Here is a 72,089-nt window from a genome sequence, read left to right as displayed (position 1 = left end):
AGCAATACTAAGCATTTGAGGAGCCATGTCTCTGCAATAAGACTGTAAGTCTCAGGTGATTTGGATTCAGTCCTTGATTTAAACAGTGTAGCTTTAATCAAGTCATTTAGAGCTACAGCCAGTGAGCAACGTAGACCACAAAGACAGGATATTATTGGAATAAAGGCATCTATGTCCACAAGAGACTCTTCCTAGACAGTGCCTGCCACTGAAGGCAACAAAACTCAAAGTGCAAATTTTAACTGTACTAGAATGTACCAAAACCCATGACTCCCTCCTCTGTACTAAGCTACAGTGTTATACCTCTTCTCTATTTATTTCATTCTGAATCTTGGATTCCTTTTGGCGTAGTGGAAAAGGAGAGGGAAAGCTCTCGTTCTTCCCAGCATAGCCCACGTAGTCGGGGCACTTATGTGAGCAATATGGTTGAATGCCTCACATTCAGTTCCTGCCTAGACCAGAGGTCTCCCCTTTTCTGGGAAAGCATTTAAAACATAAGACTATTATGTAAAATAAGCACACCACTTTCTTCTTCAGAGTCTTATTTTGAAAGGAAAGCATGAGCCTTATTCTGTTCTTTCAAAAAACAGATGTAAACATCTGTCTACAGGAAAATATTCTAGGCTCTAAAATGAATGGATACACCATCCTATAGGCTTGAATCCAGAGTCTCTGCTCTGGAGAGGGATAGTATTTACAACATATTAAAAAAACTGTTCTTACTTTTTCCTATTGGTTAGCATTAGTCTTCTCTCTGCTTAATACATGTGTTATTGGTTAGCTTTTCCGAGATGTCTAAATTTCTCTCTGCAGTTCACAGGGAGCCTAGGTATTTCATACACACTTCTTGTCTGCACTCAGAGGCCCAACTACCTAAAAATGCTGGTGTCTAGAGGCATCAAAATCCTCTTAGGAAACCAACTCAGAGACAGTAGGCAGACATAGATTCATGTCATCCAATTTCTTGTCTGTGTATGTAACAAAATTTGGTATCTCAGTTTAGTCAGCCCATCCAAAATGCCCATGGTTCAAAGATTTATTGTCAAAATACAAAAAAATCTGTTAGTGTGATAGGCTGAGTATTTTCAAGCATCTTACAGAATCTAAACTTCAAAAAACACGGACTTTTCTGGACACAGAAATGGAGGCACAAAGCCCCTCTGTGAAAGTGTCACAGCAAACCACTGGCTGGAATGCTGCCACTTTGCAATTCCGATCAAACACATTTCCATCCGCCCACTGAAACCATCCAGCATATGCTACCAAAGTCTGCGCAACTGATTTGCTAATGCCAGTGGCTGAATTAGCTCAGTCTGTAACAGTTTCTCCTTAATGTGAATGGGAATACAGCAATAAATGTCATCAGACCACATTCATTCACATTACATTCCTAAATGCTATGAATGCCTCAGCACAAAATTTCTGTTTCAAATTCCCTCAGTCACGTCAGCCATCACAGAATCATGGAAATGTTGGTTGGAAAGGACCTCTGGAGGTCATCTTGTCCAATCTCCCACTCAAAGCAGGATGGTCACCAGTGGTGGTTCAGGTCACCAGCAACTTTGTCTAGCCTAGTCTCGAAAACCTTCAAGGATGAAAACTCCACAACTGCGCAGCCATTAGCCTGAATGGAAGTCACCAGTCCAATCAATGTGAGAACCAGCTCTGATCATCTCGTCTAGTGGTATCTAGTATTTTGTCTTTGGGAATACCCAGTAGCAGATGATTAGGGGAAATACATTAAAACAGGGAGTATGTAGAATGATCTTTTTCTAGCAACTAGATAAACTAATGAGGAGAAGTCCTTGTAGGACTGTTACATACAAAAATACAGCTGCAACCTGAGGCTCAGAGTCCCCAAGTCACAGGGGTATATCTTGCTGGGAAAATGTACAAGGACAAGTATCACTGAATACTTGCCCTGTTTTTACACTCTTTCTTTATGAGATATTACAGACCATTGTCAAAGACTGGATATTTGGCTAAAAAGACCTTTGCTCTTTCTGTATCCTCTAAATCTCATGATCTGGGTTCTTGTTTTAAAAAACAGCAGGTTAAAAACACCCAAGTCTTTGAAATGACACCACTTATTTACTGAATATACTGAGTTCATGTAAAATTATGAAGACGAGAAATTCAAGCAGATTCTCTAGCATAATTTTAGTCTTTCTGCTCTTGTATTGTTTATACACCCTTTGGTCCCTCTGTCCCTGACTCAGACACACATCATCTCTGTTTCCGAGAAAACGGTATTGACATTTTGTGCTTGGGTGTCTGTCACTGGTGGGAGGCAGGGTAAGGCTATCTCATGCATGGAATGTAGGTCATGAAAAGCTGAGGGCACTCGAGATGTTTTTGAACCAGAAAACAGTCTTTAACTGGAATGCGAAAATAAGAAATTAGACAGCTTCTTCTGGTTTAATTTTAGATGTTTCGCTGAACCACCACAGCTGCTCTGCTGCTGTTGTCCTTTCTGGAGACAATGAGCCGAATGCTCTAACAACACTTGGTGCTGGTAGACAAACTGGGCAAAGTGCAACCAATTCAGCAATGCAACAGAACCTTTTTTTTTCCCCCTACAGAAATATTGGGAATTCACACTCTCCTCTCCTTTGGTTAGGCTTGCGCGTGCGCAAAAGCTGCTAGGTACATGCTGAAGCTTAGACGCTACCTCACCCCTTCCAGCCCCATCCAAGGCGACCGGTAAAGAGCACTTCACATTACTGACAAAGGAATTTGGGACAGTTGGAAACTGCTTCGCAAGTTTTTTCCATTTCAGTTCTTCTTTCTGGGCGGTCCTTACCAGAGCCTGCTCTGGGTTTTGGCTGTTCTTTACCCGAAGCTGGCCAGAATAATTTCAGTTATATAACATTTGCCAGACACTTCTCTATTCTTCAGACTGTTCCTTTTCACCACATTGCCCCAGATTTCCAGTTCGCCTACTAACATTTCTTCCCTTATCCACTTTATCAAATCCTCTCCTCAGTTCTCATTATTTCTGTGTGCTCTTCTATTAATATTTATGGTTATTTTATGTCTCTAACATTTATTTGAAGACTCTAAAGTCAAAACATAATACTACTCTCGCCCTGACTGAACTCAGAGTACCTAACATGCTACAAAGGGAGACGTTCATACCTTAACTGTAGGCACTCACCTTAAGAAGCTGATAAGCTTAGCAAGCTCTCATTTCCCATAGCATCAGTGGAGAATAATTATTTAACTTAGGTATGTGTACCAAGCATTGTAAATATCCATAAAAGATCCAAAATATGGGACAAGAAGCATTCATATAGGAAACTTAACTCTCCTTCTATGAAAAAGGAACTTCTCTTTCATGGTTCCGTATTTCTGATCAATTTTTAAGGACCTAAAGGAAGCAATGACTTGCAAGGTGTAAATATGCTATTGAAGGACTAGTCCTAGCCCAAAAGCTTTTTTTGATATTCTGCTCCCCTCCCTCTGCCCTTATCAAGGGCAGCATCCTTTGATGGGGGATGTGTGCACAGCATCCCTTTGGTCTCAAAGCTGTCATGTCAGCTCGGGTGTTAGTCACAGCTGGGGCGTGATCCTAAACCCACATCTCCCAAGTCGTCATTTTTGTCCTGCAGTTAGGCTTGCGCTTCTAATTTCTGGCTGTGGCCAGGTGGTTAGTGAGGATTTTGAAGACTACTGAACCTAGTAATTTCCAAACCAATGTTTACATGAATGGGAGGCACAGGATGTTTAACGTCTGTCTGCTACACTTCAAGTACAGTTACCAGAAGCTATGCAGTCCTCTATTTATCATCATTTAATAGCTCATTTGAGAATAACAGGGTGATTCCCTTTTCAACAGTTGTGGCTCAGAAAACACAAGATTACATAACTTTAATCACCCATTGACAGCTTACAAGAGAATAAGTTAGAAAGGTCTTTTGGGGGTTGGAGGTTTCTGATTGCATGAGCCCAGCCTGAAACCAAGCAGCACAAAACATTATCAGGAAATAAGAGACATTCTTCCAGAGTTACAGACAAATGTATATTGCAGGTAATTTCTCAATAAAAATGCCTCTTATGAAACCTGAAGTTTGTCTGCAAATGTAATAATGTCAAGGAGAGGAAGAGATGTCATAAATAAATGACGCAGAATGATCTCTGAACTGGCAATGAGAAAAATTATGACATTTAGTCATTTGAGGATGCGTGCTGCTTGGCTGCCTGATTTTTAACAGTAAGGGGAGAGAATAAAGAAGAATAAATTTTACAGCACTGGTTCAGATTTACATATGTTATAGCAGGTCTAGTTAGACCTTATAAGGACTGGAAGGGAACTGCTGTAAAGGGATCGGATTACAATGTTATTAAAGAGGAGAAAAGGAATTCGCATATAAAAAGTCCCCTCTGAAAATAGGGTATGCAAGGCCTAAACATTTCAGATTTTCCTATAATATCCAAAGTAGAGGACAGAAGATTTTATTAAACTGACATTCAGCCCAGGGAAGAAAATCTGGATGGATATGCTGGTTAAGCATAGAGTAACTCCAGATACGAGTAAGGCAGTCAGCATAGGTTTCCCTGGGTAATTAATCCCCAGAGAAAAAGAGTTCAGAGGTAAAGCAATTAGGAATGGCTGCACCAACTGGACAGACAAGTGAAATCAGGTGGTTCAAGCACTGGAAAGGCTATATTTCACATGTACTTTGTCACTTGGTTTATTACCAGTAAAGAATCTATTAAATGAAACACATTATGGCCACTACAGAATGAAAGATAACCTTAATTAGAAAATTTTAAATCTGATACAGTTAAGGCATAATACTTAAAACTCTCAGACTGTTAACTTCTAACACAGTTGTTCAGTTAGAGCCTGAACTGGAACCTTTGAAAATTAGCAGACTCCCACAGGAATGCAGAGCTTAAAAATACAGGGCTGTTGCATTGCTTTTTCCACTCACCTACCTGACGTAAAACTAGTAGATTAAAGTTAGATAGCACAGGAGTTTGAATTTAAAAAATCTGGTTCTGTTATTAACTGTGAACAATAAGCAGTAGCAAGCACATACGGAAAAATCTACAATTCAAGCCATGATTTTTCTTTTCAATAACATCTTTGCAGCTCTGCTTTTTGTGTAGACTGAGACTCCTCAGGTTCAGTCCTTCACTTCTGTAATTCTCTGGTGAGGTAGCCTGCAAACATGCTAAGTACCAAAGCCCTCAAACATACATACCAGTACATCAAAACCTTTGAAAACCAAGCCCCTTTCAGCTTTTCCCTTGACAAGAGCTAGTGTGACAGCAACACCAGCTGCTCAGAACTGAATAAGGGCTTTTTGAAGCACAGACCAGAGGTTAAAACACTCAAAATGAGACTGCGGCAGATATATACTGCCTGAATATTAGGGATAAGTCAGAGCTGTAACACATATTTTGGTATATATACTGTATAGTTGTATTAGTAATTGGCAGCATCTTGGTTTAAACAGTAAATCAGCCACCTCTTTAACTTGGCTCAGCATCAGGTGAGTGAGTCATGACCTAGTTAAAGAAAATAAGAGCCTGCAAGACTGAAAAGTACTCAGAGTGATAAGAGATTTATAATTAAAACAATTTAACGCCAGATTTCGCCACACGGTGAATGCATGCAGTAGATAGCTTGCACATCTGCTAATGGAATATGTCATCCCTTGACTGTTTCAGTTTATAACATACTCTCCTCTGAAGAAGAAAAATCACAGATCTTTAAAGTTTTATCAGCTAGAAACTTTCCCCTTTCCAACAGCATAATTTTTGAAGAAAATAGAAATCTCCTTTCCAGCAATATACTGGCTAGCTGGCAGTAAGAATGTCAGTATGTGTGTGTGGCTCTAGAAAACACAGGTAACAAACCCTGAAAGGTGTTGCCTGGTCAGTATTGTAGTTACTCTCCATTTTTATGTGTTTCCTCCATAAATAGAGCTGAAAGGCACTGAGAAGATTTCTCCCTGGCTGCTTGCTGTATCTGTTCTATGGAATGAATGCAATCACTGGAGCAGCAAGATTGGCCAGGGCTCTCATGCTGATACTAATGAGGTTCCCCATACAATTTCCATACCCCTTCTAAGCTGATGCTATAAATAGCAATCAACACAGCCTTACATGGTTGAGTCTTGATAATGTTCCTGATGGTGCCAAAAAATCCCGTTTCTGTGCATGCCAGATGCTTTTAACAAAGTGACTTCCATCTTATGGAGCTGTGTTTGCATTAGTCCAGCCGCTCTGAGCTGATCCCAGTGATGGTTGTAGTTGGGTCAACTTTTTCCCCCTTTTCTTACCCCTTCGGCTGTATATAAGCAAGAGGACCATTATTCTCTGGAGCCACCCACAAAGAAGAAAAGATGAGTATGAACAATCTCCTTCTGAGTGCATTTCGCATTGATTTAAGACTTTGTTCCATTATGACAGCCCGTTGCCTTTACAGAAAACTCTCTGAAAATGGCCAATAACTCAGGACAATTTAAAACAAATGAGTGAAAGGAAAAGTCACAAAAGCTACAAAAAGAAAGGAATGCTGCTAGGTCCTGAGCACCTGTACGTGCTTGGGGAGGGTCCCACTAAAACTGCCACTGGATAAAATTTGTTAAGCCTCAGGGACCAAGCCTGGGTTTCTCTGCTCACTAAGCTAAAGCTCATGCTCATCACTATGCCCTCATTCACAACTGAAGATACCTAAATCCCCATTCTCATAGAAGCAGAGTTTTTGCAGTTTTCCAAAGAGTAGTTCAGCTAAGCCAATTTACTAGGAGATGAGAGACAAGACTTTGAACTTCCTTAAGCAAAGAATGGAATCAAAGCTTGATTGCACATTTCCTGAGCAAGTGGCAGTCATGAGTATACTCTATTGAAAGGGTATATTCCCTCTGAAACGTGTTTTTTAAAAAGAAAGAGGCCACGACCACAAGGAGCCAGGTAATACCAACGCATGTGGCAACCCTTAGGGAACACCTACAAGACTAAGCTGTGGAACAGGGTCTCCAAAGTCCTACATGAATTTAGGCATAAGTAAAATGCTCAGCCTCATCACTGCTGGGCTGACACGGTGTACATGCAGAGATGCAGCCGAAGGTATGTGCAGCTAAGGCATTGAGGTATTTCTCTGCACAGATGGCACCTGAGAAAAGGGGTTTCAGTATTGCAATACTGGACCTCAGTATCCAAATCTCAGTATTACTAAGACTTATCTGAGGTAGCTTCTCAGGACGTAGTCCTCATAACCTAGTCTGATTGGGCCTTTAGTTTTTCCCTGGGGCTGGGGTCACAGTGCTCACTGAGTAAGAAATTCCACTGTAACCATGCTTGCTTCTAGTGCAATTACCTAACGTATTTATTGTGATTCATAAAATAGATCTGTTGAGAGCTTAAAGGTCAGCTGGTCTGAATGGAATTAAATCCATCCCCTATGAGGAAAGGAAGAAATAAAAGACATGGAAAAAAAAAAAGCCAAACCTTTCCATAATGTTTGTTTTCCAGTAAGTACAAAAGTGAGGCAACTACTGTCCCTTCCCGCTCTTAATGAGTAAGGTTGGACTTGACTGCAGCACATCTGCTGTGCAGGGTAGACTGACAAATACTCCTTCTATCCTGCACTGGGACAGGGTCTTTAGCACTACTACAAGGAAGCTGAGATGGAGATGAGGGCTTACATGGCATGCAAGCCTTGTATGGCATGCAAGCCGTAGGAATGATCCCAGAACTGCTTAATCCATGACTACTTACGTTCAATGACTTCTACCTCTGTGGCTCTGCTGTTACCCTCGAGTCTACATTAGAAAATGCCATAGAAGAAGTCTTTTACTATTGATGGGGAAGAAGTAGAAGAAAGTATATTCCCACACTCTCTCCTGCGCCTTAAGCCATATGCCAGGCATGCAAACAATCTCAAACTAAATTCTGTAAGCTTTTGGGAAATGTATCAAACCACAAATCCAGGCTAAGTCATAGTGAGTATGTGAGTCAATGCGCTTATTTACAATTCCCTGGTAGCTAGGCTATGACCAAGAGCTTCAGGCTGCCTGAGGCACAGAACAAAGTCCGTTATTGCTCTGAAGAGGTCCCAGTCCTCAGTAGGAAAGGAGACCTGATTCACTGGAATACATATAACAGTTGGATGTCTAGTTTTTATAAGTGGTATTTAGATTCATTTATGCCCCAGAAAGGAAAATCCTAATAATAGTTTTATCTAGTTTATGGCTACTTTATTTAGAACCACAAACTCGGGTTATAAAGGGTATTTTCTGAGATCTGATAACTCTTTAGTAAAGGATAGATTTTATTACAAACTGCTAAGGATCAGATTAAAGCTATTCTATGGCAGCCTTTGAAATCTTCCATTATTGGTCATATTATCTTCTACATCACCATAAATGGATCTAGAAAAGTAACTGGAAAAATTGCTGATCTAATTGCAGAAGTAAGTACAGCCTCAACATTCAAGGCAACAATAAAATGCTATGGGTTATTTTTTCAGTTTTCAGCCAAAGATGTAAGAAGCCTCGTTTAAAAAAAAAATCATGCAACAGGCTATCACTAACTGGGAGACGTTCCCAGAAGAACAAAGCATGTGTTGTAAAGAAGCAGTTGTCATGAATTCATAGAGTTAAAAAATATATCTATTTCATACTCAAATCCCATTTGAACAATAGGATACTGTTTCTCCAAACCTTTGCAAGAGATGCCATGCCACTAATTTCAAAGTGTGCAAAAAAATGTTTTTCGGGCTCTTTCTAAGAGACTGGCTAAGGGCTATCATTGAAGCTAAATCTTTCTATTAGTATATCTAAGTTGACAAAAAAACCTTATGAAAATGACTGTTCCCTTAGTCTAAATTTCATGCTGCTTCAACATCAGTATTGGAAATCCAGTCTTTTTAATTCTATGTTTAAACCTCCGGGGTGAGCTGGGAAAAGTCTCACAGTATTACAGACTAGGACCCTATTTTGCTATTGCAGCTTCTTTTAATTATTCATTTGATCTGCTGTTTTTAATAGAAGTGTAATGATTTCGAAGATTATTGAGTTACACCTTCATTGATCTAGAGAAAAATGAGAAGATGACAACTAAGCTGTTTGCTGTGGGATCACGGGTTCTGTTTTTCTTTCAAGTGATCTTAGTTATTTGGGCCTTTGGATTTCTCACTTCAGCAGCAATGGCTTTATATCTAGCCAAAAAGCCTTCAGCATTTAGGAAATGTTATCTAGTATTTACACTGTAGCCCATCTCTTCAGTGTCGGCTTGAATACAACGCTGATTTCTCACATACTTTGAATGAAGCTCAAGGTCCCAATCACTTTATTCCAGAATCATTGATATCTGGGCTCAGCATATTTAAATTCGTAATACAATCATTTCAGTATATAAAATTCTGAGATGAAGAATTTGATCAACGTATAAGCTGTTTTGCAGCTCAGCTTGATCTGGGTAAAAATCCTCTGGGCAGAAGGCAAAACTTTCTTAGAGGTTACTCTTCCTCTGTTCTGTTTAGCTAAAAACCACAGACCATTACATAATCATATTACATTTATCTACTGTATGTGCTCCATGAGAACAACAGAGAAACAACAGAGAGTTGTTCAGAGAGTAACAATGCATGACTGCATACTTACATTTTTTTTTGTTATGATATTAAGGAAGGGAAAGGAGAGGAGAGGACAGGATAGAACCAAACCGAATCGCACAGCACATCATAGCGCAGCAGAACATGAATGGCATGGAATGGAATAGAATGGAATGGAATAGAATGGAATGGAATAGAATGGAATGGAATAGAATGGAATGGAATAGAATGGAATGGAATAGAATGGAATAGCTCTGCTCCCTTTAGTTTGATATATTTGTAATTTGATTCTTGCCATGATACAGAGGGATCTGAACACTTTTAGCTTTGTTTCTTCAGAAGGAGTCAAAGTAGTAACTTTTACAGATCCTAAAACTGGCTGTAAAGTATCCAGCTGGTCACTTGGCTCAAATCCAGGTCACCCATTCACATAAAATTATAGCCGTTCTGTGACAAATGTAAAAGGAGTTTGTTGCTCCTAGTCCAGTCCTCAATGGTTTGTAATTGTAATCACAAGGGCTAGTACCTTGTCTGTATTTTCAAGAAAGATGAAAGTGATTGACTGGTATCTGAAATTACTCTTAGCCTTCTTTATAGTGCTTCTCCAGGTCACCACTGAAACAAGAGTTCATCAGCATTTCTCAGTATACTTTGTTTTCCCCAAAATAAAAGCTTATTTTGAGGAATTTATTATTTTCCATGCTAAAATAAATCATTTCTCATTTAGTTTCATTTCATGAGAACCTAATGAATAAATCTTGCCCTACTAAATTCCCCCCCTCTGATTTAAAAGATTGTACACAGCTATTAATCATGTAGGAACTCTTGTCAAAAAGTTGGAATTTCTTGAATTTTTCTGTTCTGCCTGGTATTTCACCAAGTTTGTCTGCTGCACCTATTTGGAAAAGACTATCTGGCAAAATCAATGGATGGGAATGGAAAGATAGACGTTGTGAAGCTGGAGGCTATTTAATTTGACGACACAACCTAAGTAAGTGGTGAGGCACATAAAATATATATAGCACTACTATAATCACTAATGGGTCTTCTTAATGCTTTAGTAGCAGAAAGGCTGGATGCTTTCTTGCATCTTGAGGAATCAAAGAAAATGGAATAAATCTTGTCTTCTATTTTTCTCCTCAAAACCAGCTTGCTCAGAAGTCTTGCCAGTACCAAAATAGCTGGCTGATGAGTTTATATTCTACAACATGCACAAATTACTTGCCTTATATTCAAGTCACCTGCTGCTATATTATTCCATGTATAAAAATAGAGCATATCAGGCAGTTTACACAAAATCTGCTTTCTAACAGATTTATGAGGAGGCTCACAGATGACTTGTAGTTAGCCACTTCTAGTGCACCTTAAAACTGTCAGCTGTTCCTCACACCACAAACACTCCGAACCATGGGCTTTCCAGACACTTCCCAGATGTTTCAGACCTTCTCCAATCAACTGCATTGTTAATGTGTACAGATATTTATGGTCATTTTTCCGGCTCCTAGTTGTTCAAATGCATGAGTTGTTTTGCAGCTGGCCAATAACAAAGGCTGTATTCCAAAAAACTGACCATTTCAGACAACCATCTGCTGTCATTGTGCAGATCATTGTGCAGATAAGATCTGTCAGCACAGGAACAATTTCACTGTAATAACACATTATTTCACAGCAGAGTCAGTCAGGCCAGTTAGCTACTGGTCACAGGCTGATTTCTACCCATTTTAGATCAATCTGGGAGATGCATTTGGGAGATATTTTGCATCTTATAATAAAGAGAGCGGCAGGTCACACTTTGCAAACTGTTTTCCATTGCAAGCAGACTTCATTATGGATTTTTTTTTCCTCCAAATGCTATAAAAATTGAGGGGATCCTTTCCCTTTGACTTCTTTCAATTTTGATTCTAGCGCTGGACATTTCAGCTCAAAAAGTTACAAGAAAGTGGAAGGGCTTCAGTCCAGACTGAATTTACCTTGTTTGACATATTAGTTCTGAGTTTCTTCTGTGATCTGAAGGATGATATTAGCTCACACAGGTTAAAAAAGAAACATTCTAAGAGAAACTTTCATTTTATTCTTACTATTCTGTCTTCAAATTATTAGAACCTTTATATCCTATTAGAATTTTCTAGTTGAGAATCAACACAAAAAAACACAAAAAGGAAACAAGCAAAACATGAATTTTTCTAGCAAACAGAAAGTACAGTGAGTATGAGCCAGGAAAACAAAACCTGTTGGAGAATGGATGGCGACTTGTCCAGATTAAAAAAAAAAAACAAAACAAAACAGTGAAATTCAAATTGTCAGCTGAAAGCCAGTCCAAATTAAACACTGGGATGTTTAGAGACATCACCCTGGGTAATTGGGCATGTTGCCTTTAGCCTGCTGAGACACTGAATTCAAACATGTATAAAAGCACATATTCATACCCGTGAACTAGGGTTTCAGTGAAGACACTGAACATCAGAGATGAGGCAATGCCCGTTTAGACATCTATCTTCTTAGAGCTCACACAGGCTCACTGAGTCTCATTTTTTTAATCACATAAAGACAGGGCTTGGAATTTCATTGTATAATATTATTTGTCTGAGATTTTTAGAGTGCTTCATGTTAAGAATTGCTACCAGTTACATCTAATGGATGCAAGAACTGAAGCATAAGAGGAGTCCAGCATCAATCAGTCTGGAACAGGTGTGAATCACAGAACCCCTGTGCTTCAAATAGGTTGCAGAAAGCGTTTTATCTGTATTAAAGTTAGAGTTTGTTTACCACAGCCACCTCCCCTCTAGTCTTCTTACTGCCATATGGCTCTCATTCCTGTGGGCTGCGTAAAATGCAGTCAAAACCATCCTTGTTTTCAGACAGAGATTACTTTATCATATCCAATTTCAGCCCGTTATATCAGCTGCAATGTTATTAACATGACTTAAAAATCTCATCACAATATACCCTCCAATGCTTATTTATATGTTCATCAATTACAAGGCCTATAAAAATGTCAGAGATCATCTAGTCTCACCTGGAGCTGCTCATGAAGCATCACCACTGTTCTAAGGTTTATACATGATTAAAACTAACCATTAGGCAGATTTTAAAAACTGTCAGCTATGGGTTATCTGAACCTGCTGATAAAAAAAAAAAAGGAAGAAAATGCCTAGTTCTAGATACAGCTGTCTAATTTCATCCTGAGTTACTGTTAAACTGGAAAGTATCCCATCATCATCATATGAACTGACTACCTCATTTGGTATTATCTATCTATCTCATTTGATACCTCTGTACTAAATGCAGAATGGAAATATCTGTTAGGCAATGTGTTATCTGCGCTATTGCCAACACGTCCACCAGTGTTTTTAACTGACCAAGGGTATCATAGGACAGTTCTTTTCAAGTTTCCAATATCAGATGCTTTAATATCTAGCTAGCCACAGAATTCACCTTTCATGTTTGCATTTCCCTGATAAATATTTCTACAATTTTTATATTCTTATTTACATTCACTTCCCATCTCATATGTTACATAGACTGAATACATGCACGTGAAATGAATAAATGTGACTGTATCCTGTTTGTTTTATAGTATATATAACTTAGAGTTAATTAGATTTCTCTGCATATCTCTACAGCCACTCATATTTCACTTGACTTCACATGGACTTTCCTTAAATTCAGGTTTTTGATTTTCAAGCACTTTTAGGCTTGAAGGAGTTTTTTTTTCTGAGTTATGGCCTTTTAAGCATCTGGCAAAATTATTAAGTTATGACTCTCAACTAATTTGTAGACAAATTCGACAAATCTGTGAAATCAGCTCTTTGAAACTGCCGAGATCATTTATTCTCTTTATGCATAACAAATATGATCTACTATGTCATGGTCATACCTGAAGTGCCATTCAGCTCCACTTTATTGAGATCATTGCTACTATAGACTTTCACCTATGGCAGATGAGATACCTTTTAGACCAGTAAATGCTGATCAATCACTTGCAAAAATTTGAAGGGATATTTTAATATTCTCACCATGAGACTTCCAGTATAGACTACTCAGATTTCTAAGTCTTGCACCTGAACACATTAATTTGCCTCATCTTGCAGGCAAGTGGTCTAAGAGCACTTGTTTTATAGTGTGACTTCATGATTTACAGCATGCCCCAATTATTTCTTTCACTTCATCTTTCCCTCATCTTCTTCATTTTCTAGGATGTTATTTCTCGGTGGTTATTTTCAAGGCAATTTTCTTCCAAATCCATGACTCAGACCAGACTGCTGCTGCCCTTCTCCTTCCTGTCTGATGCTCCTTTAATGGTGGCAGCCAGTAATTTTAACAGTCCACTAATGCAAATATTTCCACTGATTTTTGTAATAGTAACTAAAGAAATTTATGCATATAAAGGAGCAATTCCAATTTCTCCTGCTGATTATCCGGACTTCTAATATTGATTGTAGACAGTTAAAGATATTATTCCCTTATTGCTTCCTTCAGGCCTTGATTGATTTTGTTCTGTGCACCTTGGCTTTGTGCTAAATGAGTGCTTGCTTGTTCCTTTTTCACACTCACCTTTTGTAACATTTACCTCTTCCTGACGGGGTTATGCTGCTGCTTCGGAGAAGATTTTCTTCCCTTTCTGCTGCAACAGAGTCCATCAAAACTGTACAACGTCTTTTCTCCTTGCAGAAGGGAAGAAGAAACCATTGCTCCAACAAACTCTCCACTTTATGCTGCTTCCTTTGCCCAGGTTTCGCTTTCCAAGTCTCCTCTTGTCCTGTCCTCAGACTCTCCAAGGAGATCCCCAGCACACTCTTCTCCACCAGCTCCTCTATAGTTATCTATCTACTCATGAGGAATTAATAAATATAACAGTGCCGATTCGCACCCTGATGCCAGCAGGAACTAGTCCTCTAATAAGAGCGCTCCGAGAGCCCTTTCAGAATCACCCTGTCTACTATGTGCACCCTAATAAAATGCAAGGAATAGATATTAACCTTAATAAATGACCCCAAGCACATTTACCCTTGCTTTGGTTCACCAATGTATTAGTCACATGCTTAACTTCACATACCTGACGTTACAGCTCCTTGCTGGGGAAGGCCTAGGTTTCCATGGTGTGCTTCTGCTGGGCCCATGCAGAGTTCACTTACTAAGTAGACCCGGGTCAGGTGTCTGAAACTCTGGGGAGCAGATGAGCATTAATTTAATGGATAATTAATCTACCTGTTTTCTCTTTGAGCATTTTAGTTGCATTACTCTGTCAATCATTCTTCCGCTTCAAATGACCCAACGTAGTGTTTACTAAGACTCTTGAGATTTAACACGGAAAATAAGCAGAGCTATTTTGATTCATTGTTGTAACAGATTGTAAACTTCTTCTGTGTTTTTAGAAACATTTACCATAGCAGCTGAAAAATGATTTTTCAAAATACTATTGCTACAGCCATGGGATTAGATCTTGGATTTAACCCAAAACACCCTCCATGCAGTTAAGACTTTGTCTTTACTTCTCCTAATCTCTGTACAAAAAATAAAGTTAAATAACACATTGGGTGGGTTTTTTCTGTTTTTAGGGGAGAATTTTGATCTAAAACAAACCTACTCTGTGTAGTACATTACAATCAATATGACTTTCTATTTGTTAATGTTGGCACAAATAGAGGTGGGGAATTATCAGTGAGAATGAACTGAAGCATTTTTGGTACTAACAGCAGAAACACTTCTGCTACACATCATTAAGCAGTAAGCTTTAATTTCATGCAGTTCTTTCCTATTTTGTACAAATTTCAAAACTGGACATGAAACAGATTTTTTTAAACAGTGCAATTTTAGCTTAAGACTTTTAGAGTGCAGTCACATTTCTTTCCTTATTCTTAACATATATTTGCCATTAAAAATCTGACAAATTATGTGTACAATGTCTAAATACGATTGTGATGATTTTCTTCTCCTTGATTCCATGAGCAAGGCCAGATATCAATAAGATTTCTGTACCTACTACTTGTGTATGGTGTAGGATTCAGATATATCATCTACTTAACAGGACTTAACAAATTTCTGTGCTTTATAAAAACTGCCCATATGCAAAATAAAAATGTCTCCTCTCACCCTACTTTTAGTCCAGGTTCACTGTGTGCTCTGTGATATCAATTATTGTGCTTTCTGGCTGAGCTACTTCTGTGTCTTTAGGGAGATAAATGGATATCAAAATGTTTCACTGATGGGGAGTGTTGAGAAGAACTTGTGGGAAATCTCTGCTCCAGGAAAGATGTTTACATTCTTACTTTTTCTCCCCCAAATCAGGACACAGACCAATGCTGTGGTGTCAGAAATTGCCACAGGAATATAAATTTTGTCTTTTGGTCAGTCTCTAAGAAATAGAGCCACACACAGTGAATCACACAATCTATAAGGTATTCATGGCCTACCACCTACATCTGTTGGAGAATCTGGACCTCAAACACCTCGGGAATGGGGATGGTATAAAGACACAGATGGATGAATTGAATAAATCTCTGCACCATCCGCCACTCCTGGAATACCCCACTGATGCTTCATGCCGTGGTTGCCCTTCTCTTCTGCTGCTTCTTCATCCCTGCTGATAGAGTAAAGGGGATGATGCACAGCTCATTTTTTCACTCAGTGACTTCTTCGTTTCTTTTTTATGTAAATAAGAAGGCTGCTCTTGGTCCCCTCAGGACCACAGAGGACTGATTTCACAGAGCACTTCTGTGGTTGATAAACCCAGCGCTGCTGGAGATGCACAAGGAAAATTAAATTGTGTCAACAGTTCCTTTCTATCTCGCCAAAGTCCAAGGAAGGGCTTTGCTAGCTGACAAGCTAATTTGCAGGCACCTTTCAGAGAGCCAGTATGACTTAGTCTTTCACTTTAGAGCCTGACTCCATGCCATTAAGACTGACAGTATTAAATTGACTCTACTGGAGCAAATTTCCTCAGTACTCCACAAAATCAATGCTGCATTATGAAAATAGTGCCTGTTTAAAAAATAACCTTAGATCAAGTTTCACATATCTGTTAAAAAAATACTGATTTCATTTAATTATCTCCCATGTTTTTGCATAAGACAATTAATAAAGTAAGCCTTGCAAATATTGTTCCAGCTTAAGGCAACTTTGTAATGCCTACCAGTAAAATATGGGTAAAGATTATTATTTTTCTTTTCAACACAAATGCTAAACTGCTTCACTGGTAAAACTAAGCTGTAGGAAACCTTGCTTTATTTTAAAGGGTTGGTGGTGATTTACAGAAGTTTGCCAGAGTGCTTTCAGAGGCTGCTCTTTTTCAATTTGCCAGGATTTACTCATGTGCCTTTCTTTTTCCTGCAGCTGTTGTTAAAGATGTGAAGCAAAGAAAATAGCAGCTCTGTCAGCTTTCATGCCATGTTAGATTTCTGTTTGTGGTTGTTTAGCCTCATACCAATAACACCAGTGATATAGATTAGGAAGCAATAGTAGAGCTTTCCCCTGAAAAATCTGACACTCAGAAAATTTACTGCAACAAAACCAACAAAAACGTGCACCATATGTACAGAGCTTTTGGTGAAAAAACATGCAACAGTGGTGTATATTTATCACTGCACCTCTCATCACTTTCTCACACTCTGCCCACTGATTTGTCCCCCTCATATAACATCTGACATCCCAAACCACGGAGAAGCTATAAAGGGCTTTTCAAAATATCAGAACTCCTATAACCTGCCACAAATTTTTTCCGACTTCTCCCTAAATGTGGGATTTCACTGTGAGATTTATAGGCCAGAATGGCAATATTTAATCCCAGAGGAGTAACATATTTCAAATGTTGAAATCTTTCTGTCAGGGCACAACTGGCAGCTTTACGCCCCTAATGTAAGCAATATATAGTTTTCCAGGGGGATACACAGCTTGCAGGAGGTGACCTCTATAACTCGCAATGGGAAACTTAGCATTGGTTTCTAACTGTAAAGACTACCAACATGATGGACTTTCAAGCTCAGATATTTTTATGCACATAAAAAAGGTATTTGGGAGCATTTTTTGTAGTTTAGATGTATTTTCTATATTCCTTGCATCTGGACTTACAGACAGGAAAGATACAGCTTTAGCGGTAAAATGGCTAGAAGGGAAAGTGCTATTAATGTATTTCAAGCTCTGATCAGATAACGTGTCAGCTCACTGTGGTATGTGTGTCATGATGCAGTGAGGTTGACACTTTGTGAAGCAGGAGTCATCACTTTGTTACCCCCAATTAAAAAATCTGCCCCATTCTTGCCAATAAACCTTTTTAGACAATATCGTGAAATTTCACATATTACTACAGTGAGAGAGAAAAAAAGCTCATTTCTCCCATTGCCCTAGAGCTTTATGGATTACTTCTGCCTGACACAAGAGAAAGTTCAAAGTACTTTTGAAATTAGGACTGAAATTTAGCCAGTAAAAGGCTAAACCTTGATTATTCTGAAAACTGCCAGAAGATTGTTAGATTAAAAGTCATCTCACTTAACCTGAGATCTGCACAGCGTGACATGGACTTCAGTTCTGTTCATCTGAGACCCTCCTTGTAGGAAGGAGGCTTTATAATGAATAGCTTTGGGATGCAACTTTTTGGACCTGTTGTGAACATCTGCTTTCTGAGGAGAGGCCTGCACCCTGAAAGCATGCATTTCTTTCCATTGGTGCCAAGACACATCTAGACAAGTGGCTCAGATCCACGTGACCGCCAGTCCTGAGGTGGCTTCCTTTCACAGCAGGAAGAGAGAGGAGTTGACACCGTTACTGTCTCAGTGCATATCTTCACCTCCAATGGAGAAGTTAGAAACCCACCTTCCCAGTCATCAGCGTTATATTCTCCAGCTTCACTCTCTCTCTTCACCATTTTGGATCTTCCTAAGGTCTGGTGAGAAGATGGCTGAAAGCCTCTTGTTCCCTTGTTGCGCTGGGTTAGTTGTTAGGGGGTTGCTGTTTTCTTCGCCCAAGCTGCTGCTGGGATTTCAAACAGCAAATCACCATGTTCAGCTATTTATAACTCTGGAGGTAGAAGAGCATTTCGCTGTGGAACGCAACTTCAGATGGAGGCAATCTAGAAGTCATTGAACTTCGCAGCTGTGCAGCTGCATCACCAAACCCCTCGTGCTGCCCAATTATTTTCCTTGGCGACTGCTTCCTTTGAGAACTTGTTTTTTCCTGACTATGCCTCGGTTGGCTGTTTGTGAAAGCCCTGGCTAGTGTTTGTTCAAGAAAGAAAGAGTGAGCGGTTGCTTCTGTTATTCTCCGGAGAGTCTTATAGGGAAAAATGCTGCCTAGTACTGACACGTTCTCACAGTCTCCAGAGCAGCCTTTTGACGGAAAGGGAGGAAAAGAGGAAGACCTGCTCTGTCTGACCTTTCTCCTCAGAGGATAAAAATCAAAAGAGAAAAAATAAATATCTTTTATTCTCTTTTTTGTTTGTGACTGTGACAGCCTGAAGCTCCACTCCCCTATCCGCACTCAGCTGTGTGTTGGTTCACTGCTGGTGAATGTACTGTTGAACATGGTAGAAAAACGCAAGGTAATGTTGCCTCACAAGTTTGCCAAAAGCCAGAGAATTGGACAAGCCAGCAAGATCTTTTAAGTAACTCTGGCTTAACCGCTGGAGGTTCTCCTTCTTTTTATCCAGGTTTACATCCCGTGGCATGACCTGTAAAGATTTTCTACAGCAAAACCCACCAAGCTGTATCTGCTGACATAAGCACTGGGAAGATCCAAATAAAAGGCCCAATCTCCTATTTGCGGAACACCAAAGTCACGAAAATAATCTGCTACTGTGGGAAGAGGGATGAGAACAAACACAGACCTGAATGTTTTCCCCAGGCACATTCAGTTAAATGAAGATTATAGAAACCCGTGTAAATAAAGGGAATAAAATAAAATAAACATGCTACACCCCCATTTCCCATCCCCTTTTAAGTCTTTTTCCTGCTTCAAAGCAGTCCTCAGGCTTTGGTGCTGTGTGTGGGCACACAGAGCATACCCACACTGCCCCTACACAGCCCACGGGGAGAGGTTCGCAACCCCGCACGCCTTTGAACACCAGTTCCTGGCTGGAGGTGCCTGAGCAGAGGCAGCATCACCTTCTGTATCCTGCAGCCTCTTGTGGTTAAAGCAAACTTTTCATCAACCCCATGCCCTGGTATTATGCTGTGGACTGGAAACGCTCAGCACAGCGCTGCAGACTTCAGAACTTGGGAAGAAAAAAAAAGTCTCCTTCTTCCAGATTCCTGCTAAACTAACACAGCCCCAAGCAAGAAACGAGTAGTCAAAACAAAATTAAGAGAGCATGAGACTGCTGTCTGGGATGCATGGTGGCAGGGAATAGCCGCTGCGAACCCAGTGGAGAAGAGCAGACAGAAAGACTGCTGTGGAGGGCAGGATACAGACGTGCAGAGGAGCTAGCGTGGAAGGAGCAGCGCAGAACAGCTTGTGCGGGAGCGCCTGCACGGGCAGCCAAAACAAGCGGATCTGCAGGAGGGACAGCCAGCTGCCGTGGGCGGCTGCACAGAGCAGCTCCCGCAGAACAGCATGCAGGGAACAGGTTTGCAGAAGAGCTACTGGCACTGACCATCTGTGGTCACCTCTGCAGGCTGCTCCCCTACTCCATCTCCTTCTTGGAGAGAGGTGCTGGTGTTTAGGGAGGCTATGTCCACCCCCACCCAAAACTGCTCTGGGGGTGCAGAGCAAGAAGATGCCATCCCTGCAGAGATGAGTCTTCAAGCACCTAGTTCAGGCAGCTGTACAGCAGTCTGGCCCACCATCATGCCTATCTGAATATAGAAAACAAATTAACAGGCAGATCTTCCTTTCCTTAAAAAAAATTTCTTTCCTGAGAAGAAAGTTCTTTTTCTGTCATTCTATGCTGTTTCTCTTCCCTGTTTCCTGCTTCACCCATATCCTGTCTTCCTAAAAGTCATCATTTCTGTTTACGAATGATTTTATCTTATGCATGGTATTATCTCATTCCTGTCTTCTCCTGTACATTGGACCTGAGAAGTTGTCCTTAATCTTAAACGCACCTTGAAATAGGTATCTTAAATCTCATCCACAGGTGGGCAAGACAGGCTCCAGGGAGCTCTACCAGAGTAATGAGCTTGCCAGCAGTGCTATGCCATTCCCCCATTGCAGACCTTGCTGGGCTGCAAGGTAGAAACACCCTGAAATGCTTATGTCCTTTGGAAGGTCTTGCACTGATTGCTCTTTCTTTACTTTGCTGATTAGGCCTTACAGAAATAACAAGGTGGCTTTAGAAATCCTTCTGGGAATAAAAGGGTGGTTAGACTAATGAACCTCAAAAGCTTTCATCTTATTGACCCAGACTTGACTTAGAAAAGCTGCAACTGCCAGTTTCTTTGGGCAGATCAAGATCACACTGTTGCTTTTTTTTTTTTTTTTTTTTTTTTCTGAGCAACACAGCCAGTAACTGTGTATAACAAAAAAGTTGCCTGAACTTTTTATTTTAAAGAGACACAGTCAGTCATTTTAGAGTCCAAAGATCTTAACCAAAAACCAAAGATAGTAAGGTTGTGTTATAGACTTACTGTTAACTGCTCGCGTTAGTAGATGCTGACTCTGTTGTATGACAGCAATTAGCCTTTGCAACTCTAACCCATGTCAGGGGATGGGAGGCTATTAATAAAGTTTACTCTCATATCGCAGCAGTTAAGGGTCACACCACACAGACACTATTGTGTCCAAAGGAAACAACAATGCTTTTTTCCTAGAAGAACCTCATTTGACTTTTATTCCCTCAGAATAAAATCTGCTACAATGCAAAGACATTTCCAGACCATCAGATGTTTGGGTTCCACAAGATTTTCAAGGAAAGCTTAGGGAAAGAAAAGGAACTGTTGATTGAACACAACGGTGTTAGGAGAGCAGGGAAACAGCCTTTCTCCTCTCACGTGGATGACAGCCTTTCCATACAGTGCCATGATTAAAAGGCCAAGGCACTATACACAGCACATTGATCAAATTTTAATGCTACATCACTTTCACATGCCATTCAGTATTACTGCAATAGAGTTGTTGTGCAATTTATTTCAAAGTCATTACTGTGTTATCTGGGGACCAAAAAGCTGCTTTCACAATAAGAAGCACCACAGAAGCAGCTAATCACTACATGGATCTTCTTACCAAATACTTTGTTGGTCAAAAATCTGAAAAATTAGTAAAACAAATCCAACTAATCAGACTAATTGATGGATATATTTTAACTTGTCTAATATTCATCAGTGGATGTAATCACTCAAACACCCATCACAAACTGCAAAACGATAGTCCTAAAATGGTACATATGTATGTATAGGCTTGACTTTAGACATGACAGTAATGGACATGACATGACAGTATCCTTCTTTACACCGGAGTTATTCTGTGTTAAGAACATACTTACGCTTTTTGTAAGCTTGGTGGATGCTAAGATTATATTTTAATGGAACAGGCTTAATCCCTCTGAATATAGAATACTTGATAGACAATAAAGTCATATTTGTTAGAGAATGAAAACACAGCTCTCTGTTTAGCAACAGCGTGGTTGTCACATCAATATTAGAGACATGGGCAATACTATGATGGAAAGAAACAGCCTTTTCTTTTTAGGAGGAATATAACTCATCCATCTTTCAACTGTATGGTGGTACTCACAGACATTCAGCAAACCATAGACAGACTGCTCTTTCCTGCATGCCTGGCAACACACAAACCCAGTGGTGCAAAGCTTGTCACTAACAATTCAGTGGATATAGCCAGAAAGTCTGGACCTGATGACTACCTAAAGGGAAGGTTCTAGCTGCCACAAAGTTACCCTTTGATGCAAATAGGAGTGGAACATGTGGAAGGCTCAATGACAAGACCCAAGTCTAAAACCCACAGCTGGCTGTAGAAAACATTCCAGATACAGACACTTCCCCTGTCTCTTTGGGAATGGTAGCAAGATCAACTAAGAAGATTTTGCTCTTTAGGGTATCTACAAGATCTGGATTCAGCTCTTAGAAATTTCTGTCTTGGGTTTATTAAATAAAAGCCTCCCAAGCACTAGCTGTGAAACAAGGTTAACAGTGCTTCCTCTCTGCTTCTTGTCACGTACACACAGAATTGAGCACAACAGGAGCCCAACATTGGATAGTTTCTAAATGACATCAAAGCACGATTCAAATATATGGGGGGAAAAAACAGTGTAAATAAGTGACTTATGTGCAAAGCAATTCTAAGCATAGTCTAAATAAGGACAGAATAATTATACCAAAGGGCTACAAAGGGCTTTTATATCAGCAGGATCCATTTTTCTGTAAGAAATTTTTCCTCTTGGGAGAGTCTATTCCAGTCTGACAGAATATGGAGAGTAGAAACACTTGTTTAAAAAGAGGTTTACAGCAACACTTTATTTGTGTAAACTTTTATCTCCTTACAGTAGAAACATACACAGTACAAGCCAAAAGTAGTATAACAATTTTACAGCAAAGCCTACTGGTAAAATGCAAAACTAATTTGTATCAAATTTAAAAAAAAACCTGTGCACTTTCTCAAACTTAACTTTGTTCAGCACATCGTTTTGATTTATATATAATAAGGCATTAATTCTATAAGAATCATTTACTATATTCCAAAATTGCATGACCTAGGTGTAACACTCTATAGCCTGATACCATTTTTGTTCCTTTCAATATTTACAAATTTAATCTACCTGCACTGACATGTAGCATACAAGCACTAAGAACAAATACAAGCTTTGCCAATACTAGTTTCACATTGAAAAAGTTATACAAAAAGCTCAATTTTGCATTGCAATAGCTTGGTTCTGCTGCAGCCATGACTGTAATTTAGGAAAAAATTCCCCTTTCGGCATGTTTCCTCACTTTCAGCAATATTTTGGTCTTTCAAACTGCAGAACTGAGTCTGCTCTGAGCTCTAAAGGAACTAGAAGTGGACCCCTTTTCTACCAGCTACCTAATTTTTTTTCCTCCTTTCCCTCCCCAGAATACAATTCTTAAATTTTTTTGAAAGTTACATCTGCTATACATGGCATAATCCAATTCATTCTAGCTACTATGTACAGAAATGGCTCAGGCAATTAAGTTAGTCCACCTTGTCATTAGTCAACAGGAAGTATAATTACTGTAGCTGTAAAGGAGGTATCTAGTGTTCCAGAATAAGTGAGTTTAATTATGATGGGAGCTTCCTCAATTCTATTTACATAACAACTTCAGGCTCAATGTTAAATAGCAAGTCATCATTTCCTCTTCGAACTTCAAGTAGTAGAGGTGACTCATTCATCACAGCCTCTTGCAGGTCACTGGAAGTCATCAAAGGACGCCCATTGACTTTAACAATGATATCTCCATCTTGGATCCCTCCTCTGCATAGGTGAGAAGAAAAAAGCAGTAGGAATGCATTCTACCCAGAAAAACAGTACCAAGGCTATTCACCCCCTCTTTAGCTGATGTCATACTCTTTGCTTGCTTTAGTTTCCATAGGAGGGGAATTTCACACTTCTGATAGAGGCAGACTAATGAGTAATGCTCACTAAATGCAAAATCAGGCTTGGAATATTTCAGTGAAGATTCTCCTCTAAAACAGCAAACATACAGAGAGTAAAAGTAGTCTATTTTCTAGAAATAGAAAGGACTTTTAGCCATTACTGACTCGCTCCATCCATTTGAAAGACTATGGCTCTGTCTCCACAATACATATTTTACATAGCAGAAATTAAACCTATTCGCAAAATTTAAAGACAAATGAAGTGTATCAACTGAATTATAACTAAATTATTTCTTTCCTGCTGTTCAAGTGTTAGCCAGAATGGCTGCTCTTCTTACCTTTGCATCTTCTTAATAATTCCTAAAATAATTTGTAAAAATGTGCTATTTATTTTCCAACTTTTCTGTATAACGGTGTCTTCCTCAAAGATAAATAATTGTCTCAGACAATAACTCAGGCAATGTCTAACATGAATGCAATTTTATTTCCTGTTTAAACTCAAAGTTTCTATTTATTAATATTTACTTTACCTTTCAAAGGCAAAATTGGTTCGTGTTTAGGATCTTGTTTAAATTTGCACACAGTTAGTGCTTTACAATGTCATTTAAGAAGTTTTGAAATTGAAATATTTCACCTTTGTAAATCTGAGTAAAATTTTAGCACAAATACTTTAATGATTTTTTTTTTAACCAAAAGGCACAAATTTTAATTTCTTAAATACAATTCAAGACTCGTATGAGTCAGTGCTTGAATACAAATAGGAATATCTATTTGGAAATATATTTATGGTTAGGAAAATAACATGCTCTGCATACCTATGAGAAGGTGAATTTGGAACAACTTCATGTACATAAATTCCACTTCTGACATCAGGGAAATCAGGATTATTGTGTTTCAATTCTTCCACCAAGCTAAAAGAAGATCAAAATTATATAACATTTAATTCCAATAGTGTTATAAAAGCAGTAATATTTGAAGTATTTCCTTATTCTTTTTCTTGCCCCCAAATAAATGACATAACAGATAATTGTTTGCCTCTCATTCTTGTGCTGACAATGTAGGGAACTTGGACTTAGATAAAACAAGTAACAGCCCAGTTCAAAGCAATACATTTCAAGAGTCAAAAACACTTACCTGTGCAAACCATGCTGTATTTAATGGTCTCACAAATCTACTGCAAGAGCTTGACTTTTGTTATTTGCAGCAATAGCACAGAGAGCCCCTCCCACACACACTGTCCTAGGGGCTGTACAGGGACAAAAGACATTCTTGCTCCAAAGAATTAACACCGGGGATAAGGCAGAAATTTGCTAATGGTTTTGCTTCTTTTATTTTGCAAGTCTTTAGTTAGAACAACACTGCTTTTGACAACTTCTGTCACCAACCAGGCGATCAGGATTATGAATTTTCCATAGAAACTAGTGCTTCAGCTTCTTCAAGTTTTCTTACAAATAAAATTGGTTGTGCTTGTCTTTATAAAGAAGACAGGAACCAGATGCAAAATAGAGTCTCTAAAAACATCCTCTCGTTTCTGAGGAGATGACTTTATGTCAGGCCTGGGTACAGTGTGAGTTAAAACCCACTTACAGTAAGAAAGAGTTTTAAACTAATGATGGCTTACTTTGTTGTCTGTCATGAGAATCTGGGGTCCCTCAGATGGAAAGGAAGCCAGAAGAGCTGCACACAGCTTCATTTTATTTTTTATTGAGGAAGCTAACATAATTAAATGTCTAAAACAAACACACTGAGAGAAATAGTATTTTCTTGAAAACTGGCCTGTAGACATCTTACACTGTTCTATTAGACACCACAAAAGCAGTAAAACCTCACGCCATGTTCACGTCACAGTATTTAGAGACACGTCCTGAATTTCGCTCAATTGGTGGTGGTCTGGTGATGTTAATGCCATTACACTGATTCATTCCAGCTGAGGATCTGACCCTTTTGGGAGGACTGCAGGAGTGTAACTCAATAAATAAAGATGGCTTTGACTACAACCCCAGCTGGAAATTGTCTTGTTTAATTTTGCAGTCTACTGCCACATTGGAAACGTGCCTACTAGTGGGAAAGGACACAAGCGTAAGAACCCTCATTTGTTATCCCAGGATATGTCTGGGTAACAAGAAGACACAAAGCAGTGTGAGAGAGAAAAGGCAGTAAAGAGCTGGAGGAGGGCATCCATATTCTGGTTTTGCTAACAAGGAGACATAAAGCTTTACTTCTGTGCTTTAGCAAATACTTTGTTTCAAATTAATGATTAGACACCAAATCCTACATGTGGCCCCCACTGGCACTGATAAAACTTCTGCCAAACCTTCAGGCATCTAATCTCTTATTGGCACTCACACAGTCACCTAAATGCAGCAGCTTGTTTAAATCACACCTAAAACCTGATGCAATTCCAGACATCCCACTCAAGAACAAAAAAAAAAAAAAAAAAATCCCTTCCTAACTTCCCACAGTTATCAACAGGGCACACACCATTATCAGTATTTACAAAATGACTGATTTTCCAAGTCTCAGAACATACGTTTCACCCATTAAAATGTTCACAGGCTTCTTAGAAGCTAACACACACATCTGCATCCTATACAGGTTTATAACCAAAGCTAAATAATGAAGTTCTGAACCACTATTGAACATTTCTTGCAATTAACTCTATGAACAATTATACAGATTACTTTTCCAATATACTTACGCAGGTGTTATTGTCAGCATTCTGATGCCAATGAAACGCTTCTTCCCATCTGAAAATAACACAGAAGGTATTTAAGAAATTTAAGCAAAAACTGACAAAAATAACTTCTTTGATGACCTAAAATACCTGCCAATTCAAACAGGATGTAACAGCTTTTCGAAAAACTAAACACAAATCATACACATCAACAATGATGTCATCTTTTCTTTTGCCTAACCTTGGTGTATGGAATGAGAATCCCTCACCTCACCAGTGAGAGAGTAAGAGAGAAGCTCATTTCCACTCTGTAAAAGACTTTCTTCTGGAAATTCAGGAAAATTTCTGTGATTTAGTATCACATGACTTTAATAAATGGAAAATTTTATAACCAAATACCATCTCATCTGAAACTGGTTGAGATAATTTAATCATATGGCATTCTCATTAAAATGTAGGAATGAGATTTAAAGAAATGAAAATTTCCACCTTTCAAAGAAAAGAGCCTCAGAGAGATAAAAACGGAAAGGCTCACACCAAGTTCTAGTGCAAACAGTTCATTATTTCTACCAGAAAGGAATGAAAAATGAATTAAAGACCTTAACAAGAACTCCACAGAATTTTAAATGGTGGAAATTTGTTCCTTCAAGAACAGTGACACATTTCTGCAATTGGCTGTTAGTGGACGAGATACTGCACAGCTGTTTTATGAACAAATGCACTTTGATGACTTCCTGGAGTGAGTGCCTCAGCAGTTAGTTACATCCGGTATTAAACAATATTTCCCATTACTTGTTCCAGCATAACTACTTCACAATTTCTTTGAGGTTTTCCATATTCTCATATAAGGAGACAGACTGAAAAGGAGATGTACAGAATATCCTCTACCTCTTATTCTTTCCAAGAAAAATAATCCCAAACTAAGGATCTAGTTCTGAATGTTATGCATGTCCAATATTCCCATTAATGTCAGTGAAAATTTTGAGTACTAAAACATGGGATTTACTACACTCTGGACAGTCTTGTATCTCCAATCATCATGCATGCTTTTTCCTGAAACATTCTAGTCCTCCTGTATTTTAAAGTGCAATCAATCTGATCAAGATCAACTACAGTAAGGGCTCCATGAAGAAGTCTCATTACAGAAGTCTCAAAACCTTTGGGCATGGGCCTGAACTAGTGAACTCATGTTTCTTTAGTCCATGTAGCGCACACAAATCCTTAAAAGGCAAGTCTTCATTTTAAAAAAAGGCAAACATTCTAACTCTCCCAGGTAAAAATAGATTTTTCCCCAATGTGGACAGTTAAATGATAAAGTTGTCTACAAGTCAAACTGCAGTCAAACTGACTCTCTGGTGACAGTTTACTGTCTCTGTTAAACAGTTTGCTGCTGGTCATGGCCTGTGTGATGCGGAAAGATGTAGGAGCATAATGCATACTCTGGGGGCTGAGTTAGGCAGGGCTACTTGAAAGAAAATGCAGATCAAAAGAGGGACAAAAATTGATCTGGAAGAAACAAAACAACAAGGGGGAGATTGGGCAAGAATGGAAAACCACAAGCAGAAATACTGCTGATCCAAAGGGGAATTTTTTCCCTGTGGCTGATGACACGTGTAAAAACAGGGCTTCGAAGAAACAAAACAAAACAAAAAAACCCCTAGTAACTATAGAGTTACTTGCTACTAAAGGTCTCATGTCATCTATGGGCAACTTTGGATAGGATTTTACCCCATTCATGCATCAGAATTTAAAACTGCCTTCAACCCTCTCTCCACAATGAGTTTGATATACTTAGAATAACAGTTCATACTATAAGAATAAAAAGGTTATTTCATAAACTAATAGCTATGAAGTTAATGGGAGGCTAGTAGTCAGTATGTTGCGTTATTTTAGTTGCAGAAGTCATCTGTAGAGTCTAGATTCCTCCCCACTACCACCCTCCCAACCATTTCATATGTCAGAACACAGGTAGGAGAACCTCAGGCTTTTTCTTTTCCAAAAATTCATTCCACTGAATTTAATCCAAATCAAATGTTTTACACAAAAATAAAGTTTCCATCAACATTTAGTAGAGGGAATATAATTGTCCACTTTATTAGAAATATCAGCAGAGACCGAATGGGCACAGACAACATTTCATCACCCCAAGGGATGGCCATTTTGAGGTCAGGGTTGAGTCACATTGGCAGAGCAGTATGTGGCACCTGGAAGTACCGCTGTTGCATTACATCTGCGCTGTGAATAAAAAGTCTCAAGACCTGTCATCTCAGCAGTTTGCGCAATCATGAAACATAAGAAAAAATAATTAAGAAAACTGAAATAAAGTGAGTTCCTAAATCTAAGAGGCACGTCACGAGGGTGAAGTCCCAGCAGTAGTTAAAAGAAGGCTAATATGTCAGAACAATGAAGTTCAAAAGACATGACTCCATTGCAGCTTGAAGCTGGAACACAGCACGGTAGAGGGAGAGGTACAGATCATACTTAGCTCTTGTAAACACCAGGCCAGATTAAACACTGATGTAGGTGCTTTGTGCCATGCCAGTGGTACAAAGTCGCGCAAATTAGCCTCATCCGTTAGTCTAAACTTGAAACTGTTTTGTGTTAATAGAAAGTCACAAGCAGCTGACCCGAAGTACCTAGAAACAGTTGACAATTTAAGGAGCTTTCTGTTCTGAAAGACGTTTTTTAATCAACAGTAAGGACAGCATTTCCTTTACTTAAACTTTTCTTTTTCTTTTTTTTTATTGATGCTTATAACAATAGACACATACAAACCAGACAGATACAAGGGCTGACGACAGAAGTGTTTATGACTGCTGTAAACTGTGGCAAAAAGAACTGATAGATCCAAATTAAGGGGTCATGTAGGGAACGGCGATCGGAAGATCTCGCGATGGCACGGAAAGAGGAAGGAAGAGGAAGGATATGACGTAGAGATAGCAGTATGCTTGTAGGTATATAAGCAAATACATGCGTACAATAAACGCCATTTGCAGCATCCTCATATTGGTGTCAGTGCTCATTGGCCCGGAGGCTGGGGGAGCCTCCGTGCCGTCTCAGGCGAACGGGAGATTGTCGCATCAGAAGGCGACAAGGTCAGTTACTCAAACTCTTTAAACACGAGTATCTTTGGCACATGAGTATCCCCATTGCAGTTGATTTCAGTGGGGCCAGGATATCACCATGATCTCCAAGTGAAGGAACGAATCCTGCACTTTTTATTCGAGCGGCAGGCAAAACTCCTACTTCTCTGCTCACTCCTTTTGCACTTAGATGGTCTTGCAGATTGCATGTGCAGTCCTGAAAGTATGTAAGAAAGATATTCTGCTGCCAAACAGAAACCATGAAAACAACTCCAGTCTAGAATGTTGAATTACATAGGTGCAGGGTAGCTTCCATATAAACTGTATAGCGGAATTTGATCAGGTATCTACACATATACTCAGAAAGCCTCCTAAGCAGCCTTCATGGCTGCTGGTAATAATTATCAGTAAGAATGATAAAAATACATAGGCAAGCATATAGTTTCACCACAACTGATAAAGTGCTCCAAGGATGCAACTGCAGATACATATAAATGATTTGTTGAATGTGGTCAGTACAGAATTCTCCTGCTTCTCCTTGCCCATCTTGAAGCAAGGTTTATTCTTTTCTATTTTTCTACTGATATTATACGAGAGGCCAAGCTGACCTCCTAGGCTGGACTTGCTCCCTAATATGCTGTCACACTAGTAATTTGCTGTCTTTAATCCTAGAGTATCCATGTTAGAAATCTCTGTGGTTTTACTGCTCTGCCCAAGACTTAACTAGTAGTACACAGCAGACCTAAGATTGGAACTGAGAAATTCCTATAGGTACTAGCAAAAGACACTGAGATAAAGTCAGTTGATGCCTAAATATATAGGCTGTCTTCTTGGTCAAAAGTACATTGGATATTATAGGGGTATTACCCACATATTAGGTAATACATAATATTTGGGTAATAATAATCAGTCCAAATAATTCATTCAAAAGCCATTCTCACCCCACCTTTTGTTTCTGTACAAAAGTTGTTTATATATTTGCAGTTATATATGGGATGGATGGGATGGAATAGATGGGACTTCACAAATGTATGCCTTCTATATAAAACTGTTAGATAAAACTTGTACTTATCTGATCAGCTCAGACTTAAAAGACTAAAGTCAAGCTTATTGAACAGTATCCTGAATATCTCCTATATGCCAGAGTGAATCTGGAAAGAACTGTTTCCTAAAGGAATTTTATCATCTTTAGGCAATATGATATTTAGAGCAGAATAGAAATACCCTTAAACTTATTTCATATGACCTAATTGTACCATAAGGGTGGATCCCACTGAAACTATTGAAACGTAATTGCAGCAAATGAAAACATGCTAAAAACATCCCAAAAATTCTGCTTACAGTTATGACAGGGAATAACACCTATACAACAGGCCTGAAAACTATTACTAAAGGCCAAAAAAATGCAAACTAAATCTAAAATGCAGCAAAAATATCTACTAGATGTTCCTTTCCCTATGCATCAAGGACTTTAAATGAGTGCTCTGCCTTCAGAGAAAGCAGTAGAGGCACTTCAGACAAGCTAAAAAAAAATTAAATTAAAACAATTTTTTTAATTAATTGCCTGTGCCCAGGGTGTGCCACATCATGAAAATCAGACTGATGCTAAGAGTAAGTCCAAATACATCATAATCAAAAGAAAAGGAATGAGGATGAAAATTGGAGGATGAAGGTGGCTAGGTCAGAAAGGTTCACAAACGTCATGAAATAAACCTGAATTTCACTATTATTTTTTCTAAGGTACACAGTATTTTTTCTAAGGTCCACAGACAAAGTTCTCTCTAGGCCCTCAAAATGGGCCTAGACGGTTCCTCACTCTCTGGAGGCAAAGGTGTCTGAGAGAGCAAGGTGGCTGACTTCATATCCAGCCTTCGCTGACTTCCCAGCCCCAGTTATCAGAAACCCCCTGGGAGGTGGTGAACTTTCAGTACCAGATTTGCATTCACCCTCTAGAGCTGTTCCTGCTGCATAAGCCATGATTCCTCAGTGTTTTGAGATGAACAGTTTGGTTCTGAATGGCAACATCGCCAGGTATACAGGCCTGCCTCTCACAGAAGCCAATGGGAATAGTTAGTGAAGCTGGGCAAACTACATAATTTTGCTTCAACAACTAAAAAAATGTCAGCTACCTTGAAATGCATTTTTCAGCACAAAGTTAACTGAACCTTTTTCATGAACTTTGGTAGTGAAAACAATCTGACTTGAGGAATGTAGCAGAAGATAGATGAAGGAACCATGTCAGAATTGAGATGTCTCAAATGCAAGGGCAGAAGCATAACTTTGAAATTTCAGACTAAGGGAAGTTTCTGAAATAACACTGTCTGAGAGGAATGGTGTAGAGAAAAAATTCTGGCATCAGCAGCTGGATGAACTGAAGAAGAGACAGGAGTAATATCAAAAAGATTCAAGAGCAGCAGCAGCCAGCTGTCATGATAGAAAATGAGTAGGGTGTGGACAGATAAACTGGGAAGCAGAAGAGAAAGGAAGGTTTGGCCTGGATGAAGCATTACTAGATCAGCTTTGGCTGCACAGCACATAGTATGCCATCTAGTCAGAGTCTCAGCATTATGTGTATGAGACAGACACACAACAGGAGAGTCCAGAGTACTACAATCTTCAGTTGTTGATATATTTAGATGTACAAGCTCTTTAATGCATGCAGGGCCCTTTCTTTTTCCTGCCGCCACCCCCCCCCCCCCCCGCCATGTATTTGTTTAGGAATTGTTAGAAAACAAACAAACAAAAAATACACACATCCACAGATAGTGTGCACAGGCACTGCATCCTCAGACAGATCAGGTCATTCTGAGAGTCTGCATCTTATTCTCTACAGTACACCTTTTTGCTTGCACAACATGTGAAAGAGAAGGATAAGACCCCTTGATCAAATCACCATTTGTTCTCAAGATTGAGACTGTGATGACTTATCTGCATCCTCACTATCCTCAGAGGTCCCTCTCCTCAGATTTATACAGATGCTATCTATTTTGGGGGGGAAGGTTGAGTAATAAAACCTTACCACCACTTCTACAAAGTTGTCTTCTATGCCCAAGCCCATAAATAACAGTAAGGTGTCCTACACTGCAAAAGAATGCTGCATCTTTCACTATCAGGACCCCAGACCTCTGTCCTTTGGCATTTCACTGATAGTTCAGGTTAATAATTGGGAGATGACAGCATCAGTATTTCCTACAGACCTTACCTTTACTTTGTTTGTCATGTGACTCTGTGAGGAACTGAGTGATGCGGTCTGAAGGAATAGCAAAGGAAATTCCAGCTGTAACCTTTAAGGTGTTAATTCCAATCACTTCACCATCCTGTGAAGAGACAGCAACCAATTAATTTGCTCCTAATGCCAAGACTCAACTCACTACCTAGCATTTTATTTTAAAAGCTGGTGTAGGTAATTTTAAAAAGTTTTGTAATCATTCAAGAAATAAACATGATTTCTAGGAGGGAATCTGGGCTGTGATTCACATTGCCTCTCACATTTAACTGCAATGGCCAAACAGATTACAGTACAGCTTGTTTATTAAAGCTCCCTCCACTGAGCAGGTGATCAGCTCCACTACAGCAACAGTTCACTGAACTGTGAAGTCAGTGCTGCTTTAAAGCAATCTATTTTAAAATCTGTTGTGTCAATTAATGAGATCCCATCTTTGCCCTGCATCCCAGGTTTCAGAAATGATGTAGCTACTCCCAACAGATCCCCTTCTCTTATCTGCAAAATTTCCTCTGCTCTCCACAGAAATGTTTTTCAAAGGTGTATGAACTGAAGCCTAATTTACATGATTTGTATTAGCTTCAGCATATCTGCACACCATTAGCCCAAATGACTGGAAGCTGGTATAATCAATAAGCCTTTACAATTTAGCCATGAGAGCACTCCCTGCTACCACTGTGCACATCTGGGTAGTAATTTACAGATTATTCTTCCATTTTCACAATAAGCACAAGTATTCTCCCACTTATTTCAAACTAGATCTAAAAATAAAGAAAAACAAAACAAAAAACTTAAAAGCAAGCCACCCGGACTTACCAGATTAACCAGAGGTCCTCCAGAGTTGCCATACTGTAAAAGTGACATAAGGAAATAATAAATTGGTGTGACACTGCAGGAATTGAAAATTGCATTTCAAGCAGTATTTTGTTGGTTAGCAAATCAAAGCGAAGCAAGGCATTTCTTAAGCCTGTTCTACCTGTTCATACCTCTTATGATCAGGTTTTTTTCTTCTCAGAAACAGGTCTTCAGTTAGGAACAGCAACTTACCACTCAAAATAATTAGGCCGTAATTTAGAGGAGAATCACTAAGAAGTTAGAACAAGTATTTTGGATCTTCTGAATATCGTTAGAACAAAGTTTTGAAATAACTGGTTGCTGTTTAAAATAATATTTCAGTGAAGTGCTCTCAGCTTACTATGATTTTTAAGAGGTGTTATTCATCGCTTTGGTCTGCAATAGTGTCAGTCTTTCTTATTCTCTACCAGAGGAGAACAAAACACTTCACAAGTTTAATCATGGCATATCGCTGTGAGGTAGATGCTATGCAAGGACTGCTTCGGTAACCATAGAGATGCAACCACTTAGCAGCTCCGAGCAGTTTTAAATTGCCTAATACCTAATGGCCTTCAAAGGAAAAATCCAAACAGGACCATAGGAAGTGGGAGTTGGGAGCTTCTTGTCCATCTTCATGTTGGCTCACCAAATTTGTTTTCGAGTGAGGCCAGTATTTTTAAGTAGGTCTACCAAACAGCAAAGAGCAGCAACTTACTACTCAAAATAAACAAAAGCTAAGTGATGCATGACAGCAACATGAGCCATCTAAACTGTTTACACTTAGATAGCACTGGGCAAACCTTATTTATTCTCAGAAAAATAAAATGGACATTAAGGTTGTAAACAGCTTCGAAGTTCATGTTTAAAAAGAGAGATCAGTTTCTTATGTTGTCTCTTTTCAGTGACCAGAGGCTACACATTTGATTTTTGTCTGACTGACACAAAGGAACCGAGATAACGGGTTTTTTCAGCTTTCAGATACTCTTACAATGACAATTTTCAGCATATCATCTTTCATTCGTCTTCTGCTTGAGAGATATGATAATGGAAGAACTTTGGCACAAGCAGTACACCTCCATTTAGGAACGTATGGCCCTGTTCTCTCTTGCCCCATGTTCCTGCCGTCCTAGCGTTTCTCAGAAGGCAGCTGCATGCACATTCCTGCAGGAAAGTCTTGGCTGAGCCACAGGAATGCTCTGAATAGAGCAGCTCTCAAACTCCTCCCGTTCTCAGGAGAAAACTAGTGCATTAGCTAAGCACACAGCATCCCTATGCCAGAGACTATCTTCTCATATGGCAAAGCAACTCAAATATATTGTCACTTTCCTTACCTCATCTACTATCACTATTCTATTTAATCTAGATTCACCTGATTCACTCTGCTATCTTTGCCTGAACTGGTTCGTTAGCTTTTGAGGGCAGTGAATCCTTAAGCACATACAAGGAAGTAGTTTGATTCAGAGGAATGTGCACAGGCGTGAAGTCAAGAATCCCATGTTCTAATTCTGGCTCTGCCACCAATTCAGTCTGTGCTCCCAAGTAACCCATTTTGCATATGTTTTTCTATTTGCCTGTGCAACTGAACAGACGAATACCAGTTAAATGTCTTAAGAGCTTCAGCTCCTGAATCATACAGGAGTTTTTTTGAGAAAGCTCCCTTTAATGTCACACCTTGGTGCAAAAAAGTAATTGCTTTTTTCATATTATTTCTCTCAAAAACTCTGAAAATAAACATTTGTGAAGTGCTTTGCATGTGTAAAATTCTAAGCATTATGATTTGTTACGCTGAGTTTGGTATTCAGAGCTATTAGATAAATGCTGGAAATATTTTCCTTTTAATGTATAACAGATTTAAACTGTAAAATTTCAGGCTGTTTTCTACCTCAGATATGCACGCAGTACTCCTTTTAAAATCACCACAAGTTATATACACATCTCAGGACTTCACTTAAGCTCTTTGGATGCCTCCAACTGCTCTGAAGGGATATTATTTTCATGTATTCATGTGTTTCTAAAAAACACATAATGCAATAGGGCCTTAATTCTGAAAAGTATCCCAAGCTTTAAGGCATTTTACATCTAGACTCTTATTTGGGATATGTGATGCACATGGGGGGTGGGAAGGGGGAACGTTTCTTTAAGTTCTTACCTGGACTTTCTGACAATAAATCCAAGCAGATGCTATTAACTTCACAACTCCATCTGGCTCTAATGGATGGAGGTGAAAAACATTGGCTCTACTCTACAGCTTGCTGGGCCAGACTAGCTGAACAAGCACAGAGAGAAACATTGATTTACTGCTGTTCTGTATAACCATATGTTACTGGATATGAGATCTACAGAATGAGAGAGGTCTGTCATATGTGGCATCTTTGTAGACAACTGCAGAGAGGGCCATTTTATTTAACACCTCTTCCACAACACTAATGTCTGAATGCAACTTACAGACACAGTATAGTCATCTTAATAAGAAGGGGATGTCGCTGATTTTTAACAAAGCTCCTTTCAGTCAGGTAATTCATCTTTCAGAGCGCACACTTCCCTGCTGAACAGGTGGGGATGTCAAGGTCCCAGGACTATGAAGACCAGCCCCTTGCATACCTAGTACTTACATTGATAATAGCATCTGTCTGAATGTAATCCATATCCGAGTCCCTCAGGCCAAGTTCTTTGCCATCTCGCTGAGCAGTGCTGACAATACCTGTTGTCACAGTGTTCTGTAAGGCAAATGGACTTCCAATCGCCACCACAAATTCCCCTGGCCTCAGATCAGCAGAGTGTCCCAGTAATAATACAGGCAGCTTTTTCTTAAACAAACACATGAGAAACATTGGTTTAGATCTGAAAATAACCCAACTAAAAAGATCAAAAACTAGCAAGAAATTAGGAAGGCATACTGCCAATTACATTAATGGGAGAGCAAATCACTATGCCCAAAACTTAAGACAGATCACACTAATGTAGGGCACTACTGCTTTCAGCTGTCTTCAGTAACAGAGTACTAGCAGCAGTACCTTGCAATTTCATTCAGAAAAAATGCTAACAAAATTCAGAACCAGATTTGCCTATTTTCCAGCAGACTGTACCTCCTCCTTCCCACAGAATTAACATACAAACTGGCTATTGACAGCCTGCCATTCCCACTGCACTACATACCACCTTACAGTCCATGTACACACGAAGCTAGAAGGATTGCCTGAAGACAGAGTCTATTTTGGCTAACGGCATCAGCAGCTGGCCACGAATTAGCTGGGCCACATTATTTTTTCTTTTTTAGCAGTGCCTAGTGCAGAAGAGACATATTAATTTAATTCTAAGATATGAAAGATTTCCAGGCCTACAGATGTAGTTTGTTCTGAACATCATTATCTCCAGATCTGTTTCCAAGGAATCCCTAAATATGTATTCCAGCCGGTCAGTCAGTACTTAAAAGAAACTGAAATGAGGCTCCCAAATTCATTCGTTCCTCTGTTTAGACCACTCACCTTAGGGTGAATCTTTATTGTTGCAATGTCAGATTTCTTGTCAATGTCTTTGATGGTTGCTTCATAGGTATCTCCATTTTGTAGCTGCACTTTTAATTGTTGTCTCCCTGATACAGCATTTGTGCTTGACACCACATGGGCATTGGTCACAATTAAACCAGAATCAGACATAATAAACCCAGATCCACTGGAAAGGGGGACATTTCGACCAAAGAGAGGGTGCCTGTACAAAAAATAAATAATCATAACTCATAAGGGGGAAAAAAAAGAAGACTACATTAGAAATTATTCACCGCCTTTCATCCCAAGAAATACCAAAGCATTCAATGACTCCTGTTAGAGCCCTTTAAAAATTAAATAGAAAATACTGACAAAGAAAGGATCACTTCCTGAAAACCTGTGGACTGCTTTTAGTCAGCCAGGGACACATGAACTGAGGTTTCCAGACAACGGGCAGATCACATAGTCCTTTTCTTTTTCAATTCTATCTTTAAAACTTTCCTTGCAAAGAGAAAAAGGTAGGTGACAAGAAGAAAGAGGAGCTCATCTGACTCCACCACCTGATTCTATAATGAAAAAAAATGATGACAGGAAATAGGCAGGGCTGACAGATGGACTGATCCTCTAATGGGAAAGAGCTGCCCAGGGAAGAAGGAACCTTGCAGCTGGACAGGGGAGCAAAGAAGGTGGTGAGGTCTCAGGCGATCATAGAGCACAAGTGTAGGAAAAAATATGTTTGCAGACTCAAAGGACTAGGAATGTAAAAGACAGAAGAAAAGAAAAACCACTAACAACGGGTAAGATTTGAAGGAAACAATTTGTTGCACTAAATATAGCTAAAAGACTACTATGACTTTTCCCTGTGAAAAATTGCTGCAGTCACCTTAGATTCACTAGGGGAACAGAAAGTGCCTTAGCAGTAAAAATGAGAAAAGGTCCACAAATTCATCTTTCTTCCAAGATGTGATCCTTATTAGGAAATTGCTTGAAAGTTCTGGGCTATTCAGCAGTAAAGAATTGGAGCCAATCCCAGGCAGAAGGCAGTATCACAATTAGTGCCCAGCAGGCCACTGGGCAAACATTTACTTTTAGGGAAGGAACAAGTAATCTTAAGAACATATGCAAAGACCTAAAAGGTCTTCAACTGTAATGTTCTCTTAAAAGACCAATCATCATGTGCACAATGCCAGGTCTCAAAGCCCAGTTATCTAGCTTAGTACTATATATATATACATGTGTATATATACATGTATGTATGCATGTATATTAAAAAAAAAGCTATACAAATTCTCCAAGAAATTCTTAAGCTCATGCAAAATTAGAGCATCCTTGTAGAAAGATATCCAGGTAACAGAGTATCTGTAACACTGGCAGTAATTTGTTCTGCCAACAGGTTGTCTAGAGTACTTGGTGTTAAAAGCTGCCTCCTTAGCTCCAGCTTCAGTATACTTAATACTGTTGTGTCTTGGTCAGCAAATTTAGTAGTGTTTTTTTTATACATATATACATATCAAAAGCATTTATATGGTTAGGTGGATTACGGATGGTCAGCGAGATACCTCTTAATGTTCTCCCTGACAAAATAAAATTACTTGACATTACCTCTTACTGAAAGTGGAATAAGCAAGAAAGCACTACGTTTTTCTAGTTTACTTTTCTGTACTTGGCAAGGTTTTTTTGTTTGTTTGGTTTTTTAACTCTGACATAATAAACACAATCCAACAGACACCTCATTGTTATGAAGATTGCAAAGACCTCCAAAGAAGATTATATAGACTCTGAGGGCAGGCAGTATCTGTTGCAAGGTACTGTAAAGATTCTAAGCCCAATAAAATAAACCCATTAAACAGGAACAGAACACACAAATGGGTGATGGTACTTTTCACACGATATCTCACTCTTATAATCTTTAGATCTTGCTTCTCTGGATGAGACTGCTGTAATGTTTCAAAGTATTTTTGAACATCAGTAATTCAAAGCAAAAGTTAATGCACTGTTCTATTTGATAGCAAAAGGAGGAAAAGGAAAATCTTTGTAGCCCTTTGTTAAACAATGCAATTAAAATATAAAGAGTGAAAAGTGTTACCTGAGGAAAAGTTCAATGTGTACAACTGCAGGTGCAATCTTTTCCACCACATCTGCTATGAAGTTAAATTTGTATCTTGGGCTGCTGGACTGTAGGTGACCTATACTAGCAGAAAGAATTGGATATGTTAATAAGAAAATACCCTTTTAACCAAGTAAGCGAGATAGATATGCTTTGAATTTCTTATACTGGGATAGTTTCCAACCAGGTTTGGGAAAAGCAATTGAAGTCATTAAGATTTGTTCAAAATTATTCAGTGTTGTGCTTGATCCCAAGAAAGTTAAACAGCAGAATCACTTAGCTTTATAAATTCTCTTTGGAAGTCTCCAGGCTTTATCTTGAGCATTTTTCTCAGCAAAACTACTAATTATTAGCTAAAATACATAGGATCATAGGACAAGTCAGGCTGGAAGGGTCCTGAAAGAGTTCAACCAAGCTGGAAGGTTGGAGGGGACTTGAAAGGGTCCAAAGAGGCTGAACTAAAGACCTCCTGAGAGACCTCCTGCTCAAAGCAGGTTCAGCTACCAACTCAGACCAGGTTGCTCAAAAGCTCTGTTCAGTCGAGGTTTGTAAACCTGTGAGAATGGAGATTGCATGCCTGTTCCACTGCTTCATTGTCCTCATGGGAAAAAGGGTTTTCTTGTATCCAGTCTGAACCTCTCTTGCTGAAACTCATGCTTGTTGTCTCTCATCTTCCCACCATGCACCTCTCAAAAGCCTGGCTCTGCCTTCTCAACAATCTCCCCATAGGCACTGGCAGGCTACTGTTAGGTCACCCTGAAGCTGTCCTTCATCCAAGCTGAGCATCCCTCAGCCTTTGCTCACAGGATGTGTGCTCCAGCCCCCTCAACCATCTTGCTGGCCCTCTACTGAACTCGCTGCAGTTATCAATGTCTTTCTTGTAGTGGAGGTCCCAAACCCAGATGCAGTGTTCTAGATGTAGTCTAATGAGCGCTGGGTAACGTTGCTGCAGCACCTTAGCACTGCATTTAGAACCCAAAGGAGGAATTTTTGAAGCAGACACATTAGAAACCTGCTGTAAATGATAACCTTCGCAACTAAAGTTTTGCAAGCTCACAACTAAGCTATCACAATGTAACTATATATTACTAAATACGGAGCCTTCTGATAGAAGACAGTTCAGTACTAACTTAAGCAGCACCATACACAACAATTATGAATACTGAATTGCGATCCTATGAAATGACTATCTCAGAGGGGGAAAAGCCCACCGCATCCTGCACTAGAATGTCACAACATCCCAAAGTAGTGATACTTCTTGTGCTAGAATGTCATGCTTATCTGCAATCCCTAATACATGAGGGCATATCACCACGTGTTTAAAATGTTAGGGGACATAACACTACATTTCATTTAATAGAAGTCTTTCATGTTCACAGCCTGATGCTTTAAAACTAACTATAGGTTCTAAGGAAGGGAGTCAGCAAGTTGTAATCAGAGACAGCAATAACATTTTTAGCTTTGTTCAGATCTGGTGTAACAGCACACTATTTGTCCCAGGATGTATAATTCTTTTACTGCCATTTAGTGAGGAGGGATACCCTCTAACTTCTGAAAGTTTTATATCATTTAGAACTCATACTTTGTGCCATCAGATCAGTGATTTGCTCAAGGTTCAATTCACGCTGAAGTATGAACTTACCTCCACAGTAGCTCTAGCCCTCCCAGTTAACACCTGGTCTTAAGGGCTCTGGATTTCCCTCATTCTGGACAGCATAACACAGTAATGAGTCCAGATAATTTATCTTCTGAAAGTATATGATTTTCTTTCTTCAGCTGCCCTTTACCCTTGTCTTTCCATGGAAAGCGAGTGAGAGAGAAAGGATACACATCACACAAAAAGGAGAAATATGCAGAAAAGAAAGGAGGAAGCAGTTAAAGAATAAGAAAGTTCTCATGCATTTTGGTATTGTGTAGTTCTTAACTCAAAGATCACTCTGGCCAACCCAAATCTAAAGCTGTTTTACTGTCCATTAAACCTTGTAAATTACTTGGAATGAGTACAAAGATTGCAGCACCGAGTTACAAAAAGGAGATGTCTCACCGCTCTATCCTATTCTTCAAATGAATTCATGAGATAGTGGAAAACAGAGAACTAGTTCTAAGTTTATTTAGTCTTTCAAAAGGCCTTCACAATAAAGTGAAAAAGGACCTACAAAGTCAGAAAGCGAGAGATCATACATTATCACAGTAACTAAGAGACTTGAAGCAAAGACAGAAATTTTTGGAACTTCAGATGGAATGGATATAACACCAGTACCAAGGGACAAAAAAAATGTATTAAAGGAATCAGGTAGTTCTCATTAGAGCTCTGAGTGGTCTTCTTCCTGTTACTGGACATTTAGCTCTGAGAGGAAACCATGCTTACATTTAGCAAGCTGAATTTATATGATATGGCATAAACAAAAGGAACAACTTGGCAGGAATAGACTCAGCCTATTTTACGTACATTCTCACGTACTCTGAAAAATGCTTCTAACCAACTGAATATGCTTTTTTCAGTACTTAGTTTAAAAGAGACTGCATACAGGAATCACAGAGGTCAGTCAAATGCAAGCTCAACATACTGTTACTTATTTTGTTTACTGAGCCACTGAAGATTTATCTTACCTTCAAATCACAAGCAATTTGCCTGATTATGCAATATATCCTTTGAAGTCTAGTGACATGAATTTAAATGCTTGCATACACAGCAGTGTTCACTGACGGGATATAGCATCATTATCACATTTATCTTTATAGACGCAGTCATTTCTATGGAAGACAGTAGGTTAGACCCTCAGCTGAGATACACTGGCCTAAGTGGGGAAAAAAGCATGGTGAATGTGGGCTTTCAAGTTGGTGTAAAGCAGCATAGCCCTACACAAGTAAGAGCAACTAAATCAGTTTGCATTAGCTGAGAGCTGAACTATTCTGTCCATGCAAAATTTTCACAGCACAGCACAAGGCTGAAAAGCAGAGGAGGAAGCCTGCCAAAGAAGTCAGTTTAACACCACTCCTCCTGTTGAGCCACCAGCGAAACATCATGGGTGGCAGTGCCTTTCCAGCTGAGATTTGGGGTATATAGACGAAGAAAATCTACAGAGATAGCAGATAAATGAAAACATGGAAAGAGTGGAAGAAAATAAATGAGGTAATAAAGAGAGAAACTGTAAAACCAAAGCAAAGCCTGTGAAAGCATTTATCAGTCTGAGCTGGGGACTGAAGACAAGAATACACAGACCTGAAGGTGAATCCAGATCTGCCCTATATATTCACAGGAGGAAGGGGGAATTTCAAACAAAGGAAGATCAAGAAAAACAGACATGCAAACTTTGCAAGAAAATGTCTAGTTGAAGATCTGCTAGCCTGACTAGAGATGAGTTGTTCTCACTAGTGGCTCGTGGAGACTAAATACTGGCAAAAACTGACTTACAATCTTGAGATGCCTACACAGAAGCTGGTACCCCTCAAATCTTCTTATGCAAGCTGGGAGTGATAAGCACCTTTAAACACATTATCTGACATCCCACTCAAGAAAGCTCAGGCTGTGGACTAGGAAGAAGTAACTGCAAACTAACATTTGTTCTTGTCCCTACCTACCCCCATCCGATTTAAGGGAATTTAATAATTGATAAATAACATTGTAGCACACAATTCTCACACAGCTCATCTTCATCAGTATACTTTAAAAGGAAGGTATTATAGCCTGAGAAACTGAGGAGGGTCATCCTGCAAACAAACGTTAGAACTGGAGTGGTAGAATCAGGGCCTCATGTCAGACCTCCAATCTATCCATCAATTTGTATTAACTGATAGAGACTAGCTACTGCTATTATTCTTACTACAACATAAAATTAGACATGTGTGATAGTCCTAGGATGTCTCCTTCACTTTTTTCCCTGCAGATATTCTTGCTGCCTTGCACAGCTTTCACACAGCTCTCAGACCTCTGCTGGACTGTGAATGTAAAAGCTCCACGTGCAGCTTCATGTGTTTTGATCCATTGACATGCTGAGATTTGCTGCCTATTTTTTCAGAAGGTCTCTCAATAACATCCATTATGTTTGGTGTTTTTACTACATGTTCATGATCATCTCATTAACCAAGGCTAATTTGTCATGGCAAAAAGCCATCATTTAATCCAATTAACTATCTTTAAAATAACCAAAGTATGAAAGGAGCTTTGAGCAAGTTGCACTTGAAGCAAAAGCATATTTATACGGTACGGGTCTTTAACTATCTGCACCTTTAATTGAAAGAACTAGATTTTTCCAGTCTGCTCCAAACCCACAAATCAGCCAGGTTTTCAGCAGATCTGAACTCCCGTTTTATCATTTTAATGAAGTGATTAGATCATCAGAAGGTCTCAGCATTCAGCACTTCTCACAAAGCATTCGAAATCCAGACTTGGATGTTAGCGAATAAATTGGAGTTAAAGATGTTCAGTCTATTTGTAAAGTTTGATCTCACATTTTCAGCTCTACGCGCTTCAACTACATGGGATTTACATGGCTAAAACTAAATGTCTGTCAGGTGGGAGTCACCTTAATGTCAGCTTAACACTTTCCTGGGTTCTAGCATATCTACAGACTATGAGCTCATTTAATAGCTCTGTATTTACTTAGTTGCAGAAGGAACATATGCACTCCAATCTCATTAACACTGTTGTAAATCAGGAGCAACTTCACCACATTTGAAGTGTTAAACAGTATGAACAAAACCGAGAAAAATTTCAGCAGAAATAAATTGTCATAGTCCCACTGAAGACAATAAAGTTACACCGGTTTACATTTGCCGAAGACTTGAAGTGTCTGAACAGCTGCCAACTTACTCCCTATAGAATTAAATCAGACCATATTCAATGCTTTCTTAAAGACAATACATTACATTAAAATCCACAATTTTATATTCATTAAGAATTTGTGAGCCTGGGAAACTCATTCTTTTCAGGTCGTTCCCCCACCCCGCCTTTTTAAAGCTAGCTTCAGAAAAGATCTGCATGTTCAGCTAAATTATTATGTCTAAGGGAGGACTGCAACCTGGCAGATCTGATCACCAGGGATAAACACTGTCCCTACTGTGCTTTCATGGAAAGAAATGAAAGACAAATAAAAGATTATAATGTCTCTGCTTAAAAAACAGAAACATCTGCTGGAAACATAGGTTCATGGGCAGCTTTTCTGATGAATTCAGCATTAAGATCAAGTTGCATAGCTGTGCACTGACCATAAAGCCTTGGTGACTTTAATGCTACATTATGTTTCAGGCAACTTGTTTATTCAATGGATATCTACCGTGCACAGATGAAAACAATCTGGTGAACCATCACCAAAGTGGCTTTCTTGTGCAGTGCAGAAGTCACAATGGCCAGATGGAGACAGACTGACACATGCCTTCCTGCAAAGACACTCCACTGCCTCACTGACTTTAGAAGTTTATTATTCCTCCTTCCCAAGTGACTTGCACAAGGAGATACAATGAGAACATCTCTTTCCTGTTAGCAGTCCTTCACAAAAACAGTGAAGTGCTATACTCAGAATATGGCAAACACTAAACAACATTCATCCTCATCTGCAGGAACTCAAAACAAATGCAGACATAAGGAAAACAGTCAGTAAAGGAATGTAACTAGAGTTTGTGTTTTCAGCCAATACCTTGCAATGGATTTCCCTAAATAAAACATACAGCTGGAGGGAGCCTTAGGCTCTGATGACAATAATACCGGTAGGAGACTTCAATATATTTTACTGTGCCAGTTTCTCAGAAATGCAAGTAATGATACGCTCCGTTGTTCCTTTGCACTTTCAAGGTTACATGCACGCACGCTCCAAATACCCCAGGCGGAACTGTGTGCAGTAACTCTGCTTATGTTTTATTTGCATTTTTCAAGTGGGTTTTTTAGGGAACTGAACTTTTAGACTCATGCCTTGCAAATATTTGACTGACACAATTAAGACTTTATATCACAACTCCTTTCTGACAGTCCCTTCAGTCTTCAATTGAGAGCACAGATATTCTCAGACACAATCCTGTGAAGGATCAGTATCGAAACCAATGGGACTCATTTCCTGGAATGTCTTTCCTCAAAAGTTTACTAATCAATCTTCTTAGTTAGTTATTTTGTTCCATTAACAGAATAATACCTTTATATCTCCAAAAGTAATTTTTTCCTTTGCTTCTGCCTGCTAGATTAGAAAACCCACATCTTCATTTGACAGCTGAAATGTTTTTATAGAAACCATGAGCACAATCAACATTGCAGGGAATTATTAACTGTACTGAGAACAGTGCACTGAGGGCTCATAAACAGCGCTCTCTGCAGGACAGTGGGACATAACTTGGTCATAAATTGCAGGTGACCTCAAATTCTTTGTGTGCAGATTCTGACACATTCATAGGCTGATAAGTAACATTGTTTAAACTTAACTTTGCTACAATGGGAAATAGGGCTCTGCAGAAGCAGGTCTTTGATTACAGTTCGTCTTCCATAAAGATTTATGCCATTACTCACACACTAGCCTGTAATAGTTGTATATACATCTTTGTGACAGAAGGCAGGTAAAAGCTAGGTGTTTCAGAAAAATCATTAAGGTATCTTGTGCCGAAGGGTGAAAAAAAATTATTTGTACCATAAAGTCCTGATGACTATTTAGTTATCTCAGGCAAGTCAAAGGGTCTGCTCAGATATATAAGAGTAATTGTACGAGCAGTGGTTTTCAGGTCATGGGTCCTACTGGAGAACACCAATGATAGACTAGTTCCTGTATCTCCATGCAGTATACTCCCCCTTAGTACACTGTGTCTACACCTTTCAGTTTGGCATATTGATATTCTTTGTGCTAATCCAGGCCTTTCGCAAAGAAAGACTATTTCTGAGTTCTGTCATTTCTGGATTTATCACTTCCTTGATCATTCTGGGCACCTCTCTCCTTCCTTCCCTTCTGGACCTACTACTGTCTTTTCATGTTCCTGCATGTTCTGAAAACTAGGCCTAAGTCACGCGAGGTAAGGCTACCATTATTTGGGTCTGTTTTAATGTACGTACAGTTAAGTAAAACTGGATTTACTTTGTAACTAGCTCAGAGCCTCCAAACTCTGAGTCATCTAAGGCCAGATTTCCTTCATGAACAGGGAAAATAGACAAACTCAACAGTAATTCTAAACTGTCGATTTTCTTCTAAACCCTCTCATTACAGCCATTGCATGTTATTGTTTAAAAAACAAAAAACAAAAAAAACATAATTGAGTTCTATTCCTGGCTCAACAACCAATTCAAGACTGACCTTGGGCAAGACACTTAGTTTCTCTGAGCTTGAGTTTGTGCAGCTGTAGAATTGAATAAAAAAATCAAAACTTCACAGAAAACCAGAGGCTTCAAATAAGCTGAGGTTTACTGGGACAAAAAATAAAGCCAAAATAAAGTGAGCACTACAGTAGTTGCTTGAAAAAAACGTTACCTCTACCTCACCGCTCTAAATTCCTAAGCCGATTACAGTAGACTCAGGAGAATTCCATAAAGAAAATGTCATATGTACCAAACCCCAGGCACTCTGTAAACCCTTACATTCGGGCGAGCTTGCCAGTTTTGCTTAAACATTCTAATTATTTTGCAGTGGATGACTTCCAACCAAACATTAAAAGGACTAAAGCTAATGGATGCTTAGATGAAAATGAACAGGCAAACAGCAATTCATCACTGCAAAATGATGGAGAGACTGATCACTGCAGCTCCGCGCTGGCATCTGGAGATATTCTTGGCTCTGCAAGATATGCCTAACGTAACTTTAGGAATATCATTTGACCTTCTCCTTCCTTGTGCCACAGTTTACCTGCTCTGAAAAGTGGCATATATGAAAAGTCCCCTCTTCACAGAGCAGTTCTTAAAGGCTAACGACAGTAGCACTCCCTTTTCCCTCTCACTCCTCCCAGTGATTTTAGCAAATTTGCCAGCTATGAACAACAGAGTGGTTGAAGGCTCGCCTGACATAACAGAAGCACCAACACGATTTAAAATCTTATTAAACATATGACTCTTCTTTCCAGAACTGTTACAAATGCAGTAAGAGCACAATGTAAAAATAACACGTGAGGAAGTATGCTAACAGAAATGAGCAAAATTAACACTTCCAGAAAGTGAAACATTTTAATAAAACAACAAAAAAAAAATCACTAAAGTAAGTGATTACTAAAGTTTAAGTTAAACCATGAAGCTCAAAGTTACCACAGAATATTACGATGTCCTGGGTGAAGCAAAGGCCCTAATATCTTATTGCAAACAGGAGATTGCCTGGTATCCTGAGCATTAGCATTTTAAATTCTAAAAGAGGTTCACTGATATTTTTTCCTGTTTAGACTCCACAAGACTACGGTTGTAAGTCCTCTCATCCTTTCCTTCCTAAGAAGGAACTATGAGAGACAAGAGATGATGTTTTAGATACTGTCTAGTGCTTTCTTTTTTCTTTTTTTCTTTTTTTTTTTTTTGCCCTGTTTCAGCTACACGGCTTTAACAGGTGTTTTTTCCCCAGAGATGCCTGCCAGGTTAATCAAAGTAACTTCTAAATACACCGGGAAAGGCCTGGGAGTACGAGTGCATCCGGGTTATCGAACCCGTTTGCGCGGGACTTGGCGCAACAGACTCGCGCCCAGCCTGGAGCGACGGGCTGCCGCCGAAACACCCACCTAGCCGATACCGACATTGGGTTACGACGTGAACGCAGCACCGACCGGGCCGCCCCGCGCTCCCGCCGGGCTGCCCGCCTCCCAAGGCCGAGGCGCGACTCTCCCCCACGCTCAGGCCAGGTCTCTGCCCCAACGGGACGGTCGCGCAGGCGGGTTTGTCCCACCTGGAAAGGCCCTGAGCCCCCCACCGCTCCCCTAGGCCGCATCCGCTGCCAAGCGGGACAAGGAGCCGCGCCATGGCAGAGACCCGCGGTGCCCGCTGCCCCCGTCGGCCCCCGCGGCGGGCCGAGGCCGCGCCATGCTCCTACCCGATTCGCAGGCGCCCTTCTGGACCTGGGCGACGGCGGGCAGGCCGTGCTGCAGCGCCTTGCGGCTCGCCGCCTTCAGCTGGCACACGTTGTCGTAGGTGCGGCCGTCGCTGCCGCACACCTGGGCGCTCAGCTTGCACTGGCAGACCCCCTTGGCGAAGCGCTTGCCCATGGGGTAGCGGCAGTCGAGGCTGTCGCCGCACGGCGGGTCCTCCTTGCGGCCGCAGGAGTCGCCCTCGCCGGCGGCGCAGATGAGGCAGCAGTTGCAGCGGTCGGGGACGTAGCCGCTGGGGCAGCTGGGGCTGGGGCACTTGGAGACATCGCAGCGCGCCGGGCACTTGGCGCGGGCCGCCGGCAGCTCCGCGGCGCCGCGGCCGCGGCTCAGGCAGAGCAGGAGCAACGGGCTCAACAGCGACACCCGCATCCTGGCGGGCGGGAGGGGGCAGGCGCGGCGGGCCGGGCAGCGGGAGCGGGCGGTCAGGCCGCGGGCATGCACAGGTGCTGGCCTCCTCCGCGCCCCGAGCAGGGCTGCTGCGCGCTGAGCGGGAAGGAGCGGCGGAGGGGAAGAAGGGGGCGAAGTATAAAGCGGCAGAGGAGAGGCTCGCTCAGTTCATGGGAGAAGGCTCAGGGGCTCCCCGGCACTAGCTCGCAGGGCTGAGGCGCCGAGCCATGACCAGCCGCCGCGCGAGGGGAGCGCCTTCTCCGGCGGCCGCGGGGAGCAGTGCGGGCAGCGGCGAGCCGAGCAGCAGCGTTATATGGGGGACGTGGCCGGGGCCGCCGCCGCCTCCACCTCCACCTCCACCTCCAGCTGCAGTCGTGCCAGCAGCAGCTGCGGGAGCTCCGCGGCGGCGGCCAGGCCCCACCCCGGCCGGGGACGGAGGGCGGGCTCCCGCGGGCAGCGTGCCGGGCCGCGGAGGGCCGGCTGCCCTCAGGCGGGCTGGGCGGGGAGGGCCGGCTCCCCGCGGGCAGCCTGCCGGGCCGGGCCGGGGCAGATGCCGCCCTTGTGCGGGTAAACACCACCCCGAGGCGGGGAAGGCAGAGGGCGAAGCCGGCCGGCGCAGGATGCGAGCAGGGTGGGTTAAAAAAATGAATAGATAGAAGAGAATATATTTTTTAAGAGTGCCGTTGTGACCTCTGCGAGCTGGGGGTAGAAGGCTGGCAGCCATTTTGTCCTCCCTGACGCCATAAGCTTGTCAGTGTTACTAACGATGGTTGCCTGACCCAGGGCTAATTGGTTAGGCCCCTGCTGTCTGTTAAGCCCCGCGGTATTTGGGCTGTGAATCCCTGTTTGCCTGTGGCAAAACTGAGGCAGAGCTGGACCTACCCTGCAGGTGCTCAGTCCTGCACGGTGCTACGACATGTGCAGTTTCCTGCTGCCCGCGGGGACCTGTGGAGCTTCCCCCCATCTACTTCAGCAAAAGATTTGGTAGAGTCTGTGTAATCTAGTGATAAAGTGTTGCCTAAGCCTTAATTCTGCGGGTTTTTTTTTTCTCTTTTATCCACCATCGTTACAAAGCTTTTAGGAACACTCTGGGTTTGAACCTGTTGAACTCCGTTAACCAGTTGTAGGTGCACTTTATGCAACGAACAAAACGTGCCAAGTGAGCCTTGCCGCTGTGAGCCAGCTTGTGCACGAACGCTTGTGTTTGCTCACAGGCAGTTTATTAGCCCCAGTTTTCAAACTAAGTAATGAGGTATGGGTGGAGCTGACTTTCAGCAACATTACCCAGACTTGAGCAGAAAGACTTCTGACATAACTCGCCTGCAGGCAGCAAAGCCACTTGGCATTTTATTTGCTGGGTATAACGTTTTAGACTCTTCACTTCCACCTCCAGTCTCCCCTTCCCTTTACTCCATGAGAGGGATGCAGCCCATGCAGTCCTGTGAGGTGGCACCTCAGCCTTTTTCTGGTAGGATCCTGTGAACCAGGTGTAAGGAGGCAGTCAGTGATTACAATTTGGTGCCCAGCAGCAACCAGCTGTAGTGTTGTGAAAAAGGAGAAGTGATGACACTGTCTTCTAATTAAGCACCTTTTGAATGCACTAGGTAGTATCCAGAATCCCCTGCTACAGCGAGTGTTTTGTTGTTTCCTCTGTTATAGGACAGAGTCAGTCTAGGATAGTATTCACCAAACAACTGCAGTCTCACCTGTATAAGAAGTGTGATAGCTGAAGATATTATGTGTCTTATGAAGAGAAAACTGTGAAATTTTGCACTTCTTAAGAAGGTAGGATTTGCTAAATAATTTTATTTATAGTGAAATACCTGAAGTACACACAATGTTTATGTTTTGATATAAAGTTGCCCTTTAAAAAGAAACAATAGAAGAATAAAAGAATAGCAATGCGAATGAAGAGTGTTAGGTCTGAAACATAGATTAGAAAGAAACTAGTGTTCTGTACCTGTGTGTATAAAATGAATATTTTAATTATTTGCGATGACCTTAGTTACAAGGTAAGAGGGAAAAATATTTCAAATTACAACCAGCAGTCTGAGAAACTACTGTCAGGCTGCAGACTCTTTCATAGCCATATTGATATTGCTGTTAATTATCTTCTGTAGTCACACTTGGAGACTTCAAACACAATATAGGAAATACAGGAGGAAGATGGACAGATAAACAGAGCAACCCTAACTGAAGAGTTTGCAGTCTAGGATGAATGTGTGCAAGGAGTTTCACAGTCTTTCATAATTACATTTTCAATATGAATCCCATTAACTTAGGATGAAAAAAATCTAAAAGGTATTTTCAGCTGATTGTTGTTTAGTTGTCTAGTAGCCAAAGTAAAACAAAGATCATGATTTCCCTTAGATAGTCATATGTATAATGCAGTTAGGGCTGAGTGTTGATCATATTCTGAGGGGTACTAATCAGGCTCTTTTATTATAGGAGACAAAACAAGGACTGTAAGTCAGTCTCTGCAACCATTTTTTTCCCCAAATTTATTCTAAAAAGTATGATGCAGAAAGCACGACTAGGAAAAAAATCAGTCATACCAGGTATTGAGTGCTCTTCTTGGGAATAATAAAGAAGAGGTTTCACTGCTTAGTGCTACTTACCAAACACTTTTCACTAGAATTTGAATTCATTCAAAATTCAAATGTGGCATTAAAAGCTGTTCAAATGATAACTCATTCAGTAACAGTTCTCCCTCATTTTGGGAAAAATGACCATTTCATGGTTTCTGAATCACCTACTTCTGGTGAAAATGATGCTTATTGAATAGATGGAAGGGAGGTGCCTTGAGACAAATTCAAAGCAATGCAGGAAACTGTATTGGTGACTCAGTAGGTATCTGTCTTGTCTCCTGAGGGCCAAACTGTGGTTTTATGCAAGCCCTGAAGGATAAGGAAGCATGTAGTTGCCTTGCTCTTAAGAGAACACCAGGAGTTGGCTATGAAAGTCACTTATCTTATACACCCTCTTATTCCCTTCCTTAGGACAGGAGGAAATCCTTTCTGGCTTTTTTGACATTAATTTGACATTGTGCCTGCTCACTGGCACCTCCTGGTGTACATGCAGGACAGATTTAGGGCCCTGTTCTGTTCGTACTTCTGCCTGTCCACATATGCGTCAGAACCACAGATGCTGATCCCTCCTGTGCTGCTCTGTATAGTGTACGTAGCTGTGGTAGCGAAGTATGGGGCGCAGGGGCACATTACACTGCCCAGGATTAATAGTGAAATGATGCCTCATCTTAGTGTTGTGCTAGGATTCCCTATGCTAGTAAAGAAAGTGCCATATTCACAACTCCATAACCATTAAAAAGCATACTGAATTGCTTCAGTAAAAGAATATTTTCCACTCTGTCTTGTCCCAGTTCAAACTGGGTAATTATGTAGCAGCTAATTTTAATCAGTCTCTCTCAATTTAAATCACAGTGTATTCTAATTTGTACACTATCTTAAATCCTGTTATTCTAATTCATCTCTGTGTATTCATATGTTTTGTAAGTCTTGGAGTGAATTTTTATAAAATTAAAATTTGTTGTTGTTGTTTACTTAATATGGTTAGAGTTCAGAAATATTCACTTCTTTGGTAACCTCACTATACAAACTGTGTAAGTTAACAGCCACTCTGACCTCGCCATTCAGGTCTCTAAATTAGGAGCACATGTTTAATATTCATCCTCAGTTCCTTGCAGGAGTATTTTGAAAAGAAATCCAAAGCACACTTTAAACTAGAGTAATAAACACTGTTTATTTATCAGATTGTCTGCATTTCATTTCCTGAACTGAATGACTAGAGCCTGTTTGCACTCCTGACATTGCAAGTCTCACAAGCTGGTCCAAGAGAACATCTGTCAGTTTGTTTTCAAGACTGGACACGGCAGGAGAAAAGGAGGAGTGGGGGTATAATAAGATTTGCACAAACACGTCAAGTTCAAACAAAGTGGGAACTTTCTCAGGTGCCTTCATCAGCCAATGTCTTAGCCAGTGTCATCAACTGTGTCTTAGAAATATACTTTTAAAGTCAATTTCTTGCTTTTGTTCGCTCTCACTCTTGCTCTCTCCTTCCCCTAAGAGTACTGAAAAGCAGGGGTCATTTTTCTTTCCTGTGTTCTGCCCAAACTCTTTCCAATAAATAATTTTTGGAAGCAATATTGCATCCCAAAAATGCATGAAAGTAATGCTTTCTCAAAATATACTGGAAGCAAATTAAAAGATCAAGAGCTTGTTCTCCCTTAACATGAGACACAGCTACTCTGAACTCATTGCATTTGGTGTGAGAGAAAGAGGTAGGCTTTTGGCACAGAGACAGGATTATTTGAAGGAAACGCCACAGCCTACTCTGTTCTTCACTCTGTTCCCAGCCAAAAGAACAGTTTATGTTGGTGTGTTTAAGGGGAGAACATTCAGACTGTTAGTAACAGAACTAGCCTAAAAGTCATATGCTTCAAATTCTGTCATCTTAAATCTTAAAAGGTCTTTTTCTAATTGTAGAAGAGGGAATTATATCTCAAACTGTAATCATTAAATGTAAGATCTGCAGTGTAAAGAAAAGTTAAGTGTGTGTTTGAACAAGTGTTTTGGGGGGATGGAGGGGGAACTTTTTTTTTTGTTAAGAAAATACTGATTCATAAAAGCAGAAGGTATCCAGAGGAACAAAGCATAACAACTTTTTTTTGGAAGAGCTGCTCAGTGTGTATGTGTTTGAGGAGATAGAGATCCGCTCAAAATGCGTGTACTTGAAGAGGGAGGAAGGGAAGAATGAAAGAGGGAAAAAGATCACTTCATTTTTCACCTTCAGGAGATCCAAAACCCAAAACTTTGGGATTTTTTTCTGACATGTAGAAGACCCAGATTCAACTCTGTTCTTTGTGATCAAGAGTAGGGACTTTTCTTTTGCAGCTAAATATTGCAACAGCTGGGGAAGATTCTGTTTCCTAATATAAAGTGTTAGAAGTTCAGTTTTGTGCAGAAGCAAAATGAAAACAAATACCAAACCTGCTGTCCTATCCAGATTTCCTTTTTTGCATCCCACTGTCCTGTAGGTGCCTCTGTGCCATTTCATTAATTGGACGCAAAAATTGCGTGAAGGGCTGTTTGGCAGGGGTCATCTGGGAACACCGGGAAAATACATCTCTGCCACTCTCTAAGAGTCAGTGCATCACATCTGAAGCCACAATATGCAAGCTCAGCTAGCTGATGAGAAGGGTTGGGAAGACTAGGTAGGCCTATGATTCAGCAGGATGGGTAAGTTTGTAGTTCTTCCAAAACACTGCCGTACTTTTCCTTATCTTCTGTCAGCTCTCCAAAGAGATACCATGATGCCTACTGCTATCAGTTCAGCTATCTGAAAGAAAGTCAGAGAGCAACTTCTGTCAATTTAACCTAGGCTTTTGTGGGTTCTTCAGACAGGACACTTTGCCAGAGCCACCACAGTCTGCTCCAGCTCATAAGTTAGTAGTGTATGTCATTGCAATTTGTGGAACCAGGAACCAGGAGTTACATGGCAATGATCATGAGTAATAGAAACTCCTTATTCTTTCTTCTAAACTGCTATAGTGAATCAGAGGAAAACATTCAAGTATAAATGGTATTTTGCCTCTCTCTGCCTTTTGCTCTGCTCCATTGCTGAGCACCTGCCCAGAATCTCAATCTACCCCATCCCAACTGATGCATTCCTGTAAATATCCTGCAAGATCCTACTGCATGCAGATGGTAGAATGAGTTAAAGAAAGAGGAGCGAGTTTGAACTGAAAGAGTTAAAGGGAAGAGTTACTGTGAGATTTTTTTCTACTCATCTGGACCCAGTAAATTCACTTTAGGATGCTTAATGAACTGCCTGAAGCAACCTAAAAGTGTCGTTCACAGCGGAGTGAAAATAAGTCAGTTCATAAGACTCAGAAGATAATAAAGTGGTATACAACAGCCTTTATGTTTAAGAACATACCATGTCTCACAAGCCCAATTTCCTCTGTAACAGGATAATAGGAATTGTACGCAGGGTAGAAACCGTGGATGTTGTATAAATACATACTGACATTACTAAGATTTTTGACGCTGTCCTTGTAAGACACGTTTTTGTAAGCAAACAGTGAAATCAAAGTATAAGTGAAACTCCTTCGTGATGTATAACTTTCTGGAATTCTGGTCTCCAGGAAGGGTCATCAATCATTCACTGTCTAGCTGGAAGGATATATTAGATATTTCCATAGGGATATAGCCTTAGTTCAGTGCTATCCTGATTAAAACTGCAGTTGACAGCAAGATAAAAGAGAAAATTTTAAATTTAAAGTGATTTTTTCAAACTGGAGAAACACTGTCAGTAAATAAGGTTCAATAAGGGCGAGTGCAAAATACTATACTAAACTTTGGCACAAATAATGAGCAATTTAGTAATAAAACGGAATTGTTGGTTAAATACTGTTCTGCATCAAAGTTTTGGCAGTTATAAGAGACCATCAGGCTACAGTGTCATAGTACTGAGAGTGGAAAAAAAAACACCAAAACCACCCAAGCCTCCCTGCCCCCATATTGAGATACACAGATGCTTACAAAAAACCCTGATCTTTCCCCTTTCCTCAGTGCTGCTAAGGTCTCAGTTGGAGTTCTGTGTCCAGTTTTGTGTCTTCCACTTCAAAAAAAGACATGAATCAATCAGAGAGCATCCACAAGAGTATAAAATCATTAGAGGTCTAAAAATATGCCTTACAAGCAAAGCTTGAAATTGTTTAGTCTAAAGAAAAGAAGACAGAGAAGAGATGTGATAAGAGACTTCAAATATGTAAAAGGTTGCTTAAAGAAGGAGGTAACAAACTGTTCTCCATATTCATTTGGGATAGGACAAGAAGAAAAATGCTCAAAAAGCTGCAAGGGAAGTTTAGGATCAACGTTAGGAAGAACTTTGTAAAGATAGCAAGGGACTGGAAGTGGCTTTTGGGGGGGAGCATGTGTAATGTCCATTTTTTTAAGCCTTTAAGAACAGGTTAGTCAACTGTCAGAAATTATTTAGAAAGAACTGATCCTCTCTTGGGAGGGTTGGATCTTGAATTTCCTTCCTCCTTTTTCTGATTCTGTGACATTAATGCAGACTGTCTGATTAGAGTATGTAATCAGATAGCAGAAGTCCTAAAAAGGAATTGGGAAGCTCACTCAGAATTTCAAGAAAAAAGGAGGAGATGGAATAGAATCAGAGAAGAAGGAGGATTCGGTTAAGGCTGTTGCAGACTAGTAGTTTCAGTAACGTGATAAAACCACAAGGCAAAGCCTAAATAGAAATATAGTGAGATTGAAAGTGAAAATGATTGTATGGCTATGGGAATGAGCACAGTCAAGAGGGTTTGAGGTCTAGGGATGATCATAGGGTAAAGGGGGGGGAGGGCAAGGAGAGAAGGATCAAAGAGAAATATTTAACGGATGGGAGGATGGGGGAAGAGGGAAGTTTCCTCCAGATGGCATGTATTATCTCCTTGAAAGATTGGCAAGATTCTATGCCAAGAGGAGGACGTGCTGTGAAGAGAGACATGCCTATTATATTAAATGATATTAAGCAAGTATGAAAAGATTTCTTGTAGATGAGTTAATCTTTTAAAAGTGCAAATTCCATGCATTAATCAAGTTTACTCCCTGTGTGATCATCATTATTGATATCACTAGGTATTCAGTATATGACTATGGATATTATCCAAAGTGTCACAAAATCAACCTCCTTCTGCCTTCCATCTCTTTTCTTTACTGATTTTTCTTCTTGATTACTTTCCCATTCTCTGTGCCAATTTTTTCCTCAATGGCAGAGCAACAAAGTTCAGGGGCCTGCAAATTTTATGAATATTTTCATTCATTGTTGTAGAGGGATGGTGTAGATGTCACTGGATGTCAGCTGATCTTTCTGTGAGTTGGTCTCCAAAGTGGGTGCTCAGAGGAATAAGGATCAGAAGGCTGCAACAGAATTGTAGAATTAATTACAGAAACAAATGCAGAATGAATTATAGAAATCAGAGTAAAAAGTTCAAATTAATGAAGAAAGTTCTGTTCTACTTATGCATGAAAAGACAAATGATTCAATTTCACTTAGAAAAAGTTTGAGGATTTACCATCAAAAAATATTCTCTGCCTAGAGTAGGCCTAGAGTAAAAGACCCTATATGACTGGCTGCTTATCTCAACAAATTTATCTAATTAAACAATGCAAGAGGACTGATGAAGAAAGGAGGGTTTGGCAGTCTCGCCAACCTCAAGTTTGCAAACTCCTAAGCCTTTTTTAATTAAGGGATTTAAACCAAAGTATGTCTTTTGTTTCTTTTTATTGTCTCCTTTTTATATGCCTGGGACTTGTGTTTCTGAGCTTTCCTTCATCAAATGAGAGCTAGAAGCTTATTTTATTATGGAATGCAGAGAGTCTCAAATTACTGCAGGAGCAGTATTTCCTGTGAAGGCTGATGGCAGAAGAGATCAGCTGGCACTCGAGAGCTGAGATAGGGAGCTTGATAGGATGAGTGAAACCATAAAGTAGAGAACAGTGGGTTAAGTGTGCAGAAGGTAAGAATATAAATGTGGCCTCTCCAAGTCACTCCCAAGGCCCAGTGTCCTGTCACTCATGGTGACTCACAACACGTACTTAAGGAAGAATAGACCAGGTCTGGACTAAAACTTCCCCATGCTAGACAGTACTAATTTGGGAGCAGTAAGGTTTTTTGCATCCTAACCACCACTGATGCATGTTTAAACTGGAACTCTTCAAGTAACTCTGTGACTCAGACTAACTTTGAGTGGAAGAACTAAACTGCAAACAAAAGTGGTCGTGAGACCTTCTCGCTCACTCATGAACTACATGAATTTTTATCAGATTGGCCTTGTGAAATTAGCCAAAGCAAGTTAAGAAGACAGGTGTCACTTATACCAAGCAGTTTGCCATAGGGTTTTATTTGCTTACCCTGGCATGTTTTATATGATGTCAGCACACAAAGAATGTTTCTGCAGATAAAGCAAACAGCAAATGATTTCATGAGCCTGTTTGTGACAGATGTGTGTAGTGTGAAAAAACACTGTAACACAAACTACAGTACTCATAAAGATCATATTATTCCAGCTTGTTAATCACATTTCTCTGGTTTGGTTCCATGGATGACTGTGAAAACTCACTAGCAGTCATGGCAAGGCTTTCTGCTTGCCATCCCCTCTCTCCTTAGATGCCTGTTAAAATTCTGTGCATCATTATCGAAGCCACACTGAAAGATAGATGGGTGTTCCATCTCTTTCATGTCTGCTTCACACTCCTATTTGGTGCCAAAATGTGCCTCATATTTGAAATCTCACATAATCTTTCATGATGAAAAAATGATTTAAATCAGTATTCTCATCAGACTTTTGGTTTTTTTCTAGATGTGCTTTAACCACATGGGTTAATCTGACATACCTTTCTGGTGATGATTGGAGAAAAAGAAGAGCCAGGAGCAGGCACTCTAAGTTAGAGAAACTTGTATAGTGAAGCTGCTGAATCATATTACTACAGTGAAATCAGAGCATATGACATATTTGGGGAAGTGCAGACCTGAGGAGTCTTTTTTTCTTCAGAAGGAGGAAAAAGAGCGGATGCTTGTCTTTCGCCACTCCAAAGAACCCAAGGTAATATGTGTATTCTGTACCATCCCCAGGACCTCTGTGTGCTCCTGGCCTGGTCTTTGGAAAATTTTAGTAGCCAGGGAGTCATACTTTCTTTCTTTCACATCCTTTACTGTCATGGAGCAGCTTATATTTCAGAGTTGGTAGGAAAGAGCAGTGGCAACATATGGGAGAGAAAAAGATGAATATATCTTTTTTTTGCAGTTGAGGTCAGATATGAAAAGAAGCTTAGATGATGTGTTGTTTGTTGTTGCAAGAGAAAATAAAGATTCAAAAATCCAGTCTAATTTTGGACATTTTTGGCAAGACAAGCCTCAGTTTGAGGGACAGGTTCTTTTCTGGATATACCAGTGCAGAATGAAGTAAGACTTTGAGAGACAGTAGAAGAACTTTCTTACTCCATTTCGACTCTAGGGATTGTAAAAATAAAAAAACTGTGGTTTACTAACAGAGCTGTTATACAATGTTAGCACAGAATAAAATAGCAGAAAGAGAAAGGGATAAAGTGAAATATCCCGAGATCAGGTTGGTAATGTTTTCCTTCCCTTCAAAGTGTGTGTGTGTGTGTGTGTGTGTGTGTGTGTGTGTGTGTGTGTGTCTTTAGAGAACAGGACTGAAAAGGAGGGAAATGCGATAGAGAACTATGTGTTTTGATGACAATTCTGAATTGAAAATAAACCACTTCAGTAACAGGTATTCATTGTTTCTCAAGAAAAGATTTCTGTTTTGAGGAAAATGCCTTCAGGATAGGCTGCTGCTTTGAAGAGCAGGCCCTCAGCATTAGTGTTTGGGAAACATCCAAAAATGTTTGGTGGGTGGAAGATATGGTAGAATTGCATCTCAGCTGAGATAGCTTATGTAGGTTATTCAGATCTCCCCTCCCCCTGCCTCCATATAACATATTTAACATAATTATAATAAAATATATATATGTATTTGAGATATATACAAGAGGAAGAGATACCTGTGTAACAGCTTGATTACCAAGCTATTTTTTATTTTCCTTTTAGTATCTTCATACCCACATTGATTACCTTGAGAACTGATAGTTCTGAGTATCAAACATGTGAAGGGACACTTTTTGGTCCTCTGTGGACAGAGCAAAACAAGCAGTATCCAGCACAGTGATAGTTTATAACCTCTCAAGATAGCTGTAGTGTGTCACTACTTCACCATCCTCTTTAAGTATCTCCTTTGCTGTGATGCTTACTGACAAAGAGGAGGTCACTGATAAGTTAAGACTTCCCCTTTCCATGCTGACCGGTACTGTGTCGTCATTTTCTTTTGTCTGTATCCTTCTGTTGTCTTTTGTCTTACACTCTTCAGTTGAAAATGCTTCAGAGCACAGACTCTATTCTGAATTATAGCTTATGATATTCCAGTAATCATATCATCATTGTGAAATCGTACTGTCTCACAAAATAGGCTGAAGACGACCTTGAGAGGTCATCTGATCCATTTTTGTGCCTCAAAGCAGTATCTTGTAATAAAAATAAATAAATCTTGGTGGTAATAACAGTATTAAGAGGGATGCTCAATTTCACTTAATGCCAGTAGGTCTAGAAGTTAGGTGTCTAATTTAACATCTGCTATGTTGCATAATAGTCGTAGATAGGTGCCCTGCAGAAAGTCATTCAACCTATCATTAGGTAGATCCAGAGGTTCCTGTCTCTCTTGAGTGACTATACAGAGAACCTAGAGAAGGACTTTAGACTGCGTAGGGAATTATATCACCTATCCTAAGGTGTCTAGAGTGGAAGTGTCTACCTTTGAGCTAACTGCCTATGCTTTCACTATAGTCAGCAGTTCAGATAAACAGTGGAGTTCAAGGTGCAATTCATCTACTTCAAAATGAAAAGTATGACCACTGACTATATTGACTCACTCTATTGATTACAAATGGAGCTTCAGGTGCTCAAATAGACACTTACACTACAGAAACCTGCATTTAAACAGGTGAATCTTATCCCAGATGTCTGACGCAGGTGCAATGAACCTCACACAAATAAACTACATGATTTGTTCAAGTTAAATTAATCCCTTTTCAATCTATAGTTAACTTTTGTATGAAGTTCTGTATGATGATCTCATTTTATAGTGTTCCATATTAGGCTGAAGAGTGTGTTGGATGGCAAAATATTCCACACAATAATGAAAAACTGCTCCAAAAGTTGTATATCAAATAGCTTAGGGAAAAGTTGCATCTTTCAGTGCAAATTCCCACTGGTATCTAAGATTCTTACTGCAGGTATCCCAGGGTAAATTCAAAGTTTCAGTTTGCCAGACTAATCAATCAAGTCTGTCTATTGTGTTGTCCTCAGGATACAACGTATTGAGTTGTGACCAGGTTTGTCCCTGCATGTATTTATCATACTTGATATATTTTCGAAAGTTTTGCTTGTTCATATGTACACCAACCTATCTTCATTTTTTCCTAAGTTTTCCATATCTTACAATAGGTTTCACAAAAAATTCTGTTGAAAGCCTTTATCGTGTTGAAATGTTTTTAATCAACAAATGGTAACACATCTGGTATCAATATTCAGCAAGTAAATATGATTTAGCAATGCTAAACTAAAATGCTATTTTCCCATTTTTATAATGCTTTTCTCTTGGAATGTACTAAGTGTGAACAATCTGTTTTTCTGTTGTAATCAATGCCTTCATAGGCATCAGGCTCATCTTGCACAGGCTCATTAATTGTAGTGGTCTAAAACATCTGTTTGTGGATGCAATCACTTGGGATTTAGCTTGCTTTTTTCATCTCCGCTTCTGTCTTTTGGAGTTCAAATAACTCCCACACACCTGAGAGCATCAAAACCAAGCCAAAACAAACAAACAAAAAAGTCTGCTTCTGGTGTATTACCCAATGCACAGCTGACAGCAGATCTAAAAGGGAACTGATGCTTGGCATGCACAAAACTCTCCTAGAATCCAGGGCCAAATCCTATGCAGCTTTAAGTTGGTATAAATAAGAGGACTCCAGGAATTCAGAGGACACCAGGAGAAATCCTGGCACCCAACTTTGAGTCAGCAATGCAAAACTGGACCCAAAATATTCTGGAGTTGTTTTTTTAGTAAAGGAGAACCTGGCCAGGACACCAAGATTAGTGCCTTTCCCCTTGTGAAATGTTCCATGAGATCTTTAATTGACCACAAGTCACCAGGAGTCTGGTTTATCTTTCTCAACAGTACAGTGCCTCTTTGAAGCACTCTGGGGCACTGGTTCAATGTTGACTCAGAGGGAAGAATGTCATCTTCTGAATCATTAACACGGTTTTACTGCACCACCTGACAGTTCTTGGAGATCACAGCTCCCGTCCAAATTTTAGCCAGCCTGAGGCTGTTATGTTTTACAAGATCTGGAGAGATCATAACCTAAATTTGTTTAGTGGCTGACTTGAAGAAAGTGCCTTATAATTTAACAAATCCTTAAATATACAACTCATAACTAAGTTCTTTATTATACAGTCAGGATAAAATTTATCAGAGTATGTGCAAGTTCCACAATGCAAATACAGCTTTCAAGCCTAGAAAGATCAAACTGGCTTAGCTAGTCAAAATGAAAAATGTACAGGGAACTTGGGATGTCTTATTAAATAGTCTGTGTCTCTTGAATCTGACAGCTGCCACTTAAATTTCTAACTCTATGGTTAAATTACCTCATTGATGGCAACTGACACAGCTTCACTCAGTTTGATGGAGATACACAAATGATATAAGCTGGAGAGCTGTGACAGTTCTCTGAGTAGAGAAAATCCTTACATTACAGTCTGGAGGCTTTTTTCTGATAAATATTGGTAGAGAAAACAAAGCTTCAGTGGTCAGCCACCAAAAAAAGGCTTGTTAGCTATTTTTACTGTTACGGACTTCGAGTTATAGAAGAGCAGTACTGTGAAATTCAGTGACCTTCAGTGTTAGCAGTTTTTGTATAAAATCATATAAGTGTAGTATCATATATTTTAATCCTGCTGTTCATGACCACAGAGTACTTTATAATTTCTCATTCCCTCTGTGACTTCTCTTCGCTGTCATTTTCTCAGACTTCTTTGTCTTGTTTACATTTTGTGACCAGCTTACATCCTTTGCTTTGACTATGTCCTAAATGGAAGATATTAACAACCGTGGCTCATCTGTAAGGTTTGAAATAAATAACTCAAAGTTCCTTCCAAAATTATTTTGAAAAAGAACTTACATACGGACTGGACATTTTACTTTTTCTAATTTTCTTAAATGCCTACAGAATTGTTAACACAGTACCATATTGGCATTGTTCAGATGGGATTTCACAGAGTTTTAGATATCTGAAGTAGATGTCGTGATTTAATAATAGGTAAAGACTTAAACTCCATTCATTATATTCATTAAGGTGCAATCATTTGACCAAATGTAGGTGTCTACTTCAGGATTAGATAAATAATTCTCCGTATTTTACTGATGTATTAACTCTATTCATGATAATAGTAACCTAGACACCTGGCTTACATGTAGACATGCACATTGCAAATACTTAGGGTTCAATTCAGGTGCACACAAATCAGGATCTAGTGCCATTCGAGATGTTCCAGTGTGTTCCACCTGGTCTCCAAAAGGGTGCTGACAGTGCAGAAGAGCGTAGATCTCTCCTATGTCCTCTGTTGCAGCCCCATACAGATGGCTTACATACCTTAAGGTGCTGAAAATCACAGTTGCTTCTGTGTTTAGGCAATTGAGTCCTTTAAGTTAGATGAGAGGAATCACATGCATTGTGTTGTGTTTCGGTTGAGAGCTTGAAAAGGATTTAGTTCATTTTTCACAGAAGACACTGGCAATCTTTCCATGGGTTTTGATGGGAATCAGCTTGGCTATGTGTGATAAAGATAACATGGGAGACTGAATAGCCTTATAACTGACCCTATGGGGACTCCAATATTCCTTTTTAAATGGAAGTAAAGCGAGTCAGAATCAAAACTTACTGTCATCTAATGACTGTTTGGTGATTTTAGTGCCATGTATGGATATCCATATCACTAGTAAAATTAAGTTCGTACTAGAGATGTATCCAAGACTCAGGTTTCATATTGTAATACAATGAATGAAGTTTGATTCGGCTTGCTAACTCCAAAGCTCTGTAGTTGGACACTACTTGGCAGTCTCAGTAGACCAAGCAAAGGCCAAACAGACATGGCAGTTACCCTAACAGCTGTTTTTTCTCTGTTATGGTTGAGAAGTACTGCATAGTGGAAAGACATTGGTATGATAACTCCTGATGTACCTTTCCATGATGTTCTGAGAAACTGAGCATCCACAATTCTCATTGTATTCAAAGAGATAGGAAAGGGGCTAGAACATCCTTAGAAATGCTGAAAGACCTGACAGATCCACTCTCTGGCAACAGTGGAAGCATTCCCACTGACCCCAGTATGAACGGGAGCAGGCTTCTGCTGTCAGAACTCTCTGTGCAGAACCTCTTTACAATCACCGAAAGTGCAAAATAGCAAATAGTCCCCCAAAATGAAATTTTAACAGAATTCAAGCATCTAGCTTTAGAAAATAATCCAGAAAACATATTTAATTATATGGGTTGAATTGCAGTAGGTACTATTTTCTAGTTAGAAGTTCCTTAGGTGTATAAGATTCTGCTGCTTGGCAAGTCTAGAACTGTAGTGTCCAGACAGATTTGGACATCTGGCTGCCTGCTTCCTGGTAAAGTCCCTTAGGATTCACACTGTGGTTGTCCTCATGCCAAATTGCCTTGAAGAGTTTGATTCGCTAGGCGTGTTCACATACATGTAGAGAGCAGTGAATTCAGTAGGCATCATCATATTCATCCTAAATTCATGCAAAAACTCAATGGGAACAATATGCTTTTAAAAATAGACCTGTATCTCTCTCTCCTGTTGCTTTAACTGTATCTCAAATTTGGCTTCTCTTTGACAGAAGAGAGAGTTCTGGAACATATCACATTTATGAGTTGTCCCTAACAAACTGGTGTTTCATCTTTTAGCTATATTTTTACATTTGAAAATAATATCTGCTCCTGGCATTTATTTTTAAACAAGGCTTTTTAAAAGGAATTGGATTCAACAATTTTCTAAAAGCCCAGTGTAATGAAACAGCTGAATGAAAAGCTTAAAAGAAGGCAACTGAAACAGAAATGTGTTCCCCACCATGATCATAACTCATAGCTCTATTTTGTGAGAACTCTAACAAGTTAATCCATCTGGTTTTGGTTTTCAGTCACAGATGAATTAATAGCCCCTCATTTAAGTTACTGCATGGAACCACTATGAGCTTAAAGAAGCATTAGTCATTTTATTTGCATTCAAAGGGTTGTGTTTTTTTGAAAGTGTAAGGAATATCTCTTCCCTTAAGAAAGGAACATATCGTGCGTAGCAAAGATTACCAGTGAGGCAGGAAAATCTGTGTTTGCTAAAAATTGATTACATAGAATCATTTGGGTTGGACAGGGCTCCTGCTGTGTCATCAATTCCATTCCACTGCACCAATACCAAACTGGTGTTACCAATAGGACTGTGGGATGGAAGAAAGAAGTATAATTGCAGAAGAAAAGAATCTAAAAATATTACAATGTATCTGTATAAAACTAATGACCTCAAACCACTCTGGTATCTCTCCTACTGTAGAAAACACTAGCAAGATTTGCTTTATTTTTGCCAACCTTCTCCCCAACATGCCAGTTCAATATTTAAATGATGCATTTTAATTTTAAATATTTGTTATCTCTCTTCTCACTGTTTCTTTCAAGGATATTATAAAACGTCCATTGGCATGTAGTTGTGAGTAGATTATTTGAGATGTTGCAACTGTACTTTGCCATAGCGAAAAGAAGATAATATAGGACCCTTGTTGTCTGCTTCATTAATGCCCTCAGCAGTTACTGTACCTTTTATTTGTGGAAGTACGCACGTGATTTAGCATCCCTTCAAGAAGACCTGTGCCATAAGGAAGAGACTTTATTCATTGTGGGTGCACAACTGACTTCCTCCTCCAAGGACTATTTCAACTCTCACTCAAGTCTGTGGCAGTTTTTCCATTGCTTCTATGTGGCACTGGACCAGGCCTCTTCACTGATGAGTTTGAAAGCCTGACAGATAGGAGAATATTTATTCTATGCAATAATAATTCCAAAAATTACCATGTTACAGTGGAGTATGATGAAGAATTTTGCTGTAGTAGGAATTCTGGTCTTTCATTTTGGTTTTGCCCTGGAAATTATATGACATGCTATAGACAGATAAATTGCTCCATTTTTTTCATTTGTATACATAGTTTTAAATAGATCTCTTGCTCACTAAAGCATCTGTTTTTCAGTATGCTCTCTATTTATTAATATTAGGCTCATAATCCCTTAGTCTAGTGTAGCATTTCATTGGAAGGCAGAGATTATCCTAAAAATATTTAAAATGATCTTATCCTGTACTTAACACCAATGTCTTCTTCATTTAAAAGAAAATGCCTTTTTCCAGAGGCAGTTAAATCAGCATTCAACTAGACTCAAGAATGTGTTCCCTTTTATTGAACACATATCTAAATCAAAACATATCTTTTTTTCTGCACAAAGCCAATTATATGTGTATACATGGCAATACATATTTTTGTCTCCCAGTCTCTTACATTGTAAGAGATGCAGTTTCCCAAGGGACCATGGGAGATAACAGCTTTGACAACAGTAAGCATTTTTAGGAAGTCATTTGGTAAGCTTGCAGGGGAAGAGACTGCATGTGTGGAAAATGTAACTTGTCAAAAAGTTTATGGAGAGGCTGCCTTATGCACAACTTGTGTCAAGGAAGCCCAGGCTGTTGAAAAGAAAGACAGAATTAAGGTCTGAGTTTCTGTAAACATAACCTGAAATATGAATTTCTCCAGTCCATGTCATAGCCCGTAAAATTGTCACGATATTTTATTTTTATTTCTTTATGTCTCCCTTACTTGTTGTGCCTTCAGTGGTGTCTCTGAATCTCTTAGAAGCTTCAGTATGGTGTGACCTCTTCTGTGGCCCACATCTGTTATTAACACTGCATCTATCACAAGCTGGTTGTTGCTAATTCTTGCTAGTTCTGTCACATTTGCTATTAGACTATATCTTTGCAGGGAAGGGAGTTATGATCTTAATTCTACAAAGATATATTTGTGGGCACACTCAGAGTATACAGAAATCTGTATCAGGGAACTTCTTTCAAGAGCCCCTGGGGCAATTTTCAGTTCTCCTGGCAAGCTCCAGGGATCTCTGTTGTGTGTGGTGTCTGATCTGTGACAATCTGGGTAATACTGGTAGCGATCCCAGAGACTGTTTATGTGAGAGGTTAGAAGCTCATTTATATAAGCTGTTATCCTCACAAGCAGCTTCATAGTTCTCCTCTACAGAAAATGTGTTTTGTTTTGCTTTGCTTCAGGCCTCATGAGGTAGGTCAAGATTTCCTGTGGGCAAATGTAATCAGCATCGGTATCATTTTATGACTCAAAAATGGCCCGTAAGACCACAGAAATTTTCCATTGGAGAGAGATCAAATTGTCTTCAGTAATCCATTTTTATGAAACTCACAGACAGAATATTCTTGAAACGATCTCCTTCTACATACAAGATAATCTCCATTTTGCCTGAGGATGCATTTGGAATTCTTGGATATTCAGGTTAAGACTTAATGGAAAAGAGTGAATTTTCGGTGAAAATAGAGGGGTGGAGGGAAGGAAAGAAATTTCCAAGTTTTCACCCCTCCATTGTCACTAATTCACAGTTCTGTAGAAAGGCAAAAAATTCTGCATATTTCTAAATTAAAAATAGTATTAAATACTTTATTTTTCCAAATATTTTATCCACTTTTGTCACCTCAGCAAATTATTTCTGAATCATTTCAGATCAAACACTTGAAATTGCTTATGGTAATAATCTCGATATTTTTCCTAATAGAACGAGGACCATATTCTCCCTTATGCCACGTAAGGGCAAAAATAATTGTTGCAAACCATAACCTTAGTGTTGTCTTTTCAGTCCATTAGCCTCAGAAACTAATGTGGATACCCACTAAAATTAAAGGAGCTTAGTAGTAGTAAGAGATGGTAATTAGGAGGTAGTAAAATAGGAGGTAGTAATTAGGATCAGGGCCTTCTGATAGGCACATTCTTTAAATACAACAAACAAATATAAAAAGTGAAGATTGCAATTAAAAAAATTCTGTCACCAAATTATTTCCAGCACTTGTGGAAGACAGCAGTCAGCCACCCAGCCTGTAAATTTAATATTTTTTGTCCTCATAAGCAACTCTCGGTTTTTGCAGACTTCTTAGCTTTGCCATTACCTCACTGAGGACTTATACTCATGGGTGTGTTTGTGTTTGCCTGTATAGCAGTGGAAATTTTCTTAACAAGCACAAAAATAAAGCCTGCATGTTGTTCAGTTTTGAAAATATTTTCCTTGGCAATGGAAGTGATAAATTCAGTGGCTAAAAATGGTGTACTTTCTAGGGTGTATTATAGTTCATACCTGAAATAGGACAGCAAACTCAATGACAAATCTGTCAGTTGGCTAAATTAGTACAATAGCGTGAACGTTGCCAATTACGAACACAAGAAACTGTCATTAGTCTAGATTTTGGCAGTATGTAATTACACAGATAATTTGTTGCTCTGACTATTGATGTGATACTATGGCATAGTTGATTAGAATTTTATAAACTTTGAAACGTTACTGCAGTAGAAGCGTAGTCACTGAAAAAAGCAGCCTTCTACTAGTTAGTCTTCAGGGCGTTTACCTGTGTTTTCATCAATTTCAAACCACAGCACCCAAAGCTGGAAGGCCAGTGTAGGCCAATCAGCAAAGCCAATGGGAAGTCAGTGTAATGGAAGTTTACAACACTGAGATCATTGTACTTTTCGTGCAACTGAAACCAGGTAGGGGTAGGCGTATGATAATTACTGGCATGACTTTCTCTTCCAGTAGTAAAATTTCCTACTGATGAGAATCTCACTTTCAGAACTTTGCAGTTTGAAATAAAGTCTACATCAGTTCTTCTGGGATCTTAGGATCAGTAATAAGCTACTCAGTAGTGATACCCAATACTTTATGACGCAGGAGTGCCCAAACCACTAAGCTGCAGAGATTCCACATGATCTCACGGCACTATTGGCCTTTTGAGGAGGTACTGCTAGAACTTTCCCCATTTTTGATTAGCTCTTCCTGAAAATTAACAGTGCCTCATAGTTAGAGAAAGCAACCTCTTTCAGTTAGTCTTTTTGAAAAGGCTGGTTTATTAAGTGAGCTTCAAAACTGCCTTCTGGTTTGAGATGTCAACCACATAGGCAAAGGAATGTCTGGTTAGTAGAGCCTCCTGGGACTTAGATGTGAGATATGTGATGTGGGAACTCTGGTTATACCACAAGAAGAACTTTTAGTCTAGAGAATGCAGTGCCCAAAATCATAAGTATCTATGGTCTTCAGACAGCTTTAAGCAGCTGATAATCAGGTGTTTGTAGGACTGGAGCTTTGGACTCGGGTGCCTAATATCCCACCTACTCTTTCATCCATCTAGCCCACACTCTGTTCTTACTTTCAGGTATTTCCATTGACAGTAACAGATGCAGAAGAGAGGTAGTCCAGTAGAAGTACATAACAAAATAAATTACTGGAAAAGATTGTGTCATGACTGACCCACTGTTGGATCTGTCATTCCTGATACATGCTGTGAAACATTAGAGATAGCTGCATTTTTCAGTTCAAATTAGGGAGTTTTACATTCAACTAAAATAAAACTGTGTGTATAAAATGCAGTTCTGCTTGTAAAAACTGTTTTAGTAGTGGAAATCGATTGCTCAACAGACCAGTAATAGGCAATGGATGCTACATACGGGTTTAAAGCCTGTCCAAGACATAAGTGAAAGCTGTTCGTTAGCCTGCACTCCTTCTCAATCTCATTTCCTGATGGACAGGTGCCCATACCAGAACCATCAGTTTCAGTAAATGTTCCTGCATCAGCCTGAGGATTAAACTATCCTCCCTTTAAATGAGAAAGTCTTTTTGCCATCAGCATTGCCACTGTGGCTCATGCTGTGCTTTGTACAGATAAGGAAATGGTGTCTGCCTCTTTTGCTGTCATATTTGCTTTCATTCACAAGCACTAAGCTTGTCTGAGCACAGCAAAATCACAAGAATAATACAATGAAAAAGCTAAATCTTCCAAAAAGATTTTGTATTGTTTAGCTTGGGTACACCAAAGCCTATTCAGTCACTGTAGGATACTAAATTCATTACTAAGCATCTATCCAATGTTTTGGTATAACCACCAGTCAAAATCTCTTCTTAACTCTTCAGTCTGATTAAATCCTGTGTATGCTTACAGTTTTGGCACTGGTCACATGCACATCAGCACTGACAGTGCCAAAGAAACAGCTATACTCTTACAAAATTGTCACAAAATGGGTATCCAACCTCTCTCTCCAGTGATGTAAGCGTGGATTGTCCCTACTGAACACAACCAAAGGCGATGATGCCCTTTTACTTAGTGGTTGGATGGCTACACATGAAAGAATCTGAATCACCATCTTCTTTGGCTTTTGTCCTCTACACTCTGGGACATTAACAGATAGAGGTCTCTTGATCCTCCCACAGCTTAAGTTGTTCCATTTTTGTCAATTTGAATCCTGAAAGAATCCAAATGCCAGGGCTCAGAAGGCTCTATAAGGATCCGGCCCAATCCCTGTGCCCTGAGGGCAAAATAAGTACAGTCAGGATATCAAATATCAGAAGATGCTTATCTGGTATGTTTTTTAAAGGTTGCAATGAAGGAGATTCTCCTTACCTAACAGATCCTGGTACTCCATTGCCCTACCATTACAAAAATATCCAGCATAAATCTTATTTTCCTTTCTCCTGCAGATGAGAAGAGCTATCTTCTTTGTAAGAGGCTTTTACATTATGAAGACTGTTAAATCTGCCCTCAGTCTGTTCTAGACTAAACAAACACAGTTCCTTCAGCCCTTCCTCAAAGTTCATATTTGCTAAACTTCTTATCAGTCTTATTGTTCCTCTTTGTACTCTAATTTGTCGACATCTTTCTTTAAGTGTTGTGCCTAAATTGGTCACTGTTCTTCATCCAAGGCCACGCTGGGTAAAGAGTATTTTTTCTGTATGTTGTCCGTGACACATCTTCTGATGTGAAGCCTGCCATTTTTGCACTAGATCCAAAATGCTTATTCATGTCTGATTTGTCTCCTGTTCTAATCCTTCATCCTGTTCTGTCATCCAGTCAGCTGTTCCCCATCCCATATTTATTTTCCATAGCACTGGTCTTTGCAGTTACCTTTCTCAAGATTTGTTTGAATTCCTATCCCTATGCTCAATAGTGTGTTTAGCCTGTTTCAATTTGCCATCATCAACAATTTATAGACATTCAGCTTTCTTCAAATCATGTAAACAGGCTCAGGGTGACTCCTCTGCAGGTCCCTGTTTGAAATCCCTTCCATATTGATAGTGTGAAGTCCTGACAAGTAATTCTTGAGTTTTTTAATAAATCACATGTTCACATTATGGAATTTTATTGAGACCACATTTGGTGCTCTTGTGTAGGAAGAAGTATGATGTGACACTATTATACAATCATAATTTCACAATTATTATTTCACCTTCACCTACTGTCCCTTTAGTTAAAGTAGTTATCCCAGTAAACTCTTCAACATGTGAGCTCTAAGACCATTTATCATCTTGATATTTCCTGCTGCTAATATTACGACAGTGGCATATACTGTGCCTTGTTTTTATAAAATCTACTTCTAAGTTCCTTGGGGCTTGCAAAAGAAAGGTGGCTACGTAAATGACAGTTACAGATTTCACAAAGTATAAAGATAACAATCATCTAGGAATTGCAACGTTGTTGTCAAATCCAAACAGAGAGACTTTGTGTTTTTGTAGTGGACTCCGTATAATAATAAAACAAATCCTCCCAAGAGCAGGCTCTTGGGATTGAATCAAATTCTTATGTCCTTCGGAAAGGGTATGTGAAATAAATCTGTAACAAGATCTTTTATTTTAGTAAGTTCAATTATAAGTACATAAACTTACTTTTAAGTGGTGATATTAGCCTCTGTAATTGTGAAACAGTTTATTTGCATTGTGAGTTCTTCCATGGAGTTTTATTAGTTTATTTTTATTATGAAAGATGAAGTTAGGGAATGAACATAATTTTAATGTACAGCAGAGTATGGACCAAATGAAAAGTGATACTTGACTCCACCCAGCAAAGCAGAGCCACCTCCCCATACTGGACTGAGCATTTGAAAGGAAGAAAAACAGCTTCAGGTTATTTTCAGATGTTTTCTAAAATCTGATGAACTTGATCCATCTTGTTTCCAACCATCTACTCAAAGTATTGCCTCAGGATAGGGATGATTTTAAACATTGATATACCACCACACCCCATAATACGGGATGCAGCAATTAAGCATGCTAGTAAAAATTCAGACATTGCACAAGATTGCCTTCATATCTGGGACATTTGTACTTAGCTGACTGAACTTACAGACCCAGGGAAATCAAGCATGGTTAACTTTGGATACATTATTCCACCATGAGGGCTCAATAGTTTGGTTTT

At 39.7% G+C, this 72,089-nt stretch overlaps 1 protein-coding gene across 2 annotated transcripts; it reads right to left on the bottom strand.

The window, feature by feature from the left end:
• Positions 1-22,949: 22,949 nt before the first annotated feature.
• HTRA3 (HtrA serine peptidase 3) lies at positions 22,950-49,317 on the bottom strand. Of its 2 annotated transcripts, XM_026122056.2 has the most exons (9): positions 48,440-49,314; positions 39,450-39,549; positions 37,364-37,586; positions 36,491-36,685; positions 33,861-33,893; positions 33,024-33,138; positions 26,763-26,811; positions 24,880-24,975; positions 22,950-23,942 (listed from the first exon to the last, which is right to left on the bottom strand). In XM_026122056.2, the coding sequence occupies exons 1-9, from the start codon at positions 48,861-48,863 to the stop codon at positions 23,777-23,779; spliced, it is 1,401 nt and encodes a 466-aa protein (XP_025977841.1). In that variant the 5' UTR covers positions 48,864-49,314; the 3' UTR covers positions 22,950-23,776. The 2 variants fall into 2 exon arrangements, with proteins under 2 accessions (XP_025977841.1, XP_025977842.1); XM_026122057.2 differs by lacking the exons at positions 22,950-23,942; positions 24,880-24,975; positions 26,763-26,811 and adding an exon at positions 29,867-30,038 and having other exon boundaries at positions 48,440-49,317.
• Positions 49,318-72,089: the final 22,772 nt, after the last annotated feature.

Source organism: Dromaius novaehollandiae, chromosome 4, assembly GCF_036370855.1.
Source record: "Dromaius novaehollandiae isolate bDroNov1 chromosome 4, bDroNov1.hap1, whole genome shotgun sequence".
NCBI classification, from domain to species: domain Eukaryota; kingdom Metazoa; phylum Chordata; class Aves; order Casuariiformes; family Dromaiidae; genus Dromaius; species Dromaius novaehollandiae.
This window is presented reverse-complemented; position numbering and strand designations above follow the sequence as displayed.

Coding starts and splice junctions, on each gene's coding strand:
- HTRA3 (XM_026122056.2), bottom strand. CDS start 48,863: ATGCGGGTGTCGCTGTTGAGCCCGTTGCTCCTGCTCTGCCTGAGCCGC. Junction 39,550..48,439: donor GAAGGGCGCCTGCGAATCGG/GTAGGAGCATGG, acceptor CTGCTAGTATAG/GTCACCTACAGTCCAGCAGC. Junction 33,139..33,860: donor GAGGACCTCTGGTTAATCTG/GTAAGTCCGGGT, acceptor GTCTCTTCACAG/GATGGTGAAGTGATTGGAAT.